Source organism: Lepisosteus oculatus, chromosome 12 (assembly GCF_040954835.1).
Source record: "Lepisosteus oculatus isolate fLepOcu1 chromosome 12, fLepOcu1.hap2, whole genome shotgun sequence".
Lineage (NCBI taxonomy): Eukaryota > Metazoa > Chordata > Actinopteri > Semionotiformes > Lepisosteidae > Lepisosteus > Lepisosteus oculatus.
This window is the reverse complement of record NC_090707.1, coordinates 3,144,096-3,208,798: the sequence shown is the minus strand read 5'-3', so window position 1 is coordinate 3,208,798 and position 64,703 is coordinate 3,144,096. Positions and strand designations below refer to the sequence as shown.

Below are 64,703 nucleotides of genomic sequence, written 5' to 3'. Positions count from 1 at the left end.
AAACAGGTCACTGTCAATGTTGCCTCTGCCCAGACGCAAGGTGGATGCGTTGTACAGTCTTATGGCAGAAGGCAAGAATGACCTCCTGTAGCGCTCCCTGTTGCACCGTGGATGAATCAGTCTATTGCTGAACGTGCTCTTCATTTCTGCAAGCCTGTCATAGAGGGGATGGGAGATGTTGTCCATGATGGCCTCTAGTTTGGACACCATTCTCCTCTCAGCCACTACCTCCAAGGGGTCCAGGTCAGACCCAATGACAGAGCTTGCTCTCCTGATGAGCTTGTTCAGCCTTTTAGAATCCACTGCTCTAATCCCAGGGCCCCAGCATACCACTGCGTAGAAAATGGCGCTCGCTACAAACGACTGATAGAACATATGTAGCATCTTACTACATACATTGAAGGACCTGAGCCTCCTCAAGAAGTAAAATCGGCTCTGTCCCTTCTTATAGATGGCCTCGATGGTCATCATTATTATGATTTCTCCTTCATGGAATGGAGTCTCATCAAATTAAATATAAGGATTTGACACACATAAAAATGCTAAGAAATCATTAGTTTTTGTAAAGCACCTCTCTCAGAGAGCACAGGAACCCTGCAGTTCTCCATAAATTACATCATGATACCAATCAAATATCTACAAATGATTACCTTCCTTTCCAATTCCATTGAAATGCTTGCTATTTTAATAGGGATTTATATCATACTAAAGAACAAGGCTAGTGGAGAAACTGAAGAGAATCTGGGATACCCCTGGTTAGAAATTAGCCCAGGGGCTTTCATGATCAGCATGGCCAGGAGATAGGCCCTGGCTGGTCAGATGAACATGGCGGATTGTGTGTGTTTACACTGATTGTTAGCAAAGGCTAAGAGTGTCTTAACTTCTCAAGAAGTGCCTACTTAAACAGATTCCTTCAACACTGCTGCAGGTATAGAGCTCACAGGCTTGCAGTGTGTGTCAGCATCTGAATGGCCACATTCCTTTGGGGTGAGTTGAGGGAAGAGGCAGTTAATCATTGCAAGGGGCAGTACGTCTGCAGTCACTGCTCAGTTCACCTCCTCACTCACTTTCAGCTGTTGAGGATGTTTCAGGTGCATGCTAAGTAATTTGTACCCTTTTTGTTGTTTTAAATTCCTATAAATCTGCAGCTGGTGTTGGAATTTCCAAGGGTTTTCGTTGTGGTACAGTGGATTGGGCCTTCTGGACAATTTAAGCATGCAGACCCACTGAACGTGTGGCTTTGTAGCTGTAGAACTGATCAATTTAATTTCCTCTAGAATCAGGATTATTTTTACCACAAGATTTCTCAAGACTTGCAAATGGCCTGCAGGGAATCAGACCTTCCAGAAAATGGAAATGGATGCAGGGTCGACAATTTCCTAGAAAAAGAATGGAGAATCAAATGATCAGGACGGGACTTCTGTTCATTAAGCTTCTTCAGTTAGTGCAGATCATTTTTTATATCATTTTAGACACTCCTCCATTGTGACTCTTCTGCTCTCTGGGGTTTGTGACTGTGCAATGACAAAGATCTCTTTTCCAAGTGTCCTGATTCCATACTGTTTTTTTTAAAACAGGTCTGAGGTACGGCACATGTATCCAGTGTTTTCGGGAGAATGTGCTACGTGCAATTCAAGTAACTTTGAATCGCTCCTAAATAAAAGCCATGCTGTGCCAAGAAACTGGTATCTTTCTTAATTTGTTTTTTTTAAAACAGAGCAAACTTCTCCCGCTTCTCCACAAGAAGGAGACTAAATTATTTTTTCTTCCTCAAACTGTTTTTTTTACGCTTAAGCCCATAAATTTTAATGAATTCTCAGTGGTCCAAGATCTGTACGCTGTTGACTGCGGGTCTGAGTATTTGGGGCTGAGATCAGTGCTGAGTCATACACTGGGGCTGGCCATGGACCCAGAGCTCCCCCAACACCCAGCCTGAGACCTGGCAGAAGCTGCTCATCCGCTCCGCGCTCTGTCGGACTGTGGAAGGAGTCCAAGCAGGCTGCAGACTGAGCTGAACTGAGCGGCAGAGATCCCGACTCATCTCCTACCCCTCCTGCAAAGATCAGATGCCTGTAAAGTGACCTGATTGCAGTTTTTGCACTGCCGGAACAGAAAATGAGATCACTTTCATTAAGCTTCCAGTATCTGAATAAGCATAAGCATATGGACATGATGGCAGTATTTTTTAAACACATATATATATATATTAATTCCATTGAAAGAAAGAACACAAGCTTTTTTCTTTTTTAAATGTTAAAATACAGCATGCCTTGCTAGCAGATACCCAAACAGGATAACATTGCTTCAGTATTCTGCAAAATTCAATAAAAACAAATCTTGTAAAAAACTGGATTAAAAAAATAAATTATCCTGAGCTAAGTGATGTAAAATTGAATGGTAGCTTTCGTATTGAGAAACTGAAGAAAATGTATGTTTTGGTTATACAGCCTATAAATATCAACTAAATAAACTAGATAAACAATATCTAGGCAATTCTTGTAAAATTTTACTGTTCTCATTTCATAGACATGTGCCCTGTGTATTTTGTGTAGCAGGATGAAAGCTAGACAGAGAGCAGGCAATCTCTAGCACATAAATCTTTCTTTGACCAAAAGGAATTTTTACTGAACCAAAGAATAACTAAATAGCACAGGACATATGGCTATACATTATTGTTAGTGTGCTGTGAGTTTATTTTACTTGCATTAAGGGAATTTGAAGGTTTTATTACGGGGCTCAGAAAGTTTGTATAACTCCCTGTGTTTTGTAAAATGTATCGAGTTTCATAATCTTACCCTTAAAGAATCACAGATGTGGTTTGTCGGGTCTATTTGTGGAATTATTATTATTGCTGTTGTTGTTAACAGATGTTAACATGTTATCTTTTACTGAGTTAGATTCCCGACATCTTGTACTGTACGTTTCTGTTACAGGCTGAGACTGAATTCGTATTTAGAATACTACTATTAAGCTGAAGAAAAAACAGAAAGTTTTTTTGCTTTGTGCTTTGGAGTCACTTTTGCTGTCAGCCAGGTGCAGTTATTGCCACCTTCCTGGGAACTTGATAGGATTTCGAAGCCATGTAAAAGAATTGAGAGTTCTTTAATGATCTCTTAGGTTAATCCTATTGGACCCTGTTGGGTAATAACCGCAAGCCTAAGGGCTGTTAAAGGTTTTTAAAGCTGTCATTATGAGACTGTGTGAAGACTGCGCAGCACCTTTCCTTGAATGTACAGGAAGATCTGCTTCATATCTCAAGTCATTTAAGGAGATTATTCATATCCTTCTAATGTGGCTTCACTAAAAGAAATAAATTTTTTTAAATGGTTTAAAAAATGCATGCATTTACATGTTCTCAAAATAACTCACGTTACGTATGCTAGAAAGATCTTTAAGTACTGGATTTGTAAAATGGGAAAATTCCCTTTACTCTTCTCAAATGCAACTTCTCCCTTTATAGACTGCAGTTTTTTTTATGTTTCCATAACAGTTTTTGATAAGTGATCAAATTAACCTTATAAATGAGTCTTGAGATGAAGCCACAGTGCCATAGTCTCTTTAAATGTGCCCTCCTGGATTTTTTAATTGTGTACTTCTTCTTAGGAATTCACTTGTTCCTTTCTGCATGCCCCTGTGGAGAATAGCCAATGTTCACTTGAACCTGAAACGTGACACCCTACCAGAGTGAAAATGGAAAAGTGCCAGTTAATTTCTGAACTTGTGCGGACCTGGGTCTTCGTTCATCATCCGTTTGTTGTAATAAGGGGTTCTTTTTAAGCAGCTCTGTGCCCCCTGAATAAGAACCTTTTTAACAGTCATGAATCATTGCATTCATAATTTAAACAATACTGATATATCTTCAGCTATTTCAAAAGTGAATAATTTAATAGAGAATCATGATTCACTAAATGAGTCACACAATGAAAGCTAATTGACACCTCTTTCTAACTGGCTTTTAATTAACAGAACAGCCACTTAAAGAAAATCAATCCACTCACTAAAATAATGATTATGCACAATAATCTCACCTAGGCTGCCAGCAAAATATTGATCTCTGTGCCTGTTATGTTATCATGTGGATTGAATTGGCAAAGCTGTGGAGATTCCCTAAGCTAAATACATTGGAGTGCATGTAAATCCTTTTGAACAGAGCACTTCGATAAATTATAAATTACTTATGAATCTGCATTAAAAGGGAAAACTTGAAATGACCATTTTTGATGATGCTCCGATTTTTGATGTCCTCACAACATAGCTAACTGGCTTTGTTGCTGCTATGTATTGAGATCTCAGAAGCTAAGCAAGGCTGGGCCTGCTCAGTTTTGGGATAGGAGACCTCCCAGGAGATCCAGGTTGCTGCAGTAAGTGGAGTTGGTGGACCAGTAGGGGGTGCTACTCCCTCTATATCAGAATTCCAAAGCCATGGGCTCAGGTCCTACCGCGCTCTAGGAGGTGCCCCCCTTCTGTTAAACTGAATTCCTGATTATTTGGTTAATCTAGATCCCATGGCACTGCTTGTAAGAGTCGGGGTATTAACCTTGGTTTCTGGGCCGGCACAATCTGTCCTGCCTAAATTTCCCCCTTCATTCACCTGCTGAAGGAATTTCCCACTCCTCCCCAACCCGCTGTGTAGTGGGACAGCTTGGTGTCAGCCAGGTTGGGCTGCTCTTTTATGTGGAATATTTTGGGAGCTTTTGGAATAAACAGGACCATACAGTATATATACAGTATATTCATTATAGTAGTTCAGGTGGGCAGCTGCGTCAGCATGCGTAGGCTGCAAAGGAACAAGTAATAGGTTTATTCCATGCTGAAAAATAGAAGAAAGAAAACACAACGTTTCGGCCGTGGAGCCTTCTTCAGGTGTGAAGAAGTTCATATACATTATATACTGTACACAAGGTAAAATTATTACAGCCTTTCTATATTCACTCTTAAATCTACACACCACATGCACTTTTTCTATCTTCTGTACTACATTTCATACACATTTAAATTTCATTCAGTCTTAAGGATACTGACAAACATGTTCTTGGCTCCTTTCAAAAAAGGATGTTTGGAAATATCCTGTGCATTTTCTTTTGCTGCCCCAATTTAGGAGGAAATAGAGCATTTTATCCATCAAACTTTTCTATTAAGTGAATTTCCTGAAAACAAAAAGGCTAATGTCTTTACATTTGCAGTTTGGGTTCTTTCCTTTGTCTCTGAATGGTAATGATCATTTCTATTTACATTTTTGCCTGGGTTGGGGATATCTCCACCCTCTGTCCTGCAGGAGCTTGTTCATGTTGTGTAGTACTGTAGGAGTCTCAAAACACTCTGCTTTTCTCACTAGCTCAAGAGGTTATCAGCATGTGATGCAACTTTGCAATTATGCGTAATTGTGGAGTTTAAATCTTATCTTCTGACAGAACAGTACGCTACATCAGAATCAAAAACTTTTATTTGCCAAGTACAAGATATACAAGGAATTTCTCTTGGTGCAGTTGATGACATTAATTCCAATTGCAATCTGTGGGCAATCTGCAAAGGAGCAAACAGAAACAATTCCATGCTGAAATGTTAAAAAGAATATTAATTTTAAAAGCATTTTAATTTTTTTGCAAATTAGATAATTTCCCTGAAATCCAGAATATTCTTACTATGGAGGCTAGATTTTTTTTTTTCAGAAAAAAGCAAAAGGTTTTATTTGTCAATGACAACAGTTCAATATACAATGTTCAAGTGACATCTTGAACATACTCATTTTATTACATTTGGTCTTCTTCTTTAAAATTTTTGTTTAAGTACTAGAAATCATTACTCCTTAAAAAGTCTAAAACAGACTGGCTTGAATGGCACTTCACTTGATGGGTATCATCATCTTTGAAAGGGACAGTAAACAGGGGACAGTGTTTATTGTCCTGCAACTTGTGCATTCCAAATGATCTGAACTAGTTGCAAAACAATATTGCTGCAAGGAGCAAGCCGACCAACGGTGTCTCTAGCCTGAGGCGTTCTTTGATTTTATAGCATGAGAGGTCACCTCAGCACAGGGTGAGACATCAGTCTGAGTCACAAAGCCTTTCCAGGCTGCAGGTTCTCTTTGTCAAGGTTAGCAGTGGGCTGATTACTGACCGTGTCCTGTTTCCCTGCTACGTACACTCAGGATGTGTGCAGAGCAGGTTGGACTGCATTGTACAGATAAATAAGTGAACGAGAAAAGGAGGTTTTTATGTTGCACACAAGGTTTAAATAATTAAAATTAATGTGTTTATCGTCTATCTGCCTGGCTATCTATTTATCCATCAAGTGTATATGTGTAGGTGTATGTGCATGTGTGTGTAATGTATATGTGCATGACTGAAGTGTGCTTAATGGAGTCTCCAAGCACTTTGCAAATATACAGTGATGCACACAGAGTCCTGGAGGCCTTGACCAGAAACTGCCGGCTTGTGTGGGGGTGCAGCGGTCAGACAGCCCTAATGGGGTGCACGGACCCCCAACGGACCTTTAGTGAATGAGGGTCAGTCCCTGTCCTGGGACGCCTTCTCAGATCTGTGTTCTTAGTCCTTCTGCACTGTTGGACGCCCAGCTCTGTGGAACAACGGGTTCCATTATATTATGGTATTAAGCACTGCAGTGCAGCTTAATGTTCACGTGTCCACAAATATCACCACATGCCCATCTCCTTGCTGGAATATCTCATGACTCCCTTTCCTCCATAATCTTTTATTAATAAGCTGTGGAAGAACTACAGCATTGAATGAACTATCCCAATTTTTACTCAATAATTTTTACTGATCATTCCATGCAATGAGCGTAGACACCAAAACACGGTTATAGCCCAATCCAGAATTCATAGGAAAAACACAAAAGTTATTTAAAAACACAAAATATTCTAATTGCAAAAGAAAATTCGCGTAGAACCGTGAGCCTCAGCCCTGATCCTGGAGTGTCATAAACATGCAGGTTTTATAGTGAAAAAACTGCTCAACAGCTAACAACCTGCAAACAGTTGTGATGAAGATCAGTGAAGTTAAAAAAAAAAAATACAAAATTTTGACTTGACAGTCATACACAGTTCAGGTGGAATAAAATACCAGAATCCCCTCTTTGGGACCAGAAGTGAAGATTGCCAGTTTAAATATTTAACAAAATAAGTACAGAGTGCTAAAAATGAGACATGACAGTTGAGGAAAACAGTTGAATAAAGCAGATGTTATCTGAAAGCAGATTGCACCAGGAGAGTATCACTCCTGGGCATATTCCTTCAGAGGGGAAAGCAGGCTCTGCTCAGTTCAGATATCAGATTAGGCTCTCAGCCTGGGTTATTCTAAAGGACTTGGCCTCTGTTACAATGGAAATTCATTAGCAACAATTGTCCTACAGAGAAGATAAACTAATTGTGCTGTGGTTCAGACCTGTTTTGTTATAAATCGTTTTAATGAGCTGATAAGAAGGCTGTCTCCCCTGATACCCGCTGTGTTTAAAAGCTTCTCTTTCTTAAAGATCTTTTCAAGAGCTGTGGCCTCAGCCCAGTGGTTTAGTGCCTGGGCAATTTGAGGTACAGATTGAGCTCTAATCTGTCTGGTCGGGGGAACAACAGGCTCTCTCCCCTCCCCAGACAGACAGAGCCGAGACCCCACTGCAACGCTGATGGGGAGGCGGAGAGAAGGATGCTGGGAATCTGCCGCATGCCCTGAAAGGAAATCCCGAAGTCATTCTCCCAGATTGCGTGACCTCTCTGAAAGAATGAAGTAACCAGGATTTCAGATTCAGTGTATTTATTTCTGGAGTGCACAGCTGAGGGGTGGTTTACTAACCAGCATGCAGCCTCCTGCGTTGCTGAAGCTCTGTTTTCGAAGAAGCGAGTCGAGCTGTAAGGGCAGCCAGCAGCCGGCTGGACAGGCGCGGCCCCTGTGCGAGAGCCACGAGCTGCAGCAGGGCGATTTCCCTGCCCCAGCACTGCGGCTGCTGCACAGGGATGAGTCACTAAAAAAACACAAGCAGTTCCTTAACAGCAGGAGGCAAGCGGAGAGTGGCAGAGCTCCCTAAGGGCTCTCCAAGGTTAATGATACTGCATGGAGGGACCTCTGCTTTGATGGATTCTCACCACCACTGCCTGGTCCCTCAGGTCCCTCTGCTGACATCTGTCCTAGCCATTAAGGGTCAATTAAACAGCAGAGCTGGTGGCTCAGACCAAGGGGGAGAGAATCCTGTGGGGAAATGGATCCAAGGTGAGCTTCCAGAACAGAATGAAATGGCAGCAGAGCCGTCTGACAGCTGCTGTTTATAAGCAGAACGTCACAAGGGTGGTCCAGTACAAAACCACAGATTTTCCATGATCCAGCCTCTCTTGCAAAAATCCGCACTCTAGGTAGGTACTGCCTTGATTCAACCATAGTTTGAAACACTGGAATGTAAATGAAAGCTACAGCGAGGACCCCCGACTAGTCAGCGTGATGGATGTTTGTTTAGCATGCATCGTGGCTCAGCACACCTGGCTCAGCTGTGGTCTACTTTAAATTGCTTATGGTAGTTCCTCTTTTAATACACATCAAGAAATAGAATGATCTGACGTCAGTGTGAAATGATTTAGTATGCATAATTAGGAATTACTTAATATTTCATCGGTTCATAATTAAAATAAAATAGTAGGCAAAAGAAGCAATGATTCCTTGTAAAACAGTCACTATTCTGCAACACCACTGTTAGATTGGCTGATATCTTTATCCCTCCTACTAGCCCTTTTCTCTGATGAAAGGCACAGTGCCCTAGCTGGTTTGAAATAACATCCTCGTTTTATCAGCAACCTGACGCCTAGTAAGCAGAAGTCCCAATTTTGTCCGGCCTCAGATCTGGGGATTAACAGAGCTGTCGAGGATGCATGCTGAATGAGCTCATGGTCCCCTTGGAGGTTCATGGGAAATTCCAAGAGTGAACTCCTATGCAATGTATACTGGAGTGTACATATCGTTCACCCCCTCCTTGCTTAGCTCAGAACGGAAGACACCACTGCTCTGCTGGCCTCCCCTTCTACATGTGTACATGTGTTTCAATCCTTGCCATGCAGTGTTTCCGCTCAGCTTCCCTTTACGATCTCTAATGACTCCTCTGTTGGGCCTCTTGGCCAGAACACTCTTATGAAGACCGTGCTTGGAAATGCTCAGCCTCCTGCCTGTTTTATTTTCTATGGGCGGTGTAAATGCTGGAAATGAGAAGTCCAGAAACACATGTACATTTGTCTTACTGTTTTTTCCTTTCTCCCTGTGTTACTTTCTAGGCTTCTGTATTCACGGGTTAGTACCCTCAAGCAATATATCATCATCTTCCTCATTGTGAGCTTCATCATCTGAATAAGGTGGAGTGAGGAGCTGTGTCAATGTGTGAGCCACGAAGGAAAGTTAGAGTAGAAAGAAAGAAGAAAAAAACGTGACATTTCATCTGTGGATCCTCTCCACAAAAGAAGGCTTCACAGCCTCTTTGTGATTTTTCCTTTATACTTTTCAGCTTGGAAGTCACCTCTGTGTTTCCAGCTGTGAAGGTTGTTTTTCCCTTCTCAGCTTGAAAAGGAAAATATAACATGAACACCAGGTAGAAAGGTCTAGTAGCTAAAATTCAAATACTGTTCAGTAATCCGCTCACCAAAACAAACTGTATTGTTAAATTCAAAATTGTCACATTCTATAGTGTGTGTCCCATATATTTTCAGTATCACTTGCACATACAGTACTTTGCTCTGATAACTGTGTTCCATTAAACTGTTCATCTTGCCTTTGTGCCACTCACATTCCTTGAAGGGAATCTTGATTATCAAAGGGCAAATCTTCCTTTCCTTCAAACTAGAAACGGACAGTCGAAATAATAAAAATGAATTTTGCTGCGTGTTATGTCCGACAATAAATGTCACTGATTTCCTGACTAAATATATTCAGACAGAGATCACCGTGGGCAAAGAAGCAATTAGTGAAAGAGCCTGTTGAATCCACCCACTGAACCAGCCTGCTCCTCCTCTACACCCTAAGGACAACTGTCTATTGACCTGCAGCTTGTCAAGACTCCACGCTCACTTTGTGGGTAAAGGCTGCTCCCAGACCATAAACCACAAGGAATACTTAGTAACCACAGAAAGAGAAAGGACACATTTCAGTTCAGCTAACTTGTTCAAAGAACTCTAATAGCAACAGCCAGTTACAGTGTAAGGAACCAGTTATCTTGGTTGCTATTTTCTTATTTTTCCTAAAAAGGACATCTACAGACATAATTTCATCTGCAAGTCATACTACCAACTATAGGATAGGTCTTGTTGAGTAAATGCTTGTAATTTCCTTAGAGAGCAAATTCGTGAGAAAGTTAAAGTTAATTCATCTTCATTTTTTGTGTAAGCTGTTGGATAGGATTTCTAACCCCTTAACCAAAGTTCTCAGAGTGGCAAACATCACTCAACTCAAGAGCATAAGCCTGAGTGGTTTTCACAGTAAGAGTTGGGTTACATGGGGAGAAAGTGTATTGAAAGAAATACTGCTCTATGAGTGGTACTGCAACAAAACTGCTTTTGTTGGAAATATACAGTCACATTTGCGTAGTACAAGGACAGGAATTTTTCCCTTCTCTCCTCCAAAGAATAAAGAGGAAGGCATACAATATCACAGAGATCTTAAAAGACAATGAAAAAACTCTCACATTAGATTTCAGCATATAGTACATAGTTGTAACACATAGTATAGCAAACATAAGCTTAAATTCACAAGGAATAACATCACCCAGTAAGAAAATGCATTAAGGAATGCTTAGTGAGGAATCCATCGTAAGATCTTTGGCTTAGCCTGACTGGCTGAGGACCGATCACCTGGCCTTAGGACAAGGGACTGAGGACCCCCATGCCAAGAAGCTTGAACCAATGTGCACCAGAGACGAATGTGAGCAAGAGAGGGGGGCTCAGTGTGGTCTTTATAGCTTTTCAGGAAAAGTTCGAGTAGCAGCAGTGAAGGAGGATGCTGTCTTCCCTCTCGAACTTTCTTTAAAAATTCCTTTATGCTGTTTAGACAATTAAATAAAGTCTGGTCAAAAGCCTCTTGCCTTGACAAACAATCACAACTGAACATGAAACCCAGAGGAGTAATAGGGTGGACGTACAGCTCAACGAAGTACAGGCCAAGTGTGTTTCTGTGTCGTGACTGCTCCGGTCAGGGCGTGCTGTTCCAACCACCTCTTCTGCCTCATGAATCATCCGGAGGGTAACTTAAGGAGACATTCTGAACCAATGAAAAGAGCCTCAACACTCCTCGAGTTGCTCAATCCATTGCACACAGAAATCCCTGTGGGAATTCAGGAAGGGAGGGAATGTGAACATAGCCTACAAAAGCTCCCAACAAATTAGAAACACAAAAAGTCAAGCTCAAAATGCAAGCACAGAAAATTTAAGACAGATATGGTGAATTACACACCATATTGTTTGAAATGTGAATGAGATTTCAAGGAACTGTTCAGGAGAAGAAGTTTGCTCTTACCAGTTAGTAACCCAGTTAGTACTATATTATGGTATATTTTATACCTTACCTTTGTATATTTGACAATAATGATTGTAAAGTGTTATGTATTTCTGGCATTAGAAGCATACTTTTGACAAAAAACTCTTATTACCTTTCTAATTGTCATGAAACCTTGACAGCAGTTTTTCTTAAACTCACAGCTTTACGTACTGATGAGCTAAGATAAGCAAACATGAACAAAGCAATGTCAGTATGTAAATCCGCAATCTTTATTCTGAACATGCTGAGACAAGGCAAAAACCTTGTATTGTCTTAGTGAGCTATTTGTCAAAATAAACAAATAGCAACAGTGAACGTGAAACTGGATTTCTGAGCAGGTTATTTTAAGGTATGCCTGGTTTTAATAGCTGTGTAATTGCAATCTCCTTTCTCAAATTATGCAGAAGAAATGTTTTTGGCATTTTTGAGCAGCAGACCTGTTTATATTGGTGATGTGAACAGGAAAAGATGCAAAATATCAGCTATCTGGAAGCATCATGAATTTTATATATCGCATCTGACCTCGGATAATTACAATATACATGGCTACTGTATAACAAACATTGATTTCACCTTGCATAGTCTTAACTTTGCAATTCATTTGAAACTACATAAGAGTTTTAAAATTTCAAAACATGTCAGAATAGCTCGAAAAATGGTAATAATTAATTATATACTATATTAGGTATTTATTAGTGATGAAAGATAATAAGTTCCTAGTCAGCCTTTATGTCTTGATTGTCCTTCATGTGTAAGTGCTGGGATGTCATTAAAATAGGACAGATTACATAGAGATAATTCCCATTCTAAAGTATTACTGGATTACATTTTATATAACAGAGTTTCAATGTCACCCCTCAATAGCTGTGGAGCACGGAACAGTAATTTTAATGAACAGGACAACGGCTTTAACTTCCCATTCCTCAGTTCTTCTCAAGACTTTTTTTAATTTAAAAGAAGGGACAGATTAAATTCTCCATGTCAGCGTGGGTTTCAACCGGTCACTTTAAAACTCCATCTTCTTTCAAGCTGGCGAAACCGCCCTGACCAGCAGTTGAACGAAACAACAGGCACCTCTTCTTTCTCAACGTATTTCACAGCAGGTGTAAGCAATCAGCACTCCATTGTTTTTGTCAGATATAAAAATCCACTTTGGTAGCGCTCAAAGGCATCAATTACCGTATCGACAGTGATGCGATGACGGCTCAGAAGCGCCCAGTATTATACTCTATATGAAAACATTTGCCAGTTAAGCCTGACCTTGTGATTTTAGTGACGTGTGGTCTGAGCAGGTGTAGGCATACAGAGGGCCACGGGAGAGCTGCTCCAGAACAGTCCTGGGTTTGGCACCAGACAATAATGATTGGAAGATGCTCACGCTTTCTGAAGTATAAATAATGGGGCTGTAGGCTGGCCCACACACGTCTGATGATGACATCTGTCATACAGTGCCCTTCTCACAATATGACATGCTGTAATTATCTGTTTCCTTCCGAATATTATTAGAGGCGGTTCACAAGTGCCTTAAGGGTTGGAATGGTGCTACTTTGCATCTTTCCCGCAAGATGCTCAGAGATGTTGAACAGTTGCCACAAACAGAGCCAGATATTGAGCTAGGAAGGATCCAAAGTTAATTAATTTCTTTTCAGTTCTATATTTGTCGTGAAAGGATTGTGCCTGTGCAGTGGGAATTTCACAGTCCAGTTGTAGAAGTCTGTAATATTTCCAAGACGCCTTTCTCAAAGCTTCTCTCAGTATGTTAGCATTTAATTTTACAGTTTGCCAAAACAAAAATAAAATTACATTGCACATTTATTAATTGTGCATTAATTATTAATTCAACAATATTACAGATCATATAAATACATCTTAATGATATATAATTACTAGCTATGGTTAATAAATAATAATAATTATCATTCTCCAGCTTCAGTTTTGTCTCCCTTTTTGTGGATGGCTGATTCAATAGTGCTTTTTCCCCTGTGAAATGACCAGCCTCAACTGCCCAGAGCCTATGGGAAGGAGTGTAAGCATGGAGAAGGTCAGAGATCTACAGTATGATGGCGCTAGATTATTTTTAAGCCTTTAAAGTCAGTAACAAGACTAGTCTCTTTGTTTAGAGATCATAATTTCTAGTTGCTCACCTTGGCATATGATGAAGGCAGGATTTCTGACAAAACTACCGATGTGGTCCTGCTCTTAGGTTTTTTACAAGCTCTTCGATTGTGTTGTACAAGAAAAGAGCTGTTTATGCCAAGGCTGCTGCTCAGACCCCAGTTTGATTATTAATCTGGCTCCTGCTTCTAGCCAAGGTACACTGTGAATCCATTGGTCACATTCCTGGAACAACCTGAGCAAAGCACCTTGCTCAGGGGTACAACAGCAGCGACCCGCCTGGGACCGAAACCTTCCCAGCCATCTTCTGACTGGACAGCCCTCTCTGCTCCCCTGCGCTGCTTCTCGTTCACCAGCTGCTCGGCAGTGGTACCTCTAAAGTGGTACCTCTTGAGCTTTCGGGCTTTCCCTGCTGCAGCTGAGCTGGAGAGTACATAATAATAATAATAATAATAATAATAATAATAATAATAATAATAATAATAATAATAATAATTGCTTACATTTACATAGTGATTTTCTGGACACTACACCAGCACCACCTGGATGATGCACCAGTCCTCTCTCACACACCAGCTCTCAGTGGGGAGGAGAGCAGAGAGATGAAGCCGGTTCATCCGAAGGACGGTGCCTTTTTACAGTCTAGACTCCTGGGAAGCCACTGTGTCACGATTATAGTCCCCCCTCCTTAAGGGTGCTCCAGCCCTTTCACTAAAGACTTTATTCTATGCACCTGCTCCCTATTCCCGGCCCACCTTAAAAGCCAGGCGCTGACGCTCTTCCGGGCTCTGCACCTGATTTCCATATCGTGTGAGTCCGGGAACTGGAAGCGCCTGGTCCCGTTAAGGTTTTAATCTCGGTTCCCGTTCCCGTTCCTGTTCCCCGTCCGCCGGTTCCGACCCGGCCTTCGTGGTTTTTAATTCTTGTTTCTGATGGATCTCCTGGTTTTGGACTTACTCGTGTGTTTTGGATTTTCCCTAAGGATTACTCTTGGATTGTTCGCCTCGGCCACACCTCCCCCGTGCACCAGCGCACCTTGGACACGCCCCCCTGTCTTCAGCCCCGTTTTCCTGCATGACGTTTCCCTAGTGTTTCCCCACTCCGTTGGACTGTGTCGTCCGCATAGGGTCCGGAAAGAACTGTTCGTTACACACTGCCCAAGGTCAGCTCCACTCAGCGTGGAAACAGAGAGAGATTTTATGGTGGAGAGATTGATGTTTATGCTGGATTTACAGAATGTATGCTGGAATTATTCTCCAATATATTTATTTATTTTTAATAAAAACATTATTTTGAACTTACAATGAACCTCGCCTCTGCTACCTTGAAACTGCCCATAACTGAACCTGCTGCAGGATTATTGGCCTTTTTTATCACCTTCCCACTCATAAAAGTGTTACAGCAGAATCTATAAAACAATTTGCATAGAATCAATTTACATTGTGAATGTAATGATCTTGGCTTAACCCTAACAGATGGAGCAGATACTAATGTTTTGCCTTCTACTTACTATCAAAAGCAGCAACCTCATTAGTAAAAGGTCCCTATTTTATTAAAACACTCTTAAGATATTAACTTTGTAGTAAAAAATTTTATAGTAGTTGATATCAGCTCTTTTGAGATGTGGTGCTATAGTCATCTGTTACAGATCACCTGGAGGAAACGTAAGAACCAACATATTATATGCATTAAGGACACTGGACAGTAATGTGTGGAGAAACAAAACTGTTCAAGAAAGGAAACAGTTTTAAAAAACGGATATAGGCCTGGATCCGGATTGACAGAAAAGCAATGCAAGAGACGGATTGAAGACAAACCAGCAAATCAGGTTTTCAACAAAGCTGTGCAAAGAGCCCAATATATAGGTGACTGGAAGGGCTAACAGCACACTGTCAGCCTTCTGCAAAGAGGATGGCACTACACAAGGATGACAGAATTGGCCAGTAGAGACAAGTTTCTACCACAGGTAAAGTTAAAGAGAAAACCAGAAAGACCACGATACATGTTTGTTCTTTAACTTGTATTGTATTTGACTCTAATGCTGGTAATATAAAATGACCCTTAATTAAAATTTGCTGGTTGAATAATTTTATATGAGGTATAAAAATCCTTTGGCTTGTTCTAAGATTATGTCTACTGTTCCAGCTCTGCATCATTAATTTTCAGAACTGAAGTAGCACACATAGTTGTTTCTTACCAAGGCTGTTTCTCCAAAGCTTGAGCCTATACAGAATCTGCAAGTGCAGTGGGTTTTTTCATGACACTGAAATAATTTAGTTTTTTTTCTAATAAGGCATAGGAATAGGAATTTTTGAATGGGAGAGTTTATTTTTACTTGTTCTTTCTTTCATTTTACAAACAGGAGTCTGTTAGTACATTTCACATTGAACAAAATTACCATTGAATATTTCCTTGGTTTCTGAAAGAAGTTTATTGTAGTGTATTAAAGAAACTGCAGACACACACCTCATCTCCCCTCACAAATACAGACACTCAAATAACAATGTCCACTAACCTGAGGTAGGCTGCATATCTCCCGCTCACTGGTATAATATAACTCCTTGATTTCTGCAAATGAGCAGGTAGCTCAGTTTGAAAACGTACATTGACAAGCTGATCTTTGGAATGAAAAAATGCTTTTTTTTTACATTTTCTTAACATGAAAATATTGTACTGTAATACTGTAACTAGATCCAAAAAACTGGGCTTAAATTGCAGGAGTACCCAAACAACACTGCATTCATTAGAAGTCAACATCATAGTCTGTTTCATACAATGAGTCTATAGGTTTTTGAATAGTAAGCATATAATTCCAATCCTTTTTGAATGTGTACAATACATAACGTAACAAATGGTTCCAATGGTTTAATACACCGCACCCTAGAAATACCCCAGAAGAAATGTCCGTCCAGCAAACCCATTACATGATCATTTTATTATGGCAAAGCTGCTTATTCCTGGAAAGGTTCAAGGCAATCTGGAACGTATTCCAAAGCACAGTGCACAGGGTGAGACTGAGTACACAATCCTGACCTCACCCTGGACAGAATTCAAGTCCCTGGCAGGGGCACAGAGAAGGAGACGGAGAGCAGCCAATCAAATGTAGACATTGTGTCTCTGGACAGTAGGGGAACACTGGAGTGCCAAACGAAATCCCGCGTGAACATGGGGGAAACATGCAGAACACACTCCACACAGAATCAACAACGGGTCTTAAGAGCTGTGAACCAGCAGTGCTAGCCCCCATGTCCGAGCACATACCCACCCCATCGGGAATGGGAGCAGAGCTACAGTGTCCAGAAACACAACGGTTAGGCTACTGTCCTAAACTGAAATGTCCTTTCTTCTAAAGCAACTGGGCAGTCCTGTTCCTGGAGGGCCAGCTCGGGTCCTAATGAGCTAAATTATTCACTGCCTTAAGTGGACCAAATTAACAGCTTCTCCCAGCTCTTCAGGAGCTGCTAGTTTAAAGAGATCTGCAGGCACTGTGACCAGGATTGGATACCCCTGTACTAAAGCAAATATTGGAAATAATCCCTGTTTAATCACTAATCAGCAGAGAGTACAGGTTGTGTTCTGCTATGTCCTGCTCCTTTTTCAGAATTTCAGCAACTGCTTGCACGCAGTTTCCACATGTAGGCACTGGTTTGTGATTCACTGTTCATTCTGAGCCAGTCTGCTGTGTTGACTCTGCCTGTGTCCTCAAGGATTTTGAATAGGACTATCTGGTCCCCTCGTAGTCTGCTCTGCTCAGGATTAAAATGCTACAGTTCCTTTGGTTGGTCAGTGCAGGACATTCCTTTAAGTCCTGGAATATATCCAGTTGTTCTTCTTTGGACAGATTCCAGAACAGCGATTTCTTGTCTACAACATGGTGACTAAAATACACAACATTCTAAATGAGGCTTTACTGGAGTGTTATATAATTTTAACTTTACATCTAATCGATTTGAAAATTGTATCGACATAAACGCCTAAGACTTTTTTTAATAGGTGCCTTTTTGGCGATACACACACTGTTTTTCTTTGAGGCTCTCAGCTAAGTTATTAACATACTGTGCCTAGTTTGATTATAACTGGCATGTAGTGAGGGACAAAATGATTTTAAATTGAAATTAGCTGGAATCGGCCTTAACCTTGTTCATCCATCAGTTCTCTTCCTGGACATGTTTATTTCGGTCACATCGGTTGCAGAAAGTCTACTAAATTTCTGCATCGTACTTGTCATCAACCTCAGAACATACAACTGGGCACAATTTTCACAGATCAGAAATATGCGTACAGTGCATGCGCGTATTTTTATTGTAGCTCGTATATTACAATAATTATTGTTATTGTTTTTATTAGTGGTATTTGTTGGTATATTCACATCTGAATATAAAAAAACTGCTATGTACCAAAAGCACTGCACACGGTTTAACTGTATGATTAGTTGCATATGTATCCAGCAGAGTTCCTTTTGGTGAGTTTTACAACGTGCTAACTCTTCCTCAAAAGATCGAGCTATAATGCAGCCACAATGCAGAAGGGAGACATTGAAAGTCTTGTACCAAAAGTCTTCTTTTTCTGACACCTACGTCCATCAGCTTGTTATTACTTATTTTTGAATAAAATGAACAAATGCGGTATATTATATACAGTGTTTCTGAGTGTAGCTAGATGTATGCTGAAGTTCAATACACAATTATTTTAAAATGGAATTGCGTTCATTATTTATTTTCGCTGGGGTCACCTTTAATTACCCACTTGCATGAGACTTCCTCACATTATTGTGATGTTGATCAACTTAAAGATAGGCTTGTACTAAAATTTTATGGAAAATCGTCGGCTTTTCCTCTATACTCAGAGCCCAGAGACTCTCCTTCATGCAAATACAGTATATTCACTGTACAGCAGACATTATGTGAGAATAATGAACAAAACTTTGATTTATTCTGTACTGGTTCGACAGTGTTTTGTAAAACAAAGTTGTTCGAGGACTCAGATAATTTAAAGAATAATAAATCAAATTGCATATTTAACAGATGTAAGATGTTTTTCTTGAAGTATAAAATTGCTTCCTTGACACTATCGTGATGTAAGATCTGAGAGGATGAATTGTTCTTCATTTTTTTTGACGTTCCAGCTGCCTGAAGCTTTAGATTCTGTAAAAAAAAACTAAATCAAAGGAAAAAAGTGCTTTTTAAATCTCACCACTCAACAATATTTAACTTTCCCTTTCCAGGACCACTAAAACAACATCTCATCATTTTCTCTTGTTGTTTTTGCGGTGATTTGTAGAAACGTCTCTTCAGAGCCCCAGCGTGTCACAGGAGAAGAGTTTAGGAGAGAGGATGCGAGTCCCTCGGCGCTTTGCCTCGCCTGGTGGTCCGGCCGATTGCAAGAGGCAAACTTTACCTAACGAGCTGGACGAGTCAAGTGATCCCCTCTCCCATTTGTAAATGTTCCTATTCTCTTAGTTTCCCTTTTCTTAGACCGCAGCGAAATATGTCAAACAGAAGAGAGTCGCACGAACCGTAGCGTGGAACCGAGGAATTGTGGAGACGCGGAAAGTGATTACTCACTACTTCATTTTAGAGGTACAGTATGGGCTTGGATCTCGGAGGACAGTTTGCAGAGCTGATGTGATGTGCGCTTCCCTAGTGTTCATAATCCTGTTTAGGGGAACTTTCGCTGCAGATGAATGAAAATTCTACAATCGTACAGAAGATGAGAGAAGATATAGTTTAACGCAGTTGGATGATCTGACATTTGTTTATACACATATTTAAAAAGACATTGATCCTCAAGGGTTTTTTTCTTGAAAAGGTCGGGTTTCTTGATCTTAACTGTTTCATCCATTCTTGAAATCTCAAATGTCCTTGAAATAGTTTATTCTAATTAAATTTAGAATCTCTAGGAAAGGCGGAAATAAGGAACAATGTATACATTTTGATACATATATTATTTAATGCGAGACATCGATTTTTTTACTCTGTTTTTCATCACAGAACAATTCATCTGACTTAATTTTCATTAGTATTGCGGGACTGTGTGTGTATCCATTCACTTGGGAAAACCGCATGAAAGCATAACACCAAAGCCATAGGAGTTACATATAATTAAACCTGTTTTTTCTATATTTTTTTAATCTTGTGTGTTTGATCAGAATTATTTCAGAACAAAAAAAAAAACCAAAGATCAGAAATAGCTAAACACCAGGGCATTAAGTGCCAGCTTGCAATATCGTGGTTGACAGATCACTGTCATGCAGAAGGCTTATACATTATTTAAATGTACTAATGGCGTTTTAAACTTGAGGTATCAGAAGTGTTCTAAGCAATTTTCCTTTTGCATTTACATTTTCAGGCTCTCTTACCTTTGAAAGAAATGAAAGTGTAATTGCTGCCTTTCCTTTGGGAGTTCATTGAAGTGCTTATTGTTGTTTAGCTTCCATTACTGAAGCAACGTCTTGAAAGGGATTTAAAATGTGTGCGACTTTCAAGCAACCGCCAGCGACTTAATAACTTGGAGAAAAGGGGAGAAATAACTTAATACTCTGGATACCGTCTTCTCATTAAAATTATAGTAGACTACTGACATCAAAGTGGCATTAATACTTAACAGACTTAAAAATGGATTTGATATTGAAGTTGTCTCCATTTTACTTTAAAAACAAAAACAAATCCTACTTACTTCCAAATATCTGAGTCATAAATTCAAATTATACTGGAATTAGTAAAACTAAAAAAAAAAACCTCAGGATCTTTAATAATTCATCATACGAATATAACTCTTTTCTGGACACTCCACTCAAAGCACTTTACAGTTAATGGGAATCCCCTCCACCACCACCAGTGTGCAGCCCCACCTGGATGATGTGCCAGTCCGCTCCCCACACACCAGCTCTCAGTGGGGAGGAGAGCAGAGTGATGTCACTCAGTCACTCAGCTCAGAGATGGAGATTATTAGGAGGCCATGATTGGTAAAGGCCAGGGGGAACTTTGGCCAGGACACCAGGGTAACATCCCTACTCTTTTTGAGAAATGCCTGGGGATTGTTAATGACCACAGAGAGTCAAGACCTTGGTTCTACATCTCATCTGAAAGCAGGCGCTTTTATACAGTATAGTGTCCCCATTGGGACCCACACAGACCGCAGGGTGAACTGGCCTACTGGCCCCACTAACACCTCTTCCAGCAGCAGCCTTAGTTTTTCCCATTAGGTCTCCCATCCAGGTACGGACCAGGCTCACACTGCTGGGCTTCAGTAGACTGCTAGCTGTGAGCTGCAGGGAGATACAGCTGCTGGCTAATCAGTATCAAAGTGGAGCAGATTGATCCAAAGAATGTTTAAAGTACCACTTGAGAACTGTATTTATGTAACATTTCTTTCTGTATCTATACAGCTTTTCCCTTTTGTCATTAGTAGAGTCTTTCCTGAAGAGGTTACTAATCTCTGCTCTCACAGTTTGTCCTCAGAGGTTAAACATTTTGGCCTCCTTTGCATGTAACACAACAGGACAGGAAGGGGAGTGTTGAGCATTGAGGTGCAGTTTAGCTCTACAATACTGTGGGTATTCTCAGCATTGTCACCTTGTTATCAACACCAACGTACAGTCGCCACGGACGCAACAGGTGCATCACAGTTTCTTCTGAAGCAGCTTCACAGTTTCTGAGAAACCCATGCGACTTTAATCCATGCTTTGTATTTAGACAAAGACAGATAAGGACTGCTGCAATAACAGAAAGCTTCGACTCACTGTTTGCACAGTGGTTTCTAAACAATAATAGGACTAGTGTGCCATTTTATGATAAAGTAAGGGATGGAATGTAGCTGTCAAGTCACATCTTCATAAATACACAAAATTATTATCTAAAACATGCAATGCCAATGGAGTTAATTTAATTCATTTTACTCTTTAATAATAGGGCTCATAGTTTCAGTTCAGACTATTAAAATGGTTGACCATGTCCGACCTGTGATATGCTTACAAATTAACAAACGCTTGAACTGGTTGTAGTGCCTCTTCGTGATATTATTAAAAGCATAAAGGATGTAAAAAGTGTAAATATAAAGGATAGAAAAAATACAGAATGATGCATTATGTCATTTAATCATATGCTTTGGGGCTATTTTGATACTAAGGAATATGAAGCTGAGACTTCCTAATCAATCTACTGTATGTTTCATTTTCCTATAGAACTATTTTCAGATATAATGGAAGTGAAGTAGAATGGAGCTAGTATTTGCTAATAATATATGACAATTAGGGTTTGACTAGAATACGGTAACCGATAATTCGCTCTTGAAATTGCAGGGCCACTGTTGTATTTGAACTTGTTTTCAAGGGGGGCAGTATGAATATCTTTTGGAGATCATTGCATGAATTACATGAAATATGCCCAGCAGTTATTGTTTCTGCCTATTTGTATTTGACATTGGTGATATCCATATTTAGGATGGCATGAATACGGTCTGACAGGTGTGTAAAATATGATCAATGAACACTGTTATCCAGAACCCAAAGAGGTAAGGATGTTTAAAACAATAGTCACTCTCATTCTGATTTCCTGAAGGAAACAGATGGAACAAAGGCCTCTGATGCATTGTGTATTATCGGAACCACAGGTGTTACATTTCACTGAGAAACTGATTCTCCCTGTGGCTGGAATATCCATCTGCCTCTGTGGGTTTTTACACTGTGTTTACATTTGAGAAAAAGCAGCAAGTCTATTCTGTCGAGCGCTCCATGTACAAACTACTACAGTACTGCTGTTAAAACTGGCTCAAAAGTTTGAATTGTGGAAAGAAGGGATTCTAATGTATTCTCTGACATCCTTGAATATTTTAAAATCAAGGAACCGTGTGAGTCAAACATGCTCACACAATGCCTTGGAGCAATAAGCTGGAACTTCGTTAAGCTATATACTGTATTCTGCTATGATTTTGCTGGTTTGTTACATTTTCATGAGGGCAGTGAGTAGTGACACCCATCCATGCATTTTCGATCCGCATGTTCCAGCTCAGGGATGGATGGAACGCCACTCCATCAAGGGGCAGACAGACACAAACACACACACACTCACACCAGAGCCAGTTTTCCCAGAAGCCAAATGACCCAGCAGTATGTCTTTGGACTGTGGGAGGAAACCGGAGCACCCAGAGGAAACACACACGAACACAGGGAGAACATGTGAACTCCACCCAGACAGCACCCCAGGAACTGGACAGGGGGCCCCAGCACTGCGAGGCACCAACGCTGACCACTCTGCCACCTTGCCTCCCCTCGCAGTCAATCTGAAAGAATTGCGATACACAGCACTTTACAGACTCTGGGCATCATTCCATTCCATTCCATTCGGTTCTATCTGTATAGCGCTTTTTACAATGGACATTGTCACAAAGCAGCTTTACAGACGTCTGGGCCCGAACCCCCAGTGAGCAAGCCTGAGGCGACAGCGGCAAGGAAAAACTCCCCCAGACCGAAGTAGGAAGAAACCTTGAGAGGAGCCAAGGTTCAAGAGGGGGAGCCTGTCCTCCTCGGGCTCGGCACCGGGTCAAATTAGAATGAGCACGTATGAGAGTCGTCTGTGTTCTATTGCATGGTGGGAAAAGCACAATCCTGTATGGTGATGTCCAGCAGTGTCCGGAATCATGATCCTTACTGTGAAATTATTGATATGTGATTCCTGCAATTTGCTTTGAAGATATCACAGTCTAACTGTCACGGTTAATAATGACCACAAAGAGGACTTATTCAGCAATAGTTTGTTCTGTTATTGGCAGCCGCTTCTTGGTTTTGCAAGGACTTCAGAGTCTCGCAGAAGGACATGATTTCTACGAAGCAGAAGGCAGAGAGACATGCTCAAAGCGGGCTTCTCTCCCATTCTCTCCTTAAAACGCCATAGAACTGATAGGACATGAGTTGTTGTTGCTACTGAAAAGTGTTAAATGTACTTACAAGCAAAAGCAATACAGATATTTTTCAGTCAAGTTTCAATTTCATCATTCATATTCAAATCCGCAAAACATTAAACAGTTACTAAATTGTTAATTAAGCCGTATAATCGATTGTAAAAATGTGTGTTTTATATGATTACATTTACTTATAGTATATTACATTAAACCTCTAATATGTTTGCACAAAATGATAACATCTCTGTGTTGAGACTCGCATTTTAAAGGAATTACATTGTAAAGTACTGTACACACAGTGTGGGTAACATTTTCTATTAAATATACTTACTAAAGGAAAATGTTAAATATTCTGTTCACAACCAATTTAGCAACCCTAACATCACACTAACCTTAAAATAATCCTTTGCCTAACCTACCCTCATCATCGCTACAATTTGTACAATACAAGTCCACCTGTGTGGAAATCATTGAAAACAAACACATTTATAGCTGTCATTTTGTGATGTTAAAAGTGGGAATTTAGAGTAAATATTGTATCTTAGATAATTAAATGATCCATTATCCTTTGGGGAAAAAAATGGCTCAGTATCTCACTAGAATGTGAAAGTCTAGTAAACAAAATATGACAAAGGCATTTTTAGCTCCCAAGATCGTCTATCCAAAGAATATAATTATGACAAATATGAGCAAGTAGCTTTATAATGGAAAAATACATTCTTTACATAGGAGAGAAGCTATGTTTAAATCACACTGACAAAAAACAGTCTGGGCTCACCTTCCAATAAACCATTTACACAGGAATTAGAAACCAGTCACCATGGTTACTGGTCTAAGACAGGAAATGCCAGTTTTCTGTAATCTTAAGTCTTACTGAGCAGCGATGTGTTTGACAAGAAGCTGCAGGTTTCCTTTTGCGTGGGGTGAACTGTTGTTTTTATTTTCATATTGTATTATATTGCTTTAGGAAAAAGTAAAATTTGATTCACAAAAGATAAACTGTACTGGTGATGACACCAGAAACACGTACTGTACAGTACAGGAAGACACCCTGTGGACTTGAAAGGCAACAATCTGTCACATTCTGGGTCAGCAGCTGTAATGTTAATCCAAGTAATGTTTTTTCACACTAACAGTAGTCATTAACGTGAATATTTAAGATGCCGTTAAAGGTGTAGCAGACACTACCTTTCCAACAACACAATAAATAGTTCATAAGAAAACGTGACACATCACACGCATGAATCTTTGGTCATCAAGTGAAGTAATAATAATAATAATAATAATAATAATAATAATAATAATAATAATAATAATAAACTTTATTTTATATAGCGCCTTTAAAGGTGGCTTCTCAAAGCGCTTTACAGGATGACAACAACAATAAATAAGAAGACTACAACAATAAATACGAAGATTTCACAATATAAGACACAATTACAATTACAACAATAACAATAGAGGAGACCGTGGAAGGTGGTATTAAGAAGAGCAGAGGGGTGAAGAATGGAACCAGTTCAAGGTTTTGAGTCTGGATTTGAAGGAGTTTGGAGAAGGTGACTCTAATGATTAAATATAATTGATCCCCATTTTGGTTATAATGCCGTTGTTTTCAGAAGAGATGCTGATTTAGTATCAGCGGTGATGCAACACTACCCTCGTTGCTATCTGCTTCACGGTGCCTCGGAAGGACCCGGGACCACAGACAGCCCAAAGGCCTGTCTTAGAGACCTCCTGGGGCTACACTTTAGACTGCAGCGGTTTCCCGGTCTTTGAAGTGATGAGTTCAACCGTTGTGGCGCTCCCACTCCTGTCTGCCTAAGTGCCTTTAGCTCAATGCAGCATCTTCACTGTGACACCAACATTTGCTCAGGGGGCAGTCAATTAGCACGCCCTGATGAGAGTCTCCATGTGGATGCGAAAGGCAGGGGGCGGGGGAATGAAGCCCATTGAGGCCTGCTGATTGCGCTTAATTAGCCACACGCAGGCACAGCCCCTGTCCGTAGCGCGGATGGACACTAATCCCCAGATGTTCACACCTCTGCTCGAGCCCAGGGTGCATGTCATGCTGAATCGCCATGACAACCCAGGCCGGGCCCCAACCCATAGTACCCAGGGAGCCTCTTACATGCCTCAGAGCTGACAAGGCGAGATGTTTAATGTAACAAGGCTGGAAACTTGGCGTTTAAGCTGTAATAACGCATTAGGCTTGATTCAAATTGTTAGCATGTGGCGAGACAACCCAAAAAAAAAAAACACAATCAGACAGGCCACCAATCACCCTCTGTCATCCTCTAGGGGGATTGTCAGGACCACCGCTATATCTTGATCACCGTCTCTTGAGGGATCGTCCTTCTCTCTCGTGCAGTTCTCCTCCACGCCTTCCTCCTGTGTTGAACTGTGGGTAGTGAATAATGTCCCAGCAACCCTCCCCCTTCTGCCAGACTTGGGACCGGAGGCTCCCCGTTATAAGAGTTTACAGCCCGCACAGCGAAGCTGAAAGACTACAGTCAATGTACCATTTCAAGATTAATTCTTCCTGTACATTTGGAGTCCTTCTGTTTGCATTTATTAATGTGAGGTGGTGTTGCTGATAGAAATGATGGTGCCTCTGCCAAAATATGATTTTGAAACAAAAACCTAATTGCTGTCATAAAATCAGTAAAGCAAAGGGCTTCAGAGTCAAAGTGCGCCTCGTTGCTACATCAGTATATAGGTGAAATGCCCTAATGGTGTTGATACTTCTGTTTATTTTGAGATGCTGTTATAATTATTAAATAACCTTCATTATACAGTAATTATATCATTACTGTATATCATTATATCACATCAAGACAATGTACAAAAGGCAATACAATTAAATTAAATTAAAAATTTATTAAAACTATAGTACAGATGTGCATTCTTAGACAGGTTTTTAAAGTGTCGATTGTCTTGCAAGACCTGTTACTGGCTTGAAAAATTACTCAGTTGTCCTGGAGTTCCAGAACAGAAAGCACTGGTCTTCTTGTGCTTGGAATCATGTATAACTGAAAGATGGCCAGAGTCTATCGAGTGCCTACTCGATTATACCTCTTGGCGTGTATAAGGTTAACGGTTCACTGATGCAGTCATTCAAATCAAAATACTTTATTTATCCCCAAGAGGGGGCAATTTATGAGCCAAACCTTTCCTGCCCTTAGAGATGAGCTGCAATATTTTGGGTTTTTACTCTGAAATTCACAGGAAGTCAGTAGAAGGAAGCTTAAACAGATGATATATGCCCATCTGTTTTAGTTTTGGTTAAAGTCTAAGTGGTTGGGTTGTGAACATGCTGAAACTTGTTAAGAACATGTTTAGATACACCAGAAAGCACTGAATTACAATAATCGAGCCTGGAAGCATCAGTGGTTTAAATCAAGCAGACGTTAGGTCTTCTCCATCAGACTGAGAGAGATGTGAATGAATATGTGTGATGTTATGGAAATAACAAAACACAACACTGTCAACACAAGCTTTAAACGCTCAGTTCAAAAACATCTCCAGGATTCACCAGGTGAGTACTTGCACAAATTCCAGTACCAGCGAACTAAGGCAGACACATCTGCTGAGCTGATAAGGAGAGTCAGCCAATCGATCTTGTCAAAATTAAGAGGGAAAAAGTTTTGTTGCACCCTCTTTTAAAAATAATCTAAGCAAAGTGAAAAGAGTGTTTGATTAACACCAGTATCCATGCTGACATACAGTACATGTGGGAGTCACTAGCACAGAAATTAAGACTGAATCCATATGTACATCCATAAGAATAGGATCCAGTGGTAAGATACAGATACTGAAACGAATTTGCACCAAGAACAGAGCCTTGTGGGACACCAGTCAGTCAAATCAGTCTCCAGTCACACCAACCCTTCTCAAACATTTTCTGGAAGATGGTATAATCAGCAGCATCAAAGGAAGTACTAAGGTTCACCAGGACATGCAATAAATGGACAGAAAGTGAAAGTGAAAAACCCTAACAAAGCCCTCCTTCTATACTCTGTGTGTTCTGTATGCATTGATTTGAAGTCAGAACTAAAAGCTTGTAGTTTATGTACAGATTAAATAAGATAATTTTCAGATTTTGCTCAGTAAGGAAGAAAACACCAACAGGAATAGATCTGCAATGCAATGCAAATGTAAATGAAATAGTTTTGCACATTGTAGTTGTCACAGTCTGCTGCCCGTCCCATTCCACTAAAGAGAAGCACTCTGACTACCAGCATCAGTCTCACACGTCTGCACTTTTGAAGAAGAGCGTATTTCAGTGTTGATTTTCTCATTCTTTGTGCAGCACAAAATCAAGTACATTTTGCAGGGATAAGGCTAATTGGAAAAATAGCTGTAATTGTGATAGGCGCTAATGTGGTGCAATTGTTCTGTGGGTTACTAAGATTTTGTCAGGATCATATTTTTTTTCAACAATATAAATACAATGCTTAATAGCTTACATAGTAAACGCATCCTTCTCATTTTTAAGACATTCATTTTAAAGTGTTTTTCATTGCTCTTTGCAGATTTGTCAGAGCCGTGTCTTTAGCATATATACAGTAAGATGTAGGAGATGACAAAGAATCAGGATTTCCAGGAGATGTGGCAAATTACCATTATCAACCCATTTGAATTTTGTGAAAGGGCTTTAAATGTGAGGCCTTCGGCATAGCTGCAAATGAATTGCTTTCCTTCGTGAGGTACAAAAAGATATCTTTTTTCATTCCCCCTGTTATTAAGCATGTCATGTGAGAAACTGCTGATGGGCAGAGCTGAAGAAATCTCAATACCTTGCCACCAGGACATGATTTTCCAGAGTGTGATTACAGGGTGAATCACCCTCCTGACTTGATGAAACTATGATGTACTATCCTCTCTCTCTTACATACAGTATGTCATTAAACCAGTACAAATACTTTAAAATGACGTCTTTGGTTCCTTAGTCGGTACTCTCTCCTGCATTTTCTAATAAACTTGTCAGCTTTTCAATTGCGTATAAAAACAAAGTAGTTCCCTAAATGCTTATAATACCTATTCATCTCTATCTCTTATCCTATCACAAGATTGTTTTTCAGACTTTAAAAAAACGACATCATTAGTATCGTACAGAAAGAAGAGATCTGTAGCAGCAACAGAACAAGAAAGGACTGTCAACATTATAGGGGTTTCTTCACTCATGCTTTGATCTTGTTGATTTATTTCTAAAATGACAGCATTGATATATTACCATATATGTTTCTAAAATCTTAATTTTATAATACAGGGGCCGGAAAGACTGCAGATCTAACACCATTTCATTAAAGGGGGAGAACAGAACCAGGACACTATACACCGATCAGTCTTTGGGGGGGGGGGGGGCAGATTGTACAAGCCATGAGTGGAATTTATCCAGGAAACCAGGGCTAACACCCCTAATCTTTCATGGAATCTCAAGTGTCACGGGATCATTAATCACCATCTAGACAGGACCTCAGTTTAACATGTCACCCAGAGGTCATCACCTCATACAGCACAGAGTTCCTGGTCTCCACACTGGGGCCACACTGGGGCACTGCCTTATAAGAGTTCCCCCTATTGGTCCACCAACACCTCTTGCAGCAGCAGACTCCAGTCCCAGTGCTGACCAGTCCAAGGCCTTGGTTAGCTTCTTGGCTAAGGAATAAACCTTTACTTGTTCCTTTGGAGCCTGCGTATGCTGACACAGCTCCCTACTCGAATTCTTATTATTCATTTCAATTCAAATCCTTCACTCATCCGCAGGGGCCCAGTTTAAGATGGCCAATTCTACAGATAAGTAACTTACTTACAAGTCAAAGATATGGCAATATGTACAAGTAACTTACGTTTGTACCTATATTTAATGTCGGTTTAATAATTTAATTAATTATTTTGCACATGACCTCAAAAAACATACTGAATTGCCAGAAGCAAGTTAATACAATTTCTTAAAAAGCGCATACATACAAAATATATGTGCATTAAATATATTACTCTCGCCTAATATCACAATACTTTGTAGGCCTTTTTTTAAAATCTGTCTCACAGAAAAAAAAAATAATATAAATATTTTAGATAGCACCTTTAGAGGTATCTTCTCAAAGCTCAAAATGTGTTTTCAAAGTGACACCAATTTATTTCAGTCACAGAGTAGGATTTTCTTACATGAATGTAACAAAAGGCAATCAGGCAATTTCATATATGGTCTTTCAGTGTCGCAATGTAACTCTTTTTAATTTGGGCCCACATACAGTATGTTTCAACCACGCAGGAGTACCGTAACATGCTTGTCTCATGAGGCAAGAAAGGTATTGATTTCCTTTGTTGCAGACCAGACATTTCTGTAAAGCAGCGTAAAAGAGCCATAGCAAAACATACACTTCTTTTTTTATTAAATATAACACTCATCCGAATAACACTTCTCTCACTACGGTGATGTTATATACATACTTATAGCAACATGACTGCAACCCAACACCATTCAGATTCAATTCAAATAGATCCTCACTTTCCCCATCTATAACTGAAAGATATTATTTCTTTAAAACAACAAAGAAAGACCTACAACCTTTATATCAAAACTAGCAAAAGCTGTGTTATTTTTTTAAATGTGTTGGGGTGCCCCTGAGCAAGGACAACCTTTTCACAAGACGCTTCCAAAGATAATTTTAATTTGATTTAGATCATTATCTGCTGCCTGGGGGGGGGGCTGTGTTTGCGTGGAGAGTCTGTGCAGGATTGAGGCAGACCCACCTTCACGAGGTGAAATGAGGTCTACCGCGTACCGTAGCCTCAGGTGTACGGCGTCAGTTTACAGATGTTATGTGTAGCTGCTCTACATACAGACAGTTACACACACACACATTTATACATACATAAATCTCCATGATAACAACTGTCATCCGCACTGATAGTTTGAATTCACGGCCGACACCGGCTGTAAGCTAGCGTCATTTACAATATGCGCTTCACTCGGGATGAAAGTAGCTTTTTTTTTCTTACCTGTAAGGTATCGTTATTAAGGATAATAACACCCCCAACAAGGCACATTTGAGCGTGTGTTTTGGGGGGAGGTGGGGGGCATCACCTCAGACGGAATTATTTCGTCTTTCCTCCGCTGTTTCAACAAACTTTAAGCACAAGCGACGAGATCAGGCACATGGCGAGATCGCCGCCCTAATTACCCAGGATGTCTTTGATCGTGTTCTTGTCGAACTGGCCCGCTGCTGTTGCACATCTGTCCTGAGGCTCGTAGCTTAATAACACAGCACCAATAACACTTGAAACCGGATCCAAAAAGAACTTTAAAAGAGCTCGAAAATATGCATAATAATTAATGGATTCAAAGTTATGATGAGCCGTAATACCAGCCCTGTTACACACGAACCGCGGCTTGCTGTCACTGTTGATTGTAACAGGTAAAGTCATCTTGGATGACTCATGACCGATGCATGACGTAGTGTATTTTATGGTCTAAGAGTTAAAGATAAAATGAAACATCAAACATGATAATAATTAACATTTTACAGGTATTCGTAAAATTCCATTGTATATTAAAGACTGCATATAAGCTGCAATTGAGAGAATATAGGTACAGAAATGGCATTTTTGGCAAGTCCAGCTTTCGGGGTACGAGATGAAACGTTCATAGAGACTTTGCTGCATTTTCTTATTATCTTAATCGGATGATTGTGAACTAAAGTGTGTTGCTGACGGTTGTCTTGGTTTTAATTACATGGTTGTACCACTTCTGCATCATGAATATTTGCAGGAGTTAAAAAGGATGGTCTTCAACGACAACAACAACAACACTGATAACTATTGAACACCAGTTCAACAACAGTATTTTTTAAAAAAAAAAACTCTCAGCACGTTACGGAAGATGTAGCTGAAACAACAGATGAAGTCACTAACTTCAGGATAGAGGGCCTTTTCTCCGAGAACTGTGCTCCTCGGCAGCATGTTAGAGGGCGCTTTCCGCCTGTAGCTCGGCTTGTGTAGCTGTCCTCCCGGAGTCCGGAGTCTCTTTGTTCCTGTGCGCTGGGGAAAGGGGAGGCTCACTGCTCGGAGCTGCGAGCGAAACCGATTGGCTCCGAGTCTCGTATATAAACCGGCAAGTGTGTAGCAGAGAGCAGTTACTGTCACAGGCTGGGTGCGACCGGGAGAGGAGTTCCTTGCTCGACCTGGGAGGGGGGGGTGGATTAATTGCTGGCTCGCTTTTCTGTTCCTGGGGGATTTGATTTGCGAGGACGGCGTAAGGTAACGAAGAAACGAAACGAAATCAATGAAGGAGAGAAGACCCGGCCAGAAGCTCTCCAGTAAATCCGGGATGGATCCCAACCAGAGTGTGAAGTGTAAAATAGTGGTGGTGGGGGACAGTCAGTGTGGGAAAACGGCACTGCTCCATGTGTTCGCCAAGGACTGCTTTCCCGAGGTACGTGTTGCGGGGGCTCTCGGGCTGGATCCCCCGGATTCCTAACTTGAAACTCGTGCCCGTCTGTGGAGCCGTGCTGTGCTCTTCCCACTCGTGTTCTCACGCCACTCAGCCGTTTGTTTCATTCCACATTCTGGGACTGACTTCAGTTGCCCCTGGTTCCCCGAAGGGCATTCATTTTCCGCTGAAGTGAGATGCGGCGTGCTCATTTCATCTCGGTGAAATCGGGTTTATTGTCTAGGAGTTATTGTCTTACTTTTTTTTTATTGGATTTGGGGGAAAACAACTCCTGTCCTGCGATGTTATTAGAACATTGCACTCGGGTCTCTTTTTTTTAATCTTTTAGCCTTGCGTTACGCATTTTGAGTGTTGAGTGTACCTCCTGCGTCTGTCCTCGTTATACCTAAGGATGAAAGGGCTGAAATGTGCTCTCCTTTCCGTTTAGAACTACGTCCCGACAGTGTTTGAGAATTACACGGCCAGTTTCGAAATCGACACGCAGAGGATTGAACTCAGTCTCTGGGACACTTCAGGTAAGCGTTTTAATATCCCGACCGCGGATCGCACCGCCTGCATGTGGAGAAGATGATGTTCTTGAGCGCTTTTTTAAAATAGTGAATTAGCGTCTGTTCGTTTCCAAGACTAGATGTTATATCCCCTTTTTGCTTTCTCCTGATAAATGTGAGATTTTTGCAATAGTTACATCGGATATGATCTTTCAGATTTGCCCCCAAAGTATTCCTTGACTTGCTTGTTCTTGCACGATTTTCCAGTTTTATTTTACTGTATTTTGTAACAAAAGCAGTTAAAGAACATCATTAATTCGCGCGGCAAGACTATTTTAATTACTCTAATGAATAGTTGAAAACACGCTTCGCACCTGGTTGAGGTGCATTACTTTTTATGTGAACACTTGAAAACCTTGTTTTCATCTCTGGTGTGTACTGTACATGTGAGCGGCGCAACCACCAGTTTGCTGGAGATAGTTTTGCTGCACTGTGAAGCATTGTCTTTTGTTCTTGCCATTCTTCAAAAACCGTGTAGGTCTTTTCGTTTTTACGGCATGTAATAAAAGTGAACACTGATAGGACATTCTACAGAAAATATTTTCCGGTCGAAGTGAGCTCATCAAGTTGCTTGTGCAACGACTTGGCCACGGTCTGGTACTTTTTTAAGGGTTTGCTAGTTCGCGGAAAACTGGCTCGTAACTACCTTGGGTTTCTTAACTCCTCTGGGGTGACTCCAGAACGTTTTCCCATCGCTTCTGTGAAGTGGTTCTGTGTCCCTGCTTCTCGTGTTCTTGCCTGTGTGTGTTTTGTGGTTACGGCCGTGCTTGTGCGAAGTTCTGTATTTTGTGAGCGAAGTGAAAATGCGGCTGGAGCTCAGAGGTGGGTCTGGTGCAGACGAAATCCGTTGAAGGAGGTGAGCTCAACATTCTTCAGGCGTTGCAGCTCTTTCCTTGACGTCTGTGATCTGCCCGGTTCCAGATGAAAGCGGAATGTGACGCTGGGATATCGGTATGCGCGGAATGATGAGCTACAGTCCGACAAGAGTTTAAATCTTTCATTGTGTTCCTCCTTTCCTGTCTTTTTTTTTTCCTGTAAGGAAATAAGAGGATGCAGATCCGTGCCGTTGAGTTGGAATAATATTGCCCATTCCCAAAGACACCCCGAAATGTGATCGAGGTTTTGTCTTAAGGTGTATGGATCTAAGGAATTTAAAATTGTATACATGCAATTCCATCCAGGTACAAATGTACACCTATTCTATGGTCCAAGACTGTTCAGCCTTGATTTTAAATTTGTGCTATGCAGTAGTGCACAGCTTTGAAATATTTCTGCTTTTTAGTCTTGTATTTAGAACTTATTTTTTTTTTTGTTCTGACTAAGCCAGAGGACACAGATGGGAGATGTGTGCCATCAAAGTTATCATGTCGGTGCTTTTGTTGTTTAGTATTAATCGTGTGCACAAGCATAGACCTCTGTCCTCTCTCGGTTCCCGCAGCAACCTGGATTCTAGCCCAGAAGCACAGGGTATAAGGCAGGGCTGCACCCTGGATGGGATACCAGTCTGTCGCAGACACAGGGATGCTTTTTTTTTGTCCATCTATAGAACAAAAATCCCATCCAGGATTTTCAGACTGTCTGGAAATAATTACGTGGTATTGCCAAATTCCTTTCTGCTCACTGTAATTGGTCAAAATTCTAGTGCTGGCTGCTGATCTGTTTGAGTCCAGGGGTATATGGATTAGGTACGTCAACCGCTCGGACACCTCTGCTTCTTAGCTGCCTTTGTGAGGTTTTGTCTTATTTGCCCTGTTTGAAGATTTCCCCCCCAATTTAGATTACTGGGAACCATCCTGAATTCTTTAGAATGTTTTTTACATATAGATATATTTGCATGCTGAAAGATTTCTGGAGAGCAGAAGCCATTTACCAGCTAACCTCTAACTCATTGGTAAGATGGGCATCTAATAAATTAAGACAATCTTGAGTGTTTACTGGCAATGTGAAATTATTCGAAGTGCAGCAGAAGTGTCTCGGTTTAGATCTTGTAAAGGGAACCTTCTTAAAAAAAAAACCTGAAATCTGATAAGTGACTTTGCTAAACATTCAATGCATATACAGTATGTCATGGAGCAGCAATTTCATTTATTATCCTGGGTCTGTTAAATGTGCTTTTGAGTTGGCTGCACCTTGAAACAGCTGGTATTCGGTTTCTGTTAATCATTAGATCTGGAACAGATAGGAGTGTCACCAAATCTATTGACTAATCAATCATTCACATGGTCCTGAATATCCAGTAGAAGTGGTGATTTATTTATAGGATTCCGTCAATCACCCAGCTGCTTAAAGCCTGGATTGCTGAACCTTTTTGTGAATTGGAATCTGTACAATGTTTCACAGTTGTCGTTGAAGTGTTTTCAGTAGGAAAACTGTTTTTTTTGTCTTTCTTAAAGTGTTAGTGCTCGGCTTTCTTGAAGGCATTTTTTTTAAATCGATTTTTGAAGACTTTGTCCTTCAACGTGTATTCCGTGGACCATTGGAAAGCCGGGATGCAAAACATAAAGAGTGGATGTGAAACTGTTAGCCTAATGATTGGACTTGGCTCACTGCGCTTAACACTATTAATGGTAATTCACGAGTTGTTGCCTAGAGGCATTCTCACTTTAAATACAAGTGTATCCTTCTTTTATTCTTGTGCACAAGAGGACAAAGATCCACCATTTTATGGGACTCGGCAGGTGTCCCTTTTTCCCTTGTTTACACGTCCTGGAGCTGTTTGCTTGGAATAATGCAACAGTAAACGAGATGCCCAGCGAGGCTAGGATGAAGGGTGAGGCAGCTGCTTCCCAAGGTTCTGGGCAGCCCCATTTATTTCAGATAATTGTATAATTAATTGTAATTTTCTAGTACTAGAAAAAGTCGTTGTGGTGTTTTTGCACATACTCCTACCATGTGGGTCAATGTAAAACATATGGCTGATTTCGCCTTGTTCTGACTGGCTCTGTGGTGCAGGAAGGCTGGGCCGTCAGGAGAGCAGCTGGAAGACTGGCCCACTCTTTGAAGGTTCTCCATCTCACACCCAGCCTAATCAATCAATAATGGCTGCTGCTTATCACCAGGCAGCCAGGGATGAGACAAAGGGACAAGCACTGCAGCTCATCTGGAGAGGCAGCTGACCCCCTGCTGACAGCACTGCTTTCTTGTCTTTTATCGGGGGGGGGGGGGTCTCGTGGATCTGCACTGCTCATGGGAGATCATTGCTTAGCAAAGGTATTGGGGGGGGGGTGGGAGAATTTGAATTAGTTTCAGCCTGCTTGGATTGAGGTTTGTTTTTAGATAGAGAGCAATTAATTACTGTTTTTTGAGAGAAGTGCTGTAGCTGCTCTGATATTCCGGTACAGCTGTTTCTGCCTGAGACCAATCCAGCTGAAGTATTGCCCTTCACAGTATCTTCTGTGTGGCTCTTGCAATTGCATTTCTCCAGAAGTCATTTGTCAAACTATTCTTTTATGCCACAGTCACGACAGGGACTCTGTGAACCAGATTCTTGCACATGATTACTTTTCTCTTGCAGTGATGCAACACGAAAGAGAAGCTAAGGAGCAGGGTTTTTAAGTGTATCGGAGTACCTCCTGTTTCTAGGGGAGTCTGGAAGAAGCTTGCCCAGCTTTGTTGAAGTTGATATCCTGATTTCTTTTTAAAAAATGGCTGGGTGAGATCTTGGATCCATTTGCTACTAAAAACCAAGGAAGCTGGATTCGGCCAAATGCCCTTCTTATCTGTAGCCTTTGTTTTTCTGAACTGTATTTTTTCTTGCAAGATGCTTGACCTCTGCCTTGCTACTCTGAATACAGAGCAGCTCATGGAGTAGAGATCTACACTTCTCATACCTCAGGGAAAAAAAAATGCATTTGTTACAAGCACTGTAATCTTCTTTGAAACTTTTTAGCTGTTACAGTGATCGTATTTCTTTGCAATGCGAATTGGAGCTGCATTTCTAACATTCCGGAGACCAAAAGTTAGAACTTCTTGGTACAATGGGCCTATTGTTGGGGCATATCGGGGGACTTTTCAAAAGCTGAACTAAAGTACGTTAGAAATGTATCTCGGCTCTTCCTTTCATGAGCTGGTAACTGTAAACCAGCGATTAAACTTGTGTATCACTTGTTATAATCCGAGGTTATGCTGCCTAATAACGCAACCTTCGCCAACGAGAGGGGTTTATTTAGCCTATCCAGCCCATTCAATCACGCACAACTAATACATTTCAGGATCTCATCCAGTTGGTTCTTGAAAATCTGTGGTATTGTCTTAAATGGTTGCGTAGCTTGTTCCAGACTCCTACACCACGGGGTGTAAAGTACCTAAAGACATTGTTGTACATTGAGTATTGAAGATTGTAGTACATGATTTTTCTTTTTGGTGCTTTGTGGTTTTTCCCTTAATACAGTTTTGACCAATTAAAGATAATTTATAATCTGCCGTCCCCTTTACCAGAAAGACACAAATTGAAGCACATGTCGCTTTCCTTATTGACTTTTATTGGGCTATTCAGTGGAGAGTGCCTCAAGGAATCCCCATGATGGTCTGTAATCTCCTACAGTCATGCTGAGCGCCACATTAGAGCACACCTCTTTGTGCTGTAGTTGCCCCTCTACACCAGCGAGGCTTCAGCGGTAGTGGGCCTGTTTCTCGTCTCTCAACACAAGTGACAGCCCCGCCACTTCTCCCTTGTCCTAGCAGACGCGATGTTCACTGTAGTCGGATTTCAGCTTCTGGAATGGTTCCCCAAACGTCTTCAACTGTTTGAAAGCAACGTGGCATTTTAACAGGCGGTTTCAATACTTAATTCACCTGTGGTCCCTTTTCCAGAACTCCTTTCCTTTTCTGGGCAGGATGTAAGGCTGTGAAGAAGAAGCTGGGTGCAGTGTGCTTAACCAGTCATGAGTCCTTTTCCCCTCTATAGCACTGGGGGAACAGCTTCCATCTTTCATCACTTACAAGTTAAATGATGCATAACTGCCATTTTTCATTTCCATCTCTCTATTTCCTTCATGTCTTTGAATAAGAGGTTTATGGGAATGTGTTACTTTGGTACAGTGTTTTTCTGTTGGACTAGATCTTCAGACCGGCTGCTGGTTTTCCTTCTAGAGAGAAGGGGCTTGTAACAGTTTTAGAGGGGACTTTTTTTTTTTGCTCTAAAAGATAACTGAAGTATTTACACTGTCGGTTTCAATAAGCGAGAGGCATGCCCAGACAATGCAGTGTTCTTTAATACCACTCCCCCATTAATCCTAGGCAGTTTGGATTAATCTTGCACACTGGAATTCAGAATTCCACAGTTTCTGTGATTTATAGTCCCAGGGGTTACTTAACGCATGGAAACCGAATTCCTGTCATTCCTGGCCACACCAGTAAATGTGAGAAGCTCCGTTTCCACGGAGACGGTTTCCGCCTCACCTTGAAGCAGTATTATAATGCTTGTTACAGCAGGCTGGGGTTTCTCCAAAAAGGCTTCAGGTCTCAAACAGATTTATCATTGTGTGGCACTGCGGCGCTTCAGTGGCCTGAACAATGCGTTTCGTTTTGGTGGACTCGGGCTGTTCAAAAGCATAAATTAATATATTAAGCTATTAATTATTTCATCAGTTAATGTACAACATTTCTATTCATTAAATTTTTACCGTCTCCACTTTGTAGTCATTTGTATGCTTGAATGAATTAATTTTTGAACCAGCAAAAAGTTTTGAACAAGATATTAAACTTAAAGTTTGTAAATATGAAAGCTTGCTTTCAAAGCTTTGTCTTGCTTTTTGTCTCAATTACAGCATAACGCATCTAGCTTCACTGCAGGGGAGAAACTGGTGGCTGAACTGAAAATACATGCTCACCAAGTCTGAAGGGTTCTGTTTATTGGGGAGGGGGATTTAGAATTGAACAAATAGCCTCTTTTTATATTTTCTATTTAAAAGGAACACATTTATTAAAAATTCATCATATTGTCACAGCTCACAAAAAAATGAAAAGGATATATATATATCATTTGAACCTGATGACTCGAGTGAACTGGGTTGTACTGGTGTCTTAAACTTTTTAGAGCTGGGTTAAAATGTCAGATTACACAGTCCATTCTAAACTGAGATTGCAGCTACTGCAGATTAAACATAATTGCATATTCATAATTTCTGAAAAGTGCAACCTTCAAAGAAATGGAAATCTTAGCTTCTTCAGATAAAGCCTTTTTAAGCCATCCAGTGTCTAAAAGTTAATTATACAACACTGCTTCATTTTTCCCTCCACTGTGAAAGAGCTCTAGGGAAGGATGTCTTAAATGATTTCTGTAAAATTAATATTTATAAGAGACCTGAAGGGATTGCATATATTGAAGAATAATACATTGTTTTATATTTGAAGATTATACCATGAAAAGAGAAATGTAACTTGCTAAAAAAAGTGAAGTTCTTGGAATATTTGTTTTCAATTCCAGCTGTACCAGAAGAGCTCCCATTTTGAGTGGCAGACGTGTTTTCTAGGAATTTTACAGCACCACTTTTATCCCAAAACAAGAAGGCCAAAACATCTTTATGTACTTCCAGAAATTACTTTTATTTTAACTCTAACTTGCCATTTTCAGACATCTTCTTTCAGAGAAACAAAATGCCGGTTTAGTACCTTATCACATATTCAGGCATGTGTGCAAAAACCCCATAATCCTCCGCTCTCGGTAAAATCAGATGCCAGGGTTTATCCTGTAAGGATGTTGTACACCTCCAAGCCATCTTCGGGTTAATCAGCCAGGTTCAGCGTTTGAAATGTCTTTTGATCTCCTTGTAAGAGGATCTGGGTAATGTTCCTGACTTAAAAAAAAAAAAGAATAAAAAAACTGTTTTAATTCTTGGAAGTAAATTGGGTATTATTTGTGTTTTAGGATCGCCTTACTATGACAATGTGCGACCCCTTTCCTACCCCGACTCGGATGCAGTTCTCATCTGCTTTGACATCAGCAGGCCAGAAACCCTGGACAGTGTATTAAAGAAAGTGAGTATTGAGAATAATTTGTTAGATACCACAAGTACTCATGAGCTTCTGTGAACATTTTTTTTTTCTCAGGTTTTTGTGTAACAAGAAATTGCATGTCTGGCTCTGTACGTGGTATCTGAAGAGTCCCGTGGCTCGTCTCCTGAAAGGCTTTGCTTTGTGTTGGAGATGGGTCAGGTGACTTTAGAAAAAATCATTCCACGCTTTATTGTAATTAAAGGGGCCTAACAAATTGTGTATCCAAGATAGCAGATGGGTTTTTAAAACTAAAATGTTTTAGTCTATTAAGTCGGCAATACAATTTAAGCAATAGCTTCTCAAGAGTGGTGATCAAGTGTTCAGTTTAGTAGAAAAGGTGAACTGAGACTTAATGTGACCATTTTGCTGAGGAGCTCAGCCCTCTGGTCCATTTTTTGGTGTGGGGGAAAAAAAACCTCAACGTAAAATAAAAATGTGCATGCCAGTTTGCACCCTGTTTTGGTGAGAAATCTCCATAGATCCCGATATTCATGATAGATGAATGATTAAAATTTTTGAAGGTGTAATTGTACTAAATTGAATGTATTGTCGGGGCTGTAAAAATGTTTGTTATTCATTATTAAATAAACATTACTCACCCTGTTATTAAATTGCACTGAACACCAAATCTGTACTTCTTCTTTCCGCATTGAAATTGTCAATTTACCTTGATTTGCTGCTACAGTCCATTAATGATCTGGAGAATTTTGAATTAAATTAATCTGGTGGGTGGGGGACTACCCACCTAACAGGATAGTGGTAAACAAACAAGTGTCCAATGGTTTCACTGAAACGTAGGCAGAAATTCTTGGTGCAAAATCTCTTAGGTGTGCTGTCTGTATTGGTGTATGTTGAAGCGTTACTGAAACTCGGTTAGAACTCATCAATGTCTTTTACATATTTTGTAGTGGAAAGGTGAGATCCAGGAGTTTTGTCCCAATACAAAAATGTTGCTGGTTGGCTGCAAGTCTGATCTCCGTACGGACCTCAGCACATTGGTGGAGCTGTCCAATCACAGACAGACCCCTGTGTCCTATGATCAGGTAACGTTCTAGTCTGACAAAACTATTCTGTGATGCATTAAACCTGGAGCCTTTATCCCCCCATTTAAATTGACATTATTTTAAAGAATTGATAATGTATGAAACGGACAGAAATCCATGTCAAGATTCGATTGGCTTCAGGGTTCAGGAATATTATGTTAACTGAGCATGTAATTCACACACAATCTGTGACCCACTTTGGTCTAGGCCTGACATTTTACAGTATGTTGCACCTGTACTGTTATTGATATAACATATATATATATACTCCGAAGGCAAAGAGTTTTTAGATGTGAAAGGATGTTCTTGGGATTTTGATCCTTGACTGTAATGATTTAAATGTGTGGTTCCTTCTCCAGTGGAGAACTGAAGGATATTGGAGCCTCTGTTTGGCAGGAATTAGGATTCCTCGCCCCCTCTCGAACGGTTTTGGTTACTGCTAATCCACGAAAGAAAATGTCTGTATGTCTCTTTTCCATTTCCCCCCCCCAGGGGTCGAACATGGCCAAGCAGATGGGGGCGCCGTACATCGAGTGCTCGGCGGTGCAGTCGGAGAACAGCGTGAGGGACATCTTCCACGTGGCCACGCTGGCCTGCGTCAACAAGAGCAGCAAGAACGTCAAGCGCCACAAGTCGGCCCGGGCGCCCAAGAGGATCTCGCACATGCCCAGCCGGCCAGACCTGGCGGCCGTGGCGTCCGACCTGCGCAAGGACAAGGCCAAGAGCTGCACGGTGATGTGAGGCCCCCCCCGGCGAGCGCCCCCCCTCCTGCAGGGGAGCTGAGGGCTCTGCGTGCACTTTAAAGGCTCCGCAGCCCGGAGAGAGCTGGAATAGGAGGTGCCAGTGAAGGAGGAGCAGCGCCGCCAGTCTCGGCTCGGATGGGCGCAAACGCCTGGCGTAGATCTGACTCTTCTCGTTTCCACACCCGGGAGGAAGTTCCGAGCCTGGCCTTCGCTTGACATCCGGTGTCCCATGAATTCGTTTCCTGCTGCAGGAGGAGACGATTTCGTTTGGTTCTGGCCCCTGGAAGTGACATTGCAGCCTTTCCAGCCTTCGGCAGGAAACCGTCAAGGCTGCCCATCTCTTTGGGGGGGGGGTGTGGTAGCAGAGGAACTGCGTTGTGAGGCGCTTCCTGAAGCAAATGTGAAAACCGCTGTCTGAGATTCCTGTTGGAAACCACGCTCCTCAGGTCCGAGTGCTGCTGTGCTCTTCGACTGAAAGCTGTTCTTGCACTGGCCCCTGCGCCTTGTGTCAAAAGACAAAGGGGCAGCAGAAGTAAAGCATGACAGTCAATCACTGTGGTTCAGCCCAGTTTTTTTTTTTTGTGTGCCCTCATTTTATGACTGCCTGTTTTAAAAAATGTCAGAGGAAAATGGCAGGCCATGTGTTCCACACAGCTAAGAATCTGGTATGCAGCAACCGAGTCTGGAAGGATTTCCACAATAACAAAGCTTTTTTTAATGTTCCATGCATTTTCATCTATTTATGTGCTGTACTAATGTCAACTTTCATTCTGACGGGTTTTTAACCAAAGAAATTTGGCAGTATGTTGAAATCCCAGTACTTGTCCCATAACCATAGAGCACATGATTTTTTTTAACTTGTAATTCTTCGCAGCAGTGTGAGTCTTGTTCCGATGATGAAATACAGGGTATAATGTAGGTTATGCACGTCTGTTTGCAGACATATCCATTTCCCATTGCTGGGATCAAGCAGAAGAGCTGTCGCTAGCCTAGACACCAGTGCCTAACTAAATGATTTTGAAATGTTGAGTTTTGCTTTGGAAATCTGAAAAAATATTTTATTTTTAGGACTGTAAATGTATATCCTGTCTGATGCAGTTTATTATAAAACATTTTTCCCTCTAACTGTAAAGGCCTTTGAAAGGCTTCTGGAACCAGAATATTTGTTTCTTTGCAAGGATGTCCTTGGCTATGCAATACATGCATTTCTTTGGCCCTGGTCTGAAAATCAAACAAAGGATTTTGTTTGTTTTTGGTTGAAGGACACATCAGTATTGTGGTTAGTTTTCAACATCTGTTGAACAAAAAAATCAGACTGTTTCAGTAAATGCTTCAATTTTTGGAAGCATTTTGGGCTGGGAGGAGGTTTTGGGGATTGAAAGTGCTAAAAACATTCTGCAGTCATAAGCATAAAGTTGCACTTTGGTCTTTTTTTTTTTTCTCTTCAAGCAAAAGAAAATGTTTCAGGACTTTGAAGATTCCACATGACTGGAGTTGTGCAGTTATACACTTCTGAACTGGTGCATCAGTACCCACTGGGACAGTATTATCAGCTAGCTGGCATATGCTTTCTGTATTTAAATGTAAAAAAAATTAAGTTATAAAAATGTTCAAACTGTAGAGGATCACTTTTTTTTAATGTTGAAGTCCATTTGTAAGTCTGTTCTGTTTCTGCAGTATTTATTGAAGTATATTTTTCCCCCCTCTTTGAAAATAAAAACAATATTGTGTACCTTTGCAAGTGGCTTCACTATGTTGAAATGAAAATGACCTGTATTCGGCTCTGCTGGTTTGGCGAATGGTTGAAACGGATGCCCTTGGCATTACCCTTTTAATAAGGGCTTGGAGAAGTTTACCAACCGTAAACACCGAAATGTAAAGATAAGACTCTTGACCTTTTGCAGCTTTAATGATCTGTATTTTCAATAAACAGCCAGGTAGCCACGTTCACTAGAGTGGTGAAGCTAAAACCTAAAGGTCTCGCTGCTGTAGATCTGTTCAGATGGGAATGTGACCTCTGAGCCCTACGAGTAAAAGCCATGTGCAATAAGGATAGAGCTAATGGAAAAGAAGAGGAAGTAATCCATCATGTCCGTCAATTTTCAAAGATGATCACGAAAAGGTAACATTTCAGTTCAGACTGACGCAGATCCGGCTGTTTGGTTTGATCCTGGTGTGTGCTATATGGGGTGAAATGGGAAGAGTGGTGGGCGTGACTCCTAGCTAAGGGAGTGGCGGCCCAGGCGTCTGGGAAGGGCTGCGGACGCCTCCTCAAGAGTACGAGGATCGAGCCACGGAGCTGCTGCAAGGGTGAAGATGGGCTTGTGGCAGGGAGGCGAGATGGGCATAAAAAGGGAAGTCCTGGGCGCAAGACTTGCGGACAGTATGTACTGTAGGTGCGCAGAAAAGCATTTGGGATTAGGATCCAATCGCAGAGGATCCCAAGCTCCTCTTATAAACTCCTTTAAACCATTAGAGAAGAGTTGGATCCCCTGTCATTCAGCCAGTCTCTTGCTTGTCATCTCACCCTTGTCTATAACAACGACAAAGTTGAGATAATTTATTCTATCATTCTTTAGGTTTAAGGCAACATTTGGATAACTAGTTTTATTAAAGAGTGGTTTTAGCTTGAGGTTTTTAACATGTTTAGCTGTATGATATGGTGTACTAGAGTTAGGATACCTTACTGGTTAATGTTGACCTTCTAGTCTCAGGCTAAAATGATAATTACCCTGCTAGTATACTGCTGAAACGAAGTAGATGTGTTTCCCTATTGCTAAACACGAAAACTGTGTGGGTGCACTCTGCTTTTAGAAATCATTCCTTATTCATGATCTAAAAGAGGTTTGTCATTGGTAAAAAAGCCTTGAGCAAGCAAGCGTTAATCTGCCTGATTGGAAAGTTACATGTACTAACACAGCAGTGCAGTTATCTTCGTATAAAACAATAACTGGAATAGTTTTGCACATGATGTATTTTGTAGATTTCTTCTTGCTTTGATATCCTTCTGTGGGCACAGAGAATTACCTTTAGTAAGCCTTAGTATTTCCTTGACATTTGATGCATCCAAGTGTTAAATTATGTCTTGTATCTTTTGTTGAACATGATTTCTGTTTTGGTAGTTAATACAGAGGTTTATATAGGGAAAAACAGAGACCAAGGGCAGTGTGTGTACTATATTTCATCTTACAGTCATTTGTTCAGCTGGCTGTCTTTATCAATAGCAGACAACTTGACATTTCTGCAAAATGGCATCTGTTACAAGGGCTCAGGATGGGAAGCTGGCTAGAGTGGGCCTGTTCAAGCTGATCATTAAAGGAGACACTAGAAACAGTGCAATATTTTACCTTAATTGCTTTCCTATACAGCAGTACATATAATAGCCCTTGATGGACTCTCTCAGTTATTTGGTGATAATGGAGCCTTTATTTGTAGACAATGCCTAACAGATGCGTTTCCATAGCAATAGTGTACAGCAAAACTGCTAATCAGTCAATGTAGCTTATTTATCAGAATCTCTCATTCCATTAATTTCTGTTAACAAAGGAAGATATTACTCTTTGAAGCTCAACACCCAAATCCGAGTGCAGACAAGTGCTGGCTTTTGTGGAAGCATGAGGAGCATCGTTCTCTGTTATGCTGCAACTGGCACTTCCCTCTGAATCTGGAAGTGGGAGCTCTGCAATGTGTTTGTCAGAGTATGAACATGGTGAAAGTACGCCTGAGATTTTCCTCGGAGCTGCTGATAAAACCTCATTTACTGCTAAACAATAATTTTAAAATGAACCGATTTCCCTCATAAAAAGGAGCAAAACGTAATCAGTCACGTACTTAATGAGACATCTGTACTGCATGTCCTGTTTTGTTGAACTAAAATATGGGATGGAAATAGGAACAGGAGAATACCACAGCGTCCCAGTGCGCCAAGTTGGTGAAGACACATCCAACAGCACTCACAGCTGCAATTGTTACTGAAGGGGCTTCCTCCAAGTATAAACTCAGAGGGGGTGAAGATTATAGTTTAGTTTTCGAGTCTTCTTTGCTGTGTTTGCTGACATTTAATTTCTTTCACACAGTTTCAGCTCAACACAATTTCATTTTGAGCATTGCACTGTACTTCATGCTGTACTTCACTGTTCAAACTAGAATTTTTAATGTCCAGAGTCAACTACATAATTCTATTTACCTATGTTTAGGTGAACAAGCTGACAACTTACTTAACAACAATATTTTCAGATCAGAAAAAGTCAAATTCTTTTTTTAATACAATAACTTAATATGCATTATTATCTCTTTTAGATGTTCTTTGAAACAATGCATTACATGAATTCAGCATACATATACATACAATTCAACACTTTGGGCTTTTGACTTAATCCTTTCCTATTATAATGATATATTGGCCACTCCATTTCTTCAGTTAGTAATTCACATTTTAAATAACATGGTTGTACAGAAAAGATCTAAGTGACAGTTGTGCTCTTTATTGAAACTGCATTTTAAGTTTGAAGTATTATATGCTATTCTGGTGTCAAGGCCTTTCCTTAACAGCCTCTTCTAAAGACATGCAGTAGATTTGCATTGTGCAAGATTATAGTTCAAAGTCCAGCTCATGCCTCAGCTGCCAAATCTGACCCCCTATTCCTTCTCCCAGGATCACACACACAGAGACCTTCATAAACACAGAGAGACCTGCCTACACACACAGAGGGCTGCACACACACACAGAGAGACTTGCACACAAAAACAGAGACCTGCACACACACAGAGACTTGCGCGCACACACAGACATACTGTACACACACACATAGAGACCTGCACACACAGACTTGCACACACACGCAGACCTACATACACACACAGACCTGCACACACAGAGACCTGCACATACAAGCACACACACCCAGACCTACATACACACACAGACCTGCACACACAAACACGGACACACAGACCTACAGATCTACACACAGAGATCTACACACACACATTCACAATCCTTCACAATCTGCTACATCCTTTATTACAGAGCAATCAAAACTTAATGCATTAAAATAGTTTATTGGAAATTCTAGCTGGAGGGGAAAATGGTTATTTTCATGTGTGGGTGTTTTGTTGGGTTAATAAAGAATATCATTAGATATTCAGGATTGCCTTTTGGCAATATTTGACAGTTTAAGATGAAATTCCTTAAGATGGTTGTATACCTCATTTTACAGAGGATAGGTTCAGTTTAAATTGAGACAGTCTAATGCATTAATTACTGTATTTATATGTATTGTCAATTTGTAGGAAAACAAAGCAGATAGTTATGGTTGTTTGCAATGATGGTGTCAATAAATTCAATGTACTCCAAAAAAAAGGCAGAAAAAAATATTTCCGGGAGATGTATCAGCAACTATAGAAGGGACCCCACCGTCTCCTTCTCCTGACACATTTTGTCTCTTAAAAATTGCAGCTGCTTCTTCCAGAGCAGCATTCCCCCTTCCTCTCCGTCAGGAGAACCTCCCTTCCATCGCTGTTTTGATCCGGCCCAGGTCTGCTTTACATCACTGCGTTCTCTCCACCGGCTCCCGGCAGTCGGGAACACCCTCCTTCTCGCCCACCGCCGGCCCCGCCGCCTTGCTCCTGCCTGCCTCCAGTCTCCCAAGTCCTCACAGTCTCTAAATCCCCTCCTCCCACCCTGTTGTCCCTGCCCCCGGAATCCGGGCTCACGGCTCTTCCGGCCACCTTTCAGCACCTGCTCAAGACTCATCGGTTCGGAATTCTCACGTCTGTAATCTCCCGTGCCGACCGCGTGTACTGTAGGAGCTGGGCACAAGGTAACGCCGACCTACAAGCTTCGCAGCCACGCTCGGCGCACTTATTGCATTTGTATTGTTTCATTTCCACTGCACTGGTGTGGCGCTGGCCTCACTGTCATTGGGTCAGCTGAAGATATTTCACCCGAGCCCTAATGTTGATGACATGGATGCCTACAGCGCATACAGTGCATTCTGAAAAAGTAGAAAAAAAAGGGAACTCGTGAAGAAACACTCCCGATTTTTCTTTTTCAAACCCAACAAAAAGATCAGGCAAGAAAACAGTTGAGAGCCAGAGTTTCTGAAGTGTTCTTGAAATCACGAGTCCCTCCAAACACATTTCTTTATGCAGAGTCACAGAAGGATCACAGAATTGCTTTTAAAAGAGAAAGAGATTGGCTTAAAACCAGCTCATCTGGATTCGTTTCTTTCTCAAGTAAGGGAGTATAGAGCACAAATGCACAGAACAGGACGTGTGTAAAAATATATCACCAAAATTATTAGGGTGATCACTTCTACAAGAGTAAAATCTGTCAGCTGTTTTGTATGTTTTAAACAACAAAAAAACGTTGCTGAACACATCAAAGACTGCTGAATAGACAATGTGCCAAAGCATTTATAGCTGACCAGATGGCATTTTAAACTGCAGAAAAAAACTACATTGAATGAATTCTTACTGACCAAATTGGTATTCTAAGCATTCACATTTATTTCTTGGATTAGGCAAACAAGGGAACTAAATTAGATTAAATTTACAATAGATGGCTTTTTATGTTATCTAATTCCCCAGTGCAATACAAAATGCCAGAGGAGGAGAGTTCACATGCATTCTGTTGGCTGTTTTCTTGTGCAAGGAAAACGCTTTCGTTCTGAGAGAACGGTAGTGTTGTGATATTTCTTTCAAACTCCTACTGCTTATTTGTGCTGCAGTGATTGCAGTGTTGGCTTTAACAAAGCAGGCTTACTCAATTATTCCCACTGTGTGTTCCTTATGTTGTATTTAGTAGGCACATTCCAACACAAACCAAAAAGAGCAGCTGAAGAAATTCTTCCAGGTGACCAAACACAGCATTGTCAGAGACAGTGCATAGGTCAACATTGCTGAGACTACACAGCAGATCAGGAAAATCAAAAGTAAACTCAATACTCCCATGAGTAGGCCATATTTCGAGCCAGAAGGATGTGTGGAGGATATTTTATTTTTCCCACAGAGCTCCTCCCACAGACCATTACCAGACAGTTTTGAAACAGAGACAAATTTCTCTTATTTGAACTGTGCACACTCTCACAAAGCCAAACTGAACTGCACTAGTATATTCTGATTTGGCATAAGGAAGTCTACAAATGAGAGGAGGGCAATTGGTCCATCTTGCTAGTTTGGTTGCTAGTAGCATATTAATTCCAGGATCTCTTCCAGCCGTTTCCTGGAAGCCAGCAGTGTCCTGGCTCCAGGGGGCTGGGAAGCTTGTTCCAGACCCCCACTGCCCTTGGTAAGTGGTGTATTGGGTATACAAAGGAACAAGTAATAGGTTTATTCCATGCTGAAAAGAGAAGAGAGAAAACACAATGTTTTTGGCTGTGAAACCTTCTTCATCACAACCAACAAGGGCCTTAAGAGCACTCAATCTGTAAGAAAATATGTTTTTGACTATATTCCGATGGAAGTCTATGGCATATTAAAACATATAATTTAACATTTATATCCTGTAAGAAAAATCCCCAAATAAATATAGTCCTTATTTTTTTCACACTCTAGATAAGGCTGAATATGTGTGCTTAAACTATTTGAAAGATTGCAAACCTCAGATTGGGACACAGAATTGCTTAGGAAACCTAGATTTCTTTTTTCTTATTCCCCCTGACAATTCTCTGAAAGAGCAGCATGTATGTGATGGCTCTCTGACAACTTCTGCACTGGTTATTAGCTTCAAACTCTAGGGGAACAGCTGCTCCCCACTATTTAGAAATCATAGCCGATAACAAGAAGTACGTCTGAGCCAGGGCCTTACTGGAGGTGTCTGTCAGGGACAAAAAAAGCCCCAACCCCATCTGATTTCCATAAGGAGCGAAGGATGTGGTGCATGACAGCTCTCACTATAGTCGATCCATTATTCCCCCCTGAAATCCATCCGTAAAAACAGTTTTTCTGATTTTATTAATTTGCTGTTGTAAAGCTCATAAGGTAATGACATTACTCTGGGTCATATTAAAAGTGTGTTTTTCATGCTTCACAGGACACTGAGCACACTAATAAATTAGAAAAACAGCAGCCCTTCCCTTTTCTCTTTCAGCTATACATAGCCCAGTTTTAATGAAGTATTGATGGCTTTCTAAATCCTTCAAGGAGCGTGAATATCTTTGAAATTCAGACATGAGGGTTTAGACTCCAGGTTGTTTTGGGATGTTTGAATGACGGCTGACAAATAATTGTATTGAACTGTATACGTGAAAGAATCCTTTTGAGGAACAAAACGCTTAAGTAAATGAGCACAAAAATAGGGAGTTGCTGGTACCTCCTACTACACGTACACATTAATGTCCAGGATTTCTCAAAACTGAAATAAACATGTTTTATTAGTTTTTCAATTTTTGCCTGATGCTTTTTATTTGGGTAAATCAAAACTTTTATTTTTAACTTTTTTCTTAGGAGCCATCTGTGCCAGCAGAAACCCTCTTTTTGTGTGACTCTAACGAGACAACAGTGTTCTTGGAGAGGTGTTTGGCACAAGAGGCTGTTTGGTGGAAAACAGGCCTTGACCATCACCTCTAAACCTCCACACTCCATATGTTTCCACTATGGTAATGGATCCCAGCATGCAGAGCTCTGAAGCAGCAGGTAGATGTGTCAATGTCCAGTAACTCTGAAGCTGATTACTGATTTAGCACTGAGCTAAGTATGCTGGGGTTCTTTCTCTGCCTTTCTTCCCAGAGGTGCCTGAAAGATTTTTCTGACCATGATGGATTATTTAAATAATTCATCTTAATCTGGTTTATGAAGTTCTAAAGGGAAGTGATACAGTATGTTTCCCCCTGTATCTTGTCCAGAGTTCAGCAGCTTCCTCTCCTTGAGCAGACCGTATCTGAACCCAGTCTGCCAGGCACAGAGAAATGATAATTGAGCTAGCAGCTTGGGTAGCCTGCCCTACACTAACCCTTGGTAATTTGACTAATCATGCCTACAACCTGAAAAAACAGAAGTAATCTCTGTCAACAAAGCAGCAGATGGAACGGTATTTTTGTCACTTTACTTAAGAAATGAGATAAGACACCAATTAAAGCATGCTGCCAAAGACCATCCCAGGGGAGAAACCGAGGAACAATATGAATGATTTCATGATATGAATTCAGCAAGTAATATTAGATAATGGAAGCAGAAAAGGCAGAATAGTGATTTTATTTTTGTATGTGGAGAAAATGTAGGAGATAGTTGCAGTCCAGTTATGTACAGCCTTTCTTCAACGCTGGCATGAATTGTTCCAGATGCATTTGCACGAGGAAGGTTACTAACACTAGAAATGTACATACTCTCAAATCAGTTCAGGATTGACGACTCTCTCCCCTCCTAAAGAATGAGCAAGCAAACCCGCAGTTTTCCTCTTCAAATGGTGAGATATTAAAAAGAGTAAGGTAGTAAATTGTTTTTTCTCAGTTTCAGTTGCTGGGGGTGTCTGGGTGGAAGGGGATAATGTAATATTGGTATTTCCCTGTTCTGGCTTACCTTCTCCTCATTTTTATCTTGTTTCCAAGAAAAAAAAAGTGCTTTTCTTAACATACTCCGAAGGTTATTGAAAAACAGGTTGCCGTGACAAACCAGAAAATCACACAGTGCCAAACGCCGTTACACAGGAACCAACCAGTTCTGAACAGACTCAGGCACACAAATTGTTACTGCACAATGTAAAGAGGCTCATCCCACTGAACAGACCTACAAAGAACATAAATGCTGCAGCACTGAAGTCTTACTACCCGTGCACGTCTGTAATAATCAGTTGATTGACTGAATGACCAGTCGTGACTCACATCAGCTCTATAAATCACTCCGTTAGACCCCACCTACTGTACACAGACTCTACTATTACTGTTTTTACATACCGTACAAAATCATTACCTCTCCATAGCCATTACTATACCAATGGGTGGTGATGTTAATAAACTAATGACTAGGATTTACCCCTTTCATATTTCTAATAAATCTGTTGCAATACTGTTTTAAATTGACCAGATTGATTAAGTGAGGCTTACTTCACTCTTTTTCAAGACACTCTAGACCCTAAAAAGCACAGAACAGAAGGACTAGAAGATGAAGACAAGATCACTTTATTAGACATATACAATTTTTTGCTTTAGGAATTTGTCTTTTCGCATACCCCAGCTTGCTCTCCATCAGACACACAGGCAGGAAGAGAGAAGCTTGGGGTCAGAACGCAGGGTCAGCCATTTATACAGCGCCCCTGGAGCAGTAGAGGTTAAGGAGTTTGCTCGGGGGCCCCAAAGAGAAGGATTCCTCTGCCGGCCATGGGACGTGAACCGGCAACCTCCCAGCCACAGGCACAGATCCTTAGCCACAGAAATATGGTAAATGGAAATGGCAAATTAACAAAAAAGCTGTATATAAGTGTAAGTGACTGCAAGACACTATACTGGGTGCATGTAATTCACAGAACTGTCTCATTCATTTTGCCAGTGTTGTTTGTGTGACACATTATCACCCAGTACAATTTAAATAGCACTGATTTGTAATGCATGAACCTTCCCAACAATTGTTTCTTAACTAATGTTTTGCAACACAAAAATGAGTCTGTTCAGAGTAGTGGTTGCATCTTCTCACAGGGACAGTTTTCACTAATCCATTTTTAGGCTCGAAGACTGATCATGAGATAGTGCTACTCACGCTGAGAGAAATACATTAACATTACAGATGGAATATTTAAAGGCTTGTGGAGATAACAGAAATGAAGACTTAAAATGGATCACCCTACAAATAAATTGGGGTTTTGGCCCTATATATATTATATGTATATAATTGTGGGCCTGTAGTTCTGAAACAAGCTGTAGAAATGATAAATGAACAAAAAAGCTGTATGTAAATGTAAGTGACTGCAAGACTCAGATAGCAGGTAGGTTTCTACATGACTCAGAAATGAAAGCAGATGTCATTTGGACACCTCACACTGCAGTGCTGGAGCTCTTGAAAAGCCAGATTGCTGAAGATATTAATTAGTAATAAGTAGAACTAGAAAATGTGACTCATTTTATTGTCATCTGCTGTGCTGTCTAAAATGAATGACGACAGGCTATGGATGAGTGAGTACAGACATAATAAGTGAGGCTCTTGTGATCTATCTATACAGTATATGTGCATGTAATTCACAGAACTGTCCCATTCATTTTGCCAGGGTGGTTTTTGTGACAAGTCCTTGACAAAACAAAGCAGGACATTTCATTAAATCTTTTCCTTAGAAATATTATTCAAATAAATGCATACCTGCAAATTAACATTTCTAACTAAAATTATGGTGATTGGTGATTTATCATGATATGTTTTGGATGTTAACCTTTTCACATTCCCAAGATGTCTCACTTTATTAATATTTGTAAACAGATATCAATGACATGCACTTAACCGATTGGCAAAGTGTATAACAAAAAGTCTTCAACTTTACACACCCTGAAGATTTTGGCAAAGATAAATTGCTGAAATGAGAAATCCTCCGACTAATTGGAATTTGGTGATTAATCTATGCCTTCCAAAATTCAATTTTAAAAACAAGGTTAAGTTTGTTAGAAAGTTTGTTATTTTATATTGGACGAAATAGACATGCACATAAGAAACATGACAGGGTGAAATATCAGCAAAATAATTAGGAATAAGCACAGAAAAACAAATAGCTGAAAGACTGAATTTCACAAACTCCTGACTGTAAAGGTGTAAAGACAATCAATTATTGCTCTCCTTTTGAAACTGAATTTACACAAGGGCTGAAAAGGGTCATATTTTAACATGTGTCTGTTCATTTGGGAAATGAAAATAATTGACATGCAAATATACAATAGTATTCTTCCAAGAAACTCAAAGGAAATCAGTTTGCATGGCTTAAGATCACAGAATGTAGGATTCACTAAGAAATTGTGCTGTTCCTGTGTCCCCTAGTAATGGCAATGGTGCAGCTGATACACCAACTTGTTTCAATTGCAGTATCACTATTATTGCATATGTATTCACTCATACATATGAACCTGAAGAAGTGTTTACTTTTTAACCAGAGAAACATATTAAATATCATTTGCTTTGCTTTTACAGTAGAAGCCATGCTATTAGCTAAAACCTTTTTTCGGATCACTGTGAAGTGGCATTATTTTTTCCATAGAAATCATACAAAGGATATGCATGAAAGAAGTCACGGAGCTGCGAATTTCCAGTGCAATTAGCATAATGTATTCCATTTGCGGCAGCTGTCTAGTCAACAAACAGGAAATGAGTTCAGGGGTTCACCCCTTCAGAAAGGGGCTACATTTTTATTAATTTAACACAGATATGCCGTCTAAGAATTCTTTATAAAACATCAATTTTCAAAACTGTGGGGACTGCAGATTTTCCATTTTCATTGCCAGCAGACATCTGCCAAAATTTGAGCAAGGGTGTGTATGCCTGGAACTATATGCGCACTGAAGGATTTTAATATTTGCGATGGGGAACAAAGTGCAGTACAATGTATTTTATTGTGCAGAAGTGTTACATAAGATTTTACTTGAGATAATGAATGAATCACAGCTGGGTAGTCTTGTTTACTGCTCTTTGTCTGAGTCCCCCTGGTCTTCTCTCCAAGGAGGAAGCTGGGAAATCATATTTTCAGACAGCTGCTGTAATGAAGCCGGCACATCCTCCAGCTCTGAGACCTCAGGTGCGCTGTGAAAGATCGTGGAGCGTTGGGATTTCTGGATAAACTGCCTCATATTGGCCACAGATTTCAGCCCCTCCAGGGGGCCTGGTTTGGAGGAGACGATGATTGGCCATCGCCAAGAAGTGAAACTGAGCATTTTTAACTTCTCTGCTTGCTTGTCTGGAGACCTGGAGCAGCCAAAAGTGCAGCTTGGGTTGTTTGCAAGCTTTTCCGAATCGTAGAGTCTTAACCTTCGGAGGATTATTCTTTTTTATTTCTTAGTGCGTACTTCAGTACGATTGCCTGACAGGAAGTTGCTGTTTGGTGAAAACAAAATAGTAATGCAGTTTGTATTTCGTGTATTTTTTGCAGTACCCTTGGACTGTAACTAAGCTCACAAGCCGTCTAGTCAGGTTATTGCATTGCAAGCACAGAGCACAATATGCAAACTCTTTCCACACGTTCTGGTTTCTTCCACAAAACTGCACGTTTTTATTTCTTAATGGTTGAGATAAGGTATGCATTTTCTCCTTGTTCGGCACAAAGAGGGTCTTATCTAAAAAATTCTGTTAAGCCTGTAAATTTAGATTTTGTCTTATTCTTCAGTGAAAAGGCTTCAATATTTAATGGCTCATGTTAGCAGGGGCCCTTCCCAGTTCGGTTCCCTGCTTGTTCTTTGCTTATTAACTTGCCAAGGAGCCGCATGACTCAGAGTCTGGTCTGAATTCAGCTGGTTTCCATGTAACCTAAGAGAACAGCATGAGGAGCCTCCTCCCCTAATGCTGAAGCACAGACCAGCTCTGGGAAGTGTCAACGCACTGCAGACAGAAAACATTTCCCAAACCAACTGCAGCATCCTTTCCTTGTGGCAATGCAACAGGAAAAAGAAAAAGATAAAAAATCAGTGTTATTGGTTTAATTTGTGCGCACACATATTATTTCGTTCGTCAGGAAGAGCGAGATGTAACCACCATGATACAGGGGAAGTTCAATCTGCAAGGCTTTGATTGCATTCCTCTCACTCTGAGGAGCTTGGTTGCCTTGGAGTGTGGAGAAACATGAAAAACAAACAGAAGGGGAGTGACATTGATATTACAAATAGTTAAAAGGATCTATTCCCTCCATGCATGGCTTTCACTTAGTTTAATTTAATTAGTTCCTTCATATATGAGTATAAACTAATTATGTGCAGACTACAGTTAGGTGCTTGTGCTTCTGAAGAGAGAGGATGCCTTACTATGTATTAAAGGAACTGATTTTATTTAAGTGATTTTTTCTGATTCTAGTACCTTCATAAAACTAGAGAATAACTGCTGCATACACCGGACTGTTATGAAGGGCTGAGTGTGCCCAGCAATGCAATGCGTTATTCTGAACTACAGACTTTGCAGACATGAAAGACTACAGAAAGCGTTGTGCATTTGCTTCATGGTTCCCTCTGTAAGTGTGATGAACAATTAGCATGTTTCTTAATTTGTCTAGCAGTCATGGTAATGTGCTGGTATCTCCTGAGAGTTTATTGCCAGCAAGCAAATGGTAATTATATACACACAAATATTCCAGCAAAAGACCTGGATACAAGGCCCAATTAGGGATGTGGTTATCAGTTTTCAGTTATCAGTTTCCGGAGGAGCAAACAGAAGAGGGCCAAAGAAATAATTGCTTCTTGTATTTCACATCTCGCACAAGATTTAATTACACCTTTAATTTTCTGTGGCATTTTGATTATTTTTTTAAACTATGCTCCATTCATTTTCTTCCCTTTCTGTTTAAACAGACTGCTGATTGGAATCTCTTAATTTCTGTCACAGAGGAGGGAATTATTGAAGTATATATTTTTTGTTTTTTATTTTTGCAAACCCGTGCTTGTGATCTTCAGCATTATCCAGCAATGTAGTTGTCATTGAACAATAAAACCGGTAGTTTTCAAAGTGTCCTCTGCCCTTGTTTACATTTTTATTATGTAAAACTATATCATTTACTGTGTGTTTTTCAATGATACATCAACAGGGAGAAGTTTCCTATATGACAGTTAAATTGTCTAAATTAGCAGTTTATACAGTGGTTGTACAGTTCACAGATGAATAATAATAATAATAATAATAATAATAATAATAATAATAATAATAATAATAATAATATAGTTGTCCACCCCTCTGCCAGACACTGATTAATGCTATGGTCCAGTTGGCTTAAGGATAAGAAAGAGAATATCCTAAAGTGGCCCAATCAATATCCTGACTCGAACCCAATAGAGAAACTGTGGCAGAACTTGACAACAGCTGTTCATAATGTATCCCCAAGCGACTGAGGATTGCTTAATCAAATCCATCAAGAAAAATGGGCAAAAATTGCACCAGGTGCAAGGTTGGTAGAGACTGAGCCAAAAGAGATCGTGGTGGTACTTGCTGCCAACTGTACTTACACCAAATCTGTAGCTCACAGATCTGAATCCATTCGACCAACATATTTCAGTTTTACTGCAACTTTACAGACATTTACTGTAATCCACTTTACCCTTAGAAATCTTCAGTCTGAGAATTCAGGTTTTTGAATAATTTACTAAGTTTACAAAATGTGTAAGCATCTTTTTGTGATTTCACAAAATGGGTCACCACAGGAGGGATCTTAATACTGTTGCACGGCTCTGTATACTGCATGAATACTACAGTATAATGGTATTCCTATACTAACCAAGTACTATACTCATATGCCGTCTTTCAATATTTACAAAACATGTTAAACGCTCAGTATCAATACCAATATAATACCGATCCCAATAAGAAGAGATATTGGTAAATACAGAATATGTTGGTGCCAGTTTCTGCTTCTCCGCATCCTGCCTGGTAACGATCTCCTTTCACTCTCAGGACTCATGAATCACTACCCAGCTGCCTGCTCCGGCAACACAGATGCATTTCTGATTGCCCAGCGTAAGGAGCTAAATGACAATTGCGACACGACACTGCGGTAATTTACAGATGCTGCACCCCTCTGCCTTTCACCCCCTCTTCAGCCACTAGCGTTGCCCGATTTGACTTCATGTCGTCGTCGCTACTGTACTTTATCATCTTCACTAGGACTAAATTGATATGCTTCTGTTCTACTGAGCTACAATAGTTGTAGGAACTAATAATCATGAGGAAGAAAAAAAGGTGCAGTTGCTTGTTTTTTTAAGTAACCACACAGCTAACAAATCACTGACCCATAATAACCCTTTCAAACAACGGATTCACATATACCCCAGTGTAATTTATTCTAACAATAAATATGTTTGCACGACTGACCAATCTTTCTGGACACACTATAATAAGTATGTACAGTACATAACTTCATCCTTAGGCCATTTGAGAAGTTTACTTCTACAAGTAACTCCAAAAGCTCAGGAGCTTTTTATAATTCTTCACCCGAAGCTATGCTTTGAAACCTAAATTTAAACCTAAATTTAAACATTTCAAACATTTTCTGACTATTTTTTATAATTGGCTGCACTTTCACTGCAAATATCTAGAATACGCTGACACAATATGACACATTTCTTCTAGTTTCACATATAGCAACACTATGGTGTTGTGTTTCCTAAGAATACCCAAGATCTAATATTTTTTTAGCTTTTGGTATGATGGTATGATAAAAGTATTAGTTCTTCAATTATATTTAACTTCCCATTGCATCTGTTAAATCAACATAGCATGCTTTGTATTAAAATTGTCCTGAGTCCAATTTATGGTAAACAAAGCATTCTCCATATTTTATGCTGTTTTGTATTTTGTCCTTATAAGGAATTCGAGTTCTCAGATGATGGAAGGAAGTAGTCTAGATTTAACCTGGGTTCTACAGTAGAAACTAATACAAGGCTGTCCAAATTCGGAATGGTCATTGAATCAGGATTGTGCATTTTGGAATGATCCAATGCTCAAAAGCTAGTTTGTCCTCCTTTCTCAATTTCTGTCAATAAATTACACATCACTGCTGCATGCACTATTGTCACCTATAAGGCAGGTCTTGCTAACTGGGAACCTCCACAAACCACAGCCAGTAAGGTAACTTAAAGTAAATGTTAATGGAGAATCTTTATAAAGCTTTTGTTTGGGTTTTAGAATGATCTATGCTCCTTTTTTCTTGAAAAATTTATCAACGGGCCTATGCACATGAACAAAGAGTACATGAATGAACAAAGGAAATTTTGAACAAAAGACATCATAAAGAACTACATGTTAGTATAGAGGAGGTGAAGGAGATTTTGATTGCTGTGATCTCTCTTGAACTTTCATTAAAAAGCCCATGAGTCGCTATACACAAGAATAGACAGAATGAATGAATTGCTTGAAATAAATCATAAATAAGAAATGTCTTAGTGATAATCATTCACATAACCACAGCGAGACATCCTCTGAAAACACAAATAGGTTAAACTGACAATATGATACCTCTTTGCTCAATAAATGAGGTTAATCTGTCTGAATTAACTTTGAATCTGCTTTTTTGTATTGAAAATAAATTCGTTTATCAAGGTAATGATAAACTAGTTTCATATCCATCATAGGACAAATAATCTTTCTGTTACAGAAGGCAACAAAATAATGAAAGAAACATTAAATAACGAGAATATTGAGGTCACAGAAGCAATAAAAACATTACTGCCCTTTCAGCGCTTAAATCAGAGCCCATACACCATATACTTAGATTAAAGCGTGTGACTTCTCTTCGAGCGAATCACAGATAAGCTACCTGTAACAGGTCATGGATTCAATGTGTTCTGGCAGTTCTTGATCCACATGTTCTGTTCTTACTCCCTACTCTGTGATCTAGTCTGTAATCGTGCTGGATTCTGGCTGTGCCCCATACCTGGTCATGGTTATTTTTGGGGAGACTGTGCTCTTATCTAGGTGTAGTTGAACTGGTTGAGTTCAACCCCTGCTGATAATGAGGGGTTTGATGATAATGATAAGAGAAAGGGGGCTAAAGAGATGTCAGGGTAGGTTTGAATTCTGGGGGAAGTGTGGACAGTGGCAGTCTGCAAATGAATGACGAGATGAGATGATTGTTGAGTGCAGGGAGAAGGAGTAAATCAAGTTTGAGAATAATTTGGGCTTCTGATAAGTTTCTGGTTCGAGCCTTTGAGGCCCTGGGAAAGGACACACTAAAGGGGAGATGACTGGCTTGAGGAGATCTTTGACCCTCGCTGCTGTGAAAAGTATTGATATTTGTCCTATTTAGGCTAAAGAGCATCAGTGTTTTGTATTAGAAACCCCTTTTCTGATATCAGTTTCTTGTTGCCATGGGAAAGATGTTTTTATAGACAACAACAGCTGGTCTTAATTGCAGGTATTTTCAGCATTACTGCTCACCTGTGCAAGGGTTTATTTGTGATGTTCAGCTGGCATCTGGATTAATTTGGGTTTAGCTCTGAAACCTCTGGTTCCTTTTAAATGTTAATCAATACAATCTGCAGCTGTTACCACATCCTTATTACTGTGGGCACAGAATTCATAGCTCCTGAATATCTTGATCTCTGAAAAGAATATCTTTATTTTTCTGCTTATCTTCAGCATTGTTCTCTTTTCTCATTTCTGTTTGCCATCTTAGAAATCAGTTTCTGGTTAATGAGAGGCTCATTTCCTTTGGCACGCTGTAACAATAATCACCAGAGGTTTTGATTAGTTCTAAAGACAGTGTCTATCCATTATCAGCAGGCTGCTTTTGATGGTGAGGGCTGTGGCACCCCAGATTATATCCCAGAAGCACCAGGCACATGGTGGGACTGAGAGAGTGGACACCACCCTGGTCCATCTCACAGCTACAGAGAAATTAGCATTTTGGAACAGCCAGTCAAACCTGTGCTAGTCCAATATCTTTTGGAGGTGAATAAAAGCTGGAGCACACAGAAAACCCAGGTGAATACTTGGAGAATATACAAATACCACACAGACACCCAATATTAGAATCACACCAAGGACCTGGGTCCTGTCTACCCTGGAGCAGCAAACACAACATCGCAGTGCCTCTCTGAAAACATTGTCTGAACTGAAAATGAAGGAATGCACAAGTATTTGCCAGGTTCCTTACGATTTTAAATAAAAATTGAGTTTTAAACACATTTTAAAGGGTTGAACACTTAGAAATCCTCTTCATCTGCTTTCTCCCCTCTCTAAAGCTCTGTGTAAAGAAATACCCATTCAATGAGTGACAGCTGTGAAAACGACCTGCTTGTGCTAGTTTGTCTGCCACTGTCCTATAAAACAGACAGGTTTTGAATGTACACTATTAATAATGTTGTCTTCAATACTTCAATACTTTTTTGGAGTGGACAGTATTTGCCCTTAGAGACAATTTATCCATTAATTACAGACGAGATGTGACTGATATGACATTTTTAAATGTGATACAGGAGTATTTAATGCTCCACAAGTCCTTCAAAGCAGAATGTTTTCTTATTTTTTTCTATGCATGATGAGGTTTGAACTTGTGTTTATCTGTCAAAGTGAATCTAGCAGCAAATCTTAATGAATACAACAGAGTACCAGCTTGATGCTGATATGTGTGTTAGTCTGTCTGCAGCTCATGCTGATAATTAGGTGCCTTTTTGTTTACAAAGACAGATGATCACACCACACATATTAAGAAGTTAAAAACCAAAGATGAGAAAATAAAGAAGTCTTCCTTGTTTCTGTAAGATTAATTAATGAGTGTCTAGTGTATCTCTGCCTGAAGAGCTTTGAGACACTGTTTACAAATGTCTGATGTTTTCAAGAGTGGAATTTCATGTTGCCTAAAATTAGTCCATTCTTTCACATTTCTGTTTAACATAATGTATAAGATCCCAACAAAAATATGAAATGTTGTCATCCAGATGAGGTCATGCAGTCTGAACAGAAAGCCTGTCTGGCTGTGCAGTGAGTGTGTTTGAAAACTTCGGTGGAAATCTGGCATGCCCTTAAAACAAACAGGATATTACAAGCAGTTTTAAAACAAGTCTTTAAATAGGCATCCTAATGAATGCACTCCATGGGATACACATATATTTAGAAACTGTAGGTCATACAAAATAGAATAAATGAATCCACTGTGTGCCAAACGTGCCTCACCACCTGTTAAATGAATCAGTCCATCTGAACTTACAGATATAACCACGCAGAATTAGCTAAGTCATGTTTATTCATCCAACCACAGTTTTTTTCAGTCAATAATTATAATGGGAACATTTTTTCCTTCCAGCCACTCCTGTGCATTACTGATGCGTACTTGGAAAAGCCTTTGAGTTTAACAAAGCCATGGTAACCCTCCTCGGTAATTTCACCCCGAAGTCCACACCTATGTTCAGCAGGGAGGGCGGGGTATTTTCCAATGCTTCCAATTCAGGAAATTCTGAACTAAATTCCAAATCAGCTTTTTCAACTTTTGTAGATTGCTGAGGAAAAATAATGAAGCTGCTGTTCATGGTGTATGGTGATCGGTTAGGTCACAGGGAGATGCACAGCATACTGGGGTGAGGAGAGAAGAGTGTGCTATATTAAACTGTAAAAGTCTTTAACGGCCAGTCTCCTTTGTAAATGTCATGTCCTAATCCTCATAAAACACGAAACCGAATAGACCACGCTTGTATTGTTTACAGTAATAATGGCAGACAAACTAGTAGTTTTCACCCATGACTAATGCGTGATGACTTTTTTGATTCCTCTCTTATGGTCACACGGACTGAGCAAAACCTCCACCAAACAACGTCTCAGAGTCCAGTCCAACATTGCCCTCAGTACCAATTGCGATGGGGCTAATGTTGTGTGTGACTGTACCCCATATCGGACCAGCTCTAACAACGGGATGGAGATCTGGGATTGTTCTGGCCTGGGAAGGTAACTGAATTGACCTTCGACTGTGGACTGTGGACTGAATGTCAGCCCCAAGCAAGATGATAGCACTAGCGGCTAGTTAAGGCTGTGTACCAGCATGCAGACTGGACAGTGCGGTCCGGGCATGGTCCAGACATCACCAGCTGTAGCCAGAGCTTGACACAGCACAGCCATGGGTCTCCAGCTTGATGATGGCGGCTGTGCTGTGCAGGCCAGCGAGGGTGTGGTGTCTCTTGGGTAGCAGGACGGTGATGCCCCAGGGGAGAAGGGCAGGATTAAGCCAATGTGAGAGTCTTTCTGAAGTAAATGACTGATGTGGAAGTCTTCAGGCTGTGGGTGGTGGAGAGGGAGTGTTTCCCCATGCTGCACTTTAGGGAGTGATAAATAAATCATTCCCATCTCTTCTCGGCTTTCCTCTCAAAGATGCCATGGGGCACAATCCACAATCCAAGACAAAGGCCAGGGAAGGTCAGAACCTTTGGGTTCAGCTGCGGATGAGAGCTGCATCGCAGAGGAGGGGCTGCAGAATAAATGTTTAAACTATCCCTGCCTCCTGTTTAATTTCAGGCGACAGCATGGAGTCCCAGCAATGCAGAGCAACAGAGGAGACATGTAGTGCCTGCTGCACAATAGTTGTTGCTGTTCCTACAATTCAAATTTTATGAGCCCTCAGTGAATGCTGTGCTGCACCATGACAGAGATTTCAAATCCTCAATTATTTTCCCTGTACATACAGCCAAAACAGATGAGAAAGTATGGTAGGATTTTAGTAATGGAACATTCTTATCAGAAAAAATAAAGAAGAGACACCAAGAGTTTTAAAATGCAGAAAAGGAGTCTGCTTGCTGCTCTTAGCAGATGATTGTGTCAGCTAAAGATATCTCTGTTTTTAAGTTTAAATCTGGTACACATTTTTTATAGCCACGTTTAAAAAAAGTCAGACCATTTCTGGATACAAATGTCTGTCAGTTCAAATTTGACAGATGTACTGTAACATAGTGCTGTAGAAATCCAAAGATAATTGCATTCTACCACTAGGAGAGAAGAGAGCATTGTCCTTGCAAAAGAAGTCCTAATCCGGTGGCCCAAATAACAATAATCATTAGTATTATTGTGTAATACATTTGTTTTAACCTTAGGCATGTGTTTTCCTTGGCAGTAGCAGATCTTTTTCATATTGATGATAAACCAGATACCAGAACAAAGGGGTCTCGGAATGCACGCTTGGAATTCAGAATCTCTAGGGGATCCTAGGATATTTTTTGGCAAAGGCAGTGTTGTAGAGAAAATCGCTTCTGGCCATAATTACATGGTATTAGAGAGAATATTGTGAAAGAAAATGTCCATGAAAAGCTCATGCCCTTTAGAATCCCATTCTGAGTGACTAAAAGCCTAAAGCAGCCAAAACATTACCAATATTTTCATGCACATCAAAAAGAATATTTTCCATCATATGGCCTTTTCCCTTTTGTTTTACTTTCACAACATGGAAAAAAAATCTATCTGAATGTTTAAAAAATGAGCAAGTACACATCCAGGGATGGTTTTGTACACATTAACATGAACTCCAGAAAGAGGGGTCAATCCTGAGAACCACATGGAAGAATATACAGTATAGGTTTGTGTTTTAGCCCAGGTTTCCTTCCTCACGAGAGTGCTTCATGTTGGATAACTAAAAGCTTATGTGTGTTTTATGGGTCATAATCCTGTTGTAAAGGACTGACTCAGTGGGGAGTGATGTATTAGAAATGTTTTATTTCACCATTGCAGCTAAATTCTTTGTAGGTACAGTACTTTAAATCATGAGTGATCAAGTTGAAAGCAGCATAATCAGGTGGAGTCTGTAAAAATGAGAATTCTCAACTCTTCATATATAAACTAAAGCTGCTGTAACTACGACAAAATTGTGCTACTTCATTAAGAAAGTCAAATACATCTCCATAAAATTAGCTTGTACTTCTGCTCAATGCATAAAAGATCACTGTGTCCTATCTTGCTGTCATAAAGAAAAGCCTTCTAGAGTTGTTTGCTGAATGCTTAGGATATTGTTTCCAATACTCCCTGCCCACCCAGATCTGTCAAAATGGATTACCTTCCTCTGACAAAAGACATACATGTTTTTTTTTCTTTTGATTCACATTTTTTGAGAGTTGAAGTATGCTTTTTGGGAGTTAGCCAATCTTTTATGATCCTACAGGAAGCTGAGGAAAGGGAAGAGTCTGGGAGATCTTCCAGAGTTCATTTGCTGTTCTCTGCAGTATGTGAAGAACGTGGGTCAACAGAAATAACAGAGATGTTGAAATTCTTGGATGATTTTTAATAAAACATAAACAGAATTGTTTGCCTGCTCTTCTTCAAAAACTAACATAATCTGAAAAGCCTTGATGTTTTTAGTGATGTTTTTACTATGTATGTTTTATAATTAAAAAAACCCCAACCAAATCAATTTCCTTTACTGGCTCCATTTTTGATTGCAAGGTTATGGAAATCAAGTTTAAAAGCATTAATAATTATATAATGGACAACTGTGAAAACAAGTGATAGCAAATGTTTCCTTTCTATACAAAACTTAGGCTGGACCTAAAGTTCAGTCTGAGAAAGTCATGTCATGGGTTGGGGGTATCTTCACCCTGCTGTTGCTCAGTCTGGTTTACCTCAAGTTTACCCATAGCTCAGATACTGTAGACAGGTCATGTCTCCCTCCTGCAGTGGATCTGCTAAATACTGTGGCTGCAGCTCACTGGCTGTCATGTGTCACCAGGAGAGGTTCTGTACCACAGTGATGGATGAAGCAGGTTCCCTCCTGTATTGTAATGCGCTTTGGGATTCTTAAGAATGTATATACAGTAGATAAATGTAAT

General features: G+C 40.3%; 1 protein-coding gene across 1 annotated transcript; it reads left to right on the top strand.

Annotated features, from left to right (window-relative positions):
* Window positions 1-31,650: 31,650 nt before the first annotated feature.
* rnd3b (Rho family GTPase 3b) lies at window positions 31,651-43,047 on the top strand. Its single transcript, XM_006636231.3, has 5 exons — window positions 31,651-31,962; window positions 32,408-32,495; window positions 39,397-39,506; window positions 40,433-40,567; window positions 41,060-43,047. Exons 1-5 carry the CDS (start codon window positions 31,813-31,815, stop codon window positions 41,306-41,308), a joined length of 732 nt encoding a protein of 243 aa, XP_006636294.1. The 5' UTR covers window positions 31,651-31,812; the 3' UTR covers window positions 41,309-43,047.
* Window positions 43,048-64,703: the final 21,656 nt, after the last annotated feature.

What these genes read in the sequence shown, in the direction of transcription:
- rnd3b (XM_006636231.3), top strand. Translation starts at nt 31,813, where the DNA reads ATGAAGGAGAGAAGACCCGGCCAGAAGCTCTCCAGTAAATCCGGGATG. An exon ending in CCAAGGACTGCTTTCCCGAG is followed by an intron (nt 31,963 to 32,407) that starts GTACGTGTTGCG and finishes CTTTCCGTTTAG; the next exon opens with AACTACGTCCCGACAGTGTT. An exon ending in CCCCTGTGTCCTATGATCAG is followed by an intron (nt 40,568 to 41,059) that starts GTAACGTTCTAG and finishes TCCCCCCCCCAG; the next exon opens with GGGTCGAACATGGCCAAGCA.